Source organism: Echeneis naucrates, chromosome 2, assembly GCF_900963305.1.
Source record: "Echeneis naucrates chromosome 2, fEcheNa1.1, whole genome shotgun sequence".
NCBI lineage: Eukaryota > Metazoa > Chordata > Actinopteri > Carangiformes > Echeneidae > Echeneis > Echeneis naucrates.
The window spans coordinates 20,238,494-20,295,071 of NC_042512.1; the positions used below are offsets into that span (position 1 = coordinate 20,238,494).

The window sequence follows — 56,578 nt, forward strand, 5'->3', positions numbered from 1 at the left end:
TCTCTCTCTCCTGTCTCTCTCTGTGTGTCTCCTCCAAGTGGGAGCTGAGTGGAGCTTGTCGTGTCCTCAGATGGCCTCTCCATCCTCCTCCTCCTCCTCACATCTCTGTGTTTGCCAACAGACACACGCTTCCTGCGTGAGTGTTGTCGTGCGGCCGGCGGCCGTCCTCCACCCGTCTGACACGGCGTCTGTGTTTTGATTTGAGTCACAGAGAGAGAAGAAAGACAGAAGGTCGGGGAGCAGCTGTTCTCCTTAAACACCGTTTCTATTTCAGATCCTCTGCTGGCTGCAGAGACAGGAAATGACATCGGTCCGTCTGTGCTGGGCGAAGAACACACGTCGCCATGACGTCCATCCAGTCGGCCTGCAGGTTGACTTCTGTCTGTGCGGCCATCTTGGATGTTGGTGCCGCTCAGAGATCAAACGCCACGGGGCTGTAAGAGGACGTGGATCCACAGTGAGGCCGTCCAGGCCCGTCTTTGTCCCAGTCTTATTGTCCCTCTGCGTGCACGCCTCTTTATGACATTGTCCTCCCAATCGCTTATGGAAATTGGCCTTTTCCCGACACAAAGATGAGCAGAGTGCAGTGAAAGCAGCTCTCTGTTCAGGACTTTTTCATCCTTTTGTCCCTCCGCTGGAGGCCTGAGGAGTAACGGTGAAAGAAGTGATTTTTAAGTGCATCTCTTCTGCCCCCCCACCCCTCCACCCATCTCCTGTTGCCCCCTCACCAAACTGTCAGCGCTGCATGCCTGCCACTTCTCTCTTTCTCCATTTCTCTAATAAATCAGCAGATAACAGCCGTGACCGTGGCCCATTGTTTTGCCCGGGTAAACAGTTTAAAATGAATTTTAACTGGCCTGGCCTGGGAATACATTTCATATTATGAATGTCAGCTTTGTACAGCGGGTCCTTTCGCACCCCCCACAAAAGAGAAAAAAGGACAGTGGATCAGGGTGTGATGCCAAAGAAGAAGCAATCAAGTCCTCACACCGAGCCCCTGTAGACCAGACAAAAGCCTCCACACAATCCGCCGGCGTTAGCTATGCATGCTTTCAGTTGCCCTGGTTAGGACGAGGAGGTGGAGGGGGCGTGTCTCTGCCGATCAGACCAATCAGCTTTATCAGAGGTCAGCTGACTTCGGCTCTGACTGATCATCAGGTGAGACAGCGATGGGTCGACCGACAGACGGTGAGCTGTCCGACTCTCTGACTCCTTCTGTGTCTTTGTCTGTCCGTTCTCATCCTCCATCTTTGATAGTGACATCGAGAGTCACGTCTCTACATCGAACACTCCTATTGGCTCCGGTGGGTGATGTCACAGCCAATCAGAGCGTCTCTGGATCAGTTCTGTATGTTTATGAGTTTATTGTGAGCTGATTTTTCATCATTACTGAGCAGAACTCCTGATCAGATAAAGACAGGAACTTTTCTTTGGAGAAGACGGAAACATTCAGAGTGTGAAGTGATCAGACAGGATCAGATGAGTGAGGAGAGGATCTGAACCCAGACCAGGACTGAACTCTTCAGCTGCTGTGTCCCTGCTTTGGTTTCTGATTGGGAGTCAGAGTTCAGCTGAGGGGGGGTCACCTGCTGTGCCATGAATTTCTGTCAGATTGGACTAATTGTCGTGTTTTTGCAGCCTATATGATAATTCAGCTTTCCAGAACAATGCGGCTAATAACGGGTGTAGAGGGGTCATGGGAAAAGCACAGTCTCTGCCAATTAGTGTGTGTGTGGTGAGCCCTCTGCTTCCCGCTCTGCCAATAGAAAGCACACGGAGGCCTCGACAGGAGAGCCTGAATGCTGAGTCTCATTCTTGGAGCCTGTTGAGGAAACCTCTGTGCATTAAACGTCATTAGGTGAAGCCTTTGAGGCGACAACACCCGATAAAAACGAGGGCATTTTGGGAGCAGTAAACTTCTAAACCTCTCGTTTGTCAGGCGTCCCATAAGAGAGATAGATTATCTATTCATTGGACTCTTTATGACTCTCTTTCATGTCTTGTTTGCCCACATTAAAGCCCAGCAATCAGCACCATGTGACGGTTCATTATAGTTTCAGGACGTTTAAGAGGTTGTTGATCTCTTTCCAGACCATTGCTTCCTGGATCCATGTGAACTCAGAGCGACGCCGCTCAGATTCATGTAATTCCACCGTTCTGCTGCTTCGGGGATAAACAGGGTTTGTGTGTGGAGGGGTCACCTGTGTGTTAGTGTTGTGTGTCAGGAAGTTATCCATCGTAACACAAAGAGTTCTGGTTGGACCTTCAGACGTCTTGTGGCGGTGTGTTGGTTTCATTTAGACGTGAATTTAGAGAGATAAATAAACAGACAGTTTTCACTCTCTTTCTTTCATTTGATGTTTGCTGACATAACACTTTGGGGGGGTCCAACTGAGCAGAGTGTCTTCGGCTTTGACTGATATCAGCATCAACCACCAATTTCTTTTCATGCCAACTCAGAGTTGGCTACAAAACATAAAAGTTTCCGAACTTTAGGCTTCACTGGAATCATGCTTTTATTTTGGCGGTGTCCCTGTGACAAACCCGGAGGAGCGTCTCAGTCTGGTCCTTGAGTCAGAATCCGTCAGAACACCGGAGCGGCGCTGGCGGGGGATTCCCACGCCGCCGATGTTTTGACCCCTCAAACTCAGCAACAAGATGGTTTCTCACAAAGTGCAGCTAATTTTCAAAACAAAGCTCGTGGCGGCGCTGGTTAACCTTGGCCATGATTTCCCGTGAGAAGAAAAGTGAACGCAGGCAGGATTTCTCACATCCAGCTCCTTATCGGTCTTCTTCTCTGTTCTCCCTTCTTTTACTGACTTTTCTGTGTCCTCCGTCCTGTTTAGAGACAAACATGAGTGTCACATTAATGTTTCAGAAATCTTCCCCCTCCCAGGATAATTATGGAGGGGAACCAACTGTGTGTCTGCACAGCAGTTGTGGTTTGGCTGCAACTTAATGTGGTGAATCTTTCATCGTGTCGTCTGTATCCAAACACACTACGGTGCAGCGTAAAGCCAAAAAGCTCTGCAAGAAAAACAGCTCAAGGTTTTATCTGACGCTCGATTCCTCTGTCAAATCCTGCGTTGAACTCTGTGACCTCTCTGACAGCGGCGCTCCCTTTCAACCCCCGGTGAGGTGGTCAAGCGTAAATGTCAAGGCTAATTCAAGGTCAAACAAACGTGACCTGATAATCATCTACCTTGTGTCCTGCAGCGTCCGGGCGGGCGGCTTTAACGAGGAGCAGGGCCCGCCGCCTCTCTGACCCCTCAAAGGCTTTTATTGTTCTTTTAACTCTGTTTGTAAAATGTGAGCAGCAGCTTGAAAGGGCCGAGCAGGCGAACCTGTCGGTGAGTCAGAGGTCCAGCAGAGCGTCCAGCTGCTGTGTGGGAAGAGAAGGGCCGCCGCTGATCTGAAACAAAGACACAGAAGGATCCTCCTCGCGGCCTCGCAGACCACAGATCTTTATTTTTGCTGGAAAAGGATCCGTCTTTATTCAGCCAGCTGTTTTGCTGACTGCTGACGATCCTCTGAAGAGCACATGGAGGCCGCTCCGGGTCGGGTCAGGTGAGGGCACTTTGTCTCCATTCAGCCAGCATGTAAAAGGAGAAAGGCTATCAGATAGTTGAGGCCAGCCACCGTGGCAGAAGTCAAGCGTTTTGAAAGGCTCCGTCTCCGCTCTCGGCCTCGGCGTCGGAGAAACGCCGGCATCCTGACGGGGAGATGGCTTTTAAAAAGAGCCCAGATTAGAGCGTCATATGGCCCACAGTCAGCCGGAGATACACCCTTCTTTTCTTCCCTGTTTGTCTCACTTTCAATCGCTTACAACCACTTTTCCGAGCCATGCTGGGCCCTTCCATGCACAAGCTTGTCAGCTCTTCAATAGCTTTTGTCTGTGCAGGGACTCAAACAAGATAGGCCGCCTTTGACTCCTTCCCCTGTCTCTCCCTGGATAAATATTTCACCTGTCACAAAGCTGAGCACGCTGGGTTTGCCGCTGGAAGAGAAAAAACTTTTGGGATTTAAAAAAAGGAACATAAAGCAGGAGGAGCTGTGGGAGCGGGGGGGTTATTCAGGTTCAGAAAGTCTCCGTGCTTTTCTTTCATCCATGGATGTACACGCTGAAATTTGCATAGCTTTTCATTCACTTTCTCACTGTGCTCGTGGTAATCTATTGTAAAGCCATCTCCGACTTAAAACGGCTCCCTGTACAAAGCTGCCTTTTGAGCCCAGGTTCCCTAATGAGTGATGGCATAAAAGAACGGAGGCATCACTTTATTTTTGGCGTGGATCAAACGCTTTGATATTTCAAAGCATATACATCAATAATCCTCTTCACTCAACAACAACAACAGGAAGAAAAAAGTTCTCAGAAAGATAAGGGGTAAAGTGCTCCACATTCCGACTTAGGATAATACCACAGTCTGATGTGCAAAGACTTTTGCGACTCGTCCCTCTGTCTTTTAAGTTTTCCCAGGTGCCCCGGAGTCGAGCGCAGAAAAAGGTGATCTGTGCATCAAAGCCAGGCGTGTTCAGAGCAGATCTGGGAGCACATGAGGTTACAGCTGTGCTGCAGGAAAAGCCACTTTCTCACATTCACCGCTCCAGTTCAACATCCTGCATCATCGTCGCTCCAATGGCTGCTTCTAAAAACCTGTCAGATTCAGTGCTCGCTTCTCTTTTAACTTCCTGTGAAACTGAAGCAGAATTTGACCCTGAGGTTCAAACTGATCCGTTGGCAGCACTTTCTGTCCCTTCCAGCCCAGAGGCGAGCTTCATTTCATTACCAGCTTGACTGAGTTACCTGTCGCTCCACTCGTCCCCTCCCGCCGGCTCTAAGAACATGTCTAAATCTGTCCTCAGCTGTTGCCTGGCCTCCTTATGTCCGAAAAGTCAGACATGGAAGAAGAGGCAGAGAGATCGGTCGTCAGCTGTGTCGTCAACGGGTCGACCAATCAGCAGCCACCGAGTCAGAAACACACAGATTTGACTTTCGGGAAAGAAGATGGACACTCCCAGATGGGAGCCGTTAGCTGGGTGTCCTGACAATAGATCCAGACTATGATTGATGAATACTGTATGTGCCGCTGAGCCGGGATTCATTTAGCACATTGTCTGCAGCCGGAGCAGAGCCTGTGAGAATGAGGAGCTGATTAATAATGTTTGTGAAGGACACTCTAAAGAGAGGCTAATCAGGTCCCCCCGCCTGCTCACAGCTTCAATTATACATAAATTATGTACACCCACCGGCCTGAGTGTGGAGGAGACATTCAAACAGGTTCCATCACTTTCACTTCCCGCCTCAGACTGAGTCACTTTTAATTTAATCACATTTTGGGGAAGTGAAAATATGACACGTTTGTGTTTGTAACATTCATAAAAGTTTTCTGACACACTAACAGGAAGAGATTGTCGTTTAATTACGATGAAGTGAGAGCTGAACCGGAGCTGATGAGGAGGTGGACCAGGTCAGTCCGCAGGATCTGGATCAGACCACAGTCAGCACTTCTTCACGGTCCAGACGTTTGTTATGCGTATCGTTAACACAAACATCTGGAGATGGACCAGAGAGCTGCCGCAGTGTCCACTCAGAGACGTTAAGCTCCGGATTAGAAATCTTCGTTTAGAGAAGGTTTTTCTTTCAGCCTTTTGTTTTCGCTGCAGCGTCAGTTACAGCTGCGAGCCGCCGCCATGGCCAGACCACCACCACAAACCCCAACAGAGCATTCGTCACGCACGCTCGCGTTTCACACCTGCAGAACCATCTCGGAGCAAAAACAAGCCTGGACGTCTAGATCTGTGAGAGAAGCTGCTCCGTTTGATCACGTGTCCTTTCACATCATGTAAACACAACCGGCTCCATTTTCTGCTTGCTGACAGTTTATCCATTAAAACATTATTGTTACTTCAGATTGGGCCAAAGTCAACAAAGTGTTGAGTTTCAACATGTGACACCACAGTTTCCATCCAGTCTGACCCTGACTGCCACTTTACCGCCTCCGTGTAAACATCCAACCTGAACCACAGAAGAAGAATGAGCCTGCTGACCAACGAGCTCCTGGAACCGAGGCTTCTTCTCAGCCAATCAGGCGTCAGCTCACAAAACAAATTACGTCACGGCCTGTATTGTCATGGCGACGTGCCTGGAAGGAGGCCGAGGCTCTTTGGTGTTTCAGACACTTTTAGGAAGTGATGATGGAAGCAGAGAGGAAGTGGCCTCCTCCGCACATCTACGTCTGAGGAAAAACCCAAAGCTGGGAGGAGGTGGGATCAGGTGACCTGGACACTCTGGAGACAAACACTTGTTGTAATTTACTGGGTTTTGAGGCCGGACATCTCTCACACACTTGGAGAGATTAACCCCGTCAGCCCTGAGGCTCAGGAAGAAAGGCGCTGCATTCAAAGCCTTGTTTGTGCTCAGCTGTGCACAAATCAGTGGGAGAGGTGGGATCAAACACAGGCTAACCGCTAACCGCTAACCGCTAACCGCCGACCGCCGCTCACCTGCACGTCGGGAAACAGCTCCTCGGTCTCTGTGGAAAATAGACATGTGAACCCCAGCGATCCTGTTTGCTGCTGTCGACACCCCGGGGCTTAGAAATGGGAACTGGACCAGAAAGGCAAAAGCACGGGGGGGAGGAGGGGGAGCCACCCAGGAATCATGCCACGGACTGCTCCAAATACGTCACGGGTGGGGAGCGCTCATGTTTGACAGTTGGATGATACCAAGGCGAGACCTTCCTCCACCTCCAACAGGGGCGGTGGGAGAGATAATGAGTCCTGGCATGACTCCACTCATCTGTCACTCATCCAATTCCACCTTAACAGAACTCCACTTCCTGCCACCTTCTGTGTATTTGGAGGTTTGGTACCGAACCGGTCTCACCTCCTAAAACAAGATGACTCATTAATGTTCAGCCTTTTAAAAAATTAAAATGATGAAATATTAAAAACGGAGTCACATGAAGCAGTTCCCAGTCTTCCCTCGGTGTTGGCTCTGTGTTTGGGCTCCTCCAGCTCTGCAGGGAAACATCCTCGTGGTCTTTTCAATCCGATGTCTGCGTCCGTGTCACCACACTGACTCCGGCCCCAGGTCGCTCTCTGGGTCAGGGGACGAATGGGGGACGAGCATCCCACTGAGCTCAGGGGCCCTCCCCCCTGCTGTAATCCTCCAGACGCCTCCTTAAAGGAGCACGTTCTCCCTGAGACATCATTCACCATCTCCTCTCCATAATTTATGAAAATCTCCTTTATTGAAGAAGAGATTCACACGTTGGCTGAGGTCACATGACCACATGATGGCGAAAACAGTTTAATTCATATGAAATATATTTACATCACTAAAAATACACATTATTGTCCAGAACTGAATCCGATCCAGGTCCCGGTTCTGTGTCAGGCCTCAGACCAGGACCAAGCTCAGCGAGGACTCGGAGGGCGGAGCTCGCTGTGAGCTGCCTTTGTCTCTGTGGCAGGTGCTTCTAATCCCGCTGTCAGAAAGGAGCTGGACAAGATGTTTGGACAAGCCCGAGCTTCACGTAACGCCCCCCCCCCCCCCCCCCCCCCCCCCTCCACCACACACATACTGCCCCTCCCCCAGCCCAGACATGTGATATGATCCATACCACATGGCAGAGTCATGGCTGATTATCCTGAATGAATCTCTGCCACGTCACTCGTCACACGCCGAGCTTCATTCACATCCGCTGAGTCCTGAAAGAAAATCCCTCAAAGCAACACAACATTCAGATAACTGCAGAAATCACTGCGATGAAATGTTTTCAAAACACCGGGGCCCTGCCGCAGTGAAAGAAATCTGTTTTTCTGATCTGATTGTGACGTCAGGAAGTCGCAGACCAACATTTCTGCGTACTTCAGTCTTCTTTCTGGCCTGAGGGGACATTCACTTCTTCTGACAGCACCTGAATGCAGCGCAGCAAAAAGCTTTTTCAGCTGTTGGATTTGAATGAAGAACTATCGTGTCTTCCTCTGAGTCCGTCGTCTTCTTCCCTCAGGCGTCACTTCTTCACCTGAACTCATCCAATCAGCATCATCTGCCAACAGCCGTCAGCTGGAGGTGTGACGGAGCGAGGAGGCCGTCAGCAGCTCGTCCCCCTCCACGCCATCTCAGTTCTAGGCTGACTGAATGTAATCTTGTTGTTCCCTGTGATAATAATGCCATTGATTTTGCCCTGAGGGGTCAAACAATGACCTCTAAACAGCCCCCCCTCTTTTGTTTGGTTCTCAAAGTTGGAAATCACATTACAAGCTAACCCCTAATCTGCTGCTCCAGGGACGGGCCATCAGATCCTGGAGATCATGAAGAGGAGGAGGCTTCGCTGAAATCCTTTTTTTCAGAGCTAACCTGGTTTCTGGCTGCCGATGGTGGTCTATTTTTGGGGGGAGAGGGGGCTGCTGCTTTATTTTGGACTCCTGGTGGCCCGGCTGCTCAGCCCGAGGTCTCCGATAACCCAATTTGAGTTGACTTTGCCCGTTCAGGGAGAGCCGTGGCCCGGGGCTACACACTGTTATAATTCAAGTAATACAATGAAGTCAAACATAACCCTTTCTACTCACACACGCTCACACTGCGGTTATTCAGTTCATCTTTTAAAGGCTGGCAGGATCAATGGGAGGACCAACATCACGCCTGCTTTTTCACTGAATCCGCAGTTTGAGACGATAAAGCTCTCAGATCAGTTTCCTCCTTCTTCATTCAGATTTCTCCTCCGGTCTTCTTGAAGGAGTTCAAGATGACTCTGGTGGCAGCTGCTTTGGTGCTCCTCATCCTTTCTTCTTGTAATCCAGTTGGCACACCTGAGCTCAGACCGGGATCCTGCTCCTTCCTCGATGTCTTCAGCAGTTCAGCTGAAAGCTCAGGAAGAGTTGACTCAAAGGACTTGTGGTGATGTACTTCTCAAGCTGTCAAACTGTGAAACTTACACTTTATCAGGTTCCCAGGGTTCAGGTTGGAACAACAGATTTCCATGCATGTCCCAGTCAATATTGATTCATATCTTGATTAATGGCTCCAGTGTGAGTCTGTTGGTGCTACATGTGTACGAGGCGTTCAGCGGACTCGGCTGCAGTGTGCTGGGAACTTAATGCTTTATTGAAAGGATGAGATGTGCTTGCTCAGAGCAATAAGCCATTGTTTGACTTGGCACGGCTCGGGGCACCCTGGGGTCTGTGCCATGAAAGGCTTTCTGTTAGATGCCCGAGTGCTTATTGTTGGAAAAATTGTCCCCCGAAAAATTTGCATAGAAGAATCCAAAATGCATAATGTTCTGCAAATGACAGCTGCTTAGCTGAAACAAAGGAAGCAAAATGGCTTTTGGTTGCGCTGCACTTGTTATGTTAATGAACCCCCCTGCCTGCCTCTATGGGCAGCACCATACAAATCATGGATTCTTTTTTTATTTTACATTGTTCTCCGTCATTTTCTTTATCGTGGACCTGAAAGTGCTCCAGTTTGTGTAATTCATCTTTTCTCATGGAAAAAAAAAACAAAACTGTGTGGACTGTTGAGAGTTTTCAGGCTCCTGTAAAACTCATGAACCTGATCCAAACTCCAAGATTCAGGATTTCATTTCCATGAAAACTAAGAGTCTAAAATGATCCTTAAATGACCCAACAGTCCTACTGCTGTCATGTGTAAACTTGACTTCCTGAGAAAGGAGGTTTGGCTCAGAGAAAAGGTCCCAGCCCGTCCCTCCCCAGGCCCTGTCGCTGGTATTTAGTATGCTAATGTATTCGCTCTGCTAATTCAGTGCCTGGACCGAGAAACAAAAAAAGTGAGCGATGAAAAGGATCGGGTTTCAGCGGCGCTCTGCGGAGTCTAATGACCTGCAGATTAATCATGGGACACGTGGAGCAGAGCCGCCGTCAGCGCCACTAACAGGACGGAAACTTTCCGTTGAAATAACTCAGAGCAAATAGTTGAACCTGATCAGGGCCCGCACCGACCAGCAACTCCTCCTGAGAGGTGGAAACCCATCCAGGAGGACTTCCTGAACTTTCTGATGTCACAACAAAGCAGTCATGGCCCCCCAAGCCCCCCCTTTCCCCGACCCACCGTCCAGATGTGCATTTACCTGAAATCCAGTTTAGTCCGGTCCAGGACTCAGCAGAAACCTCAGATCGACTCTGTCTGTCCGAAGATATGGAATGTCATCTTCACTGACTGAATCGATCAAGTGCAGATACTCGTCTCCCGTTTCCATGCCGACCTGGAGCTGCGAAGAACGAACACGAAACAATGGAGACAAAAAGAGAACTTTATTGGTTTGGCAGGACGAAGACAGAACCAGAGACCACCAGATCATGGAGACGCTGAGATGTGGACTCTGGAGCTCATTCATTCATTCACTTTGTCATCAGTGGGTTCGGGTCAGGAGACAAAAGATGGATGAAGAACAAAGAGCTGCTGCTGTCAGGACATCTGGACCTCTGATTCCGATTCACCTTCAGAATAAGTTTCAGGTTGATGGCGTTCTGCTGGGCCCAGAAAAGCTGCCAAAGTGGCTGCTGAAGGCCCCAAACTGGCTTTTAGCAGCTTTCAGCTGCTGGCTGGTGGTGATTTCCCTCCCTGCCATAAATTGTAACTGGACTTGGAACGATTCCGAGAGCCGCCATGACGTCCAGCTGATGGAGGTTTAGCTCAGGACTCGCCGTCTTCAGCTCCGGAGGAGATTTCAGTGAAAACACGGACCGCTCCGTTTCTGCCACGTTCACAATGTGTCTTTTTGTCGTCCAGGCCGGTTGCTCAGCGCTGAAAGAGATGGGCAGCGCTCGCCTCTCGCTCTTTGAAAATTAAGCTGCCGTAGCACGCCCATCAGCCCATTGTCCGCCGAGCGGGGAGCCAGGCGCTTGGTATTCCCGGCACAGAGCGGCTCTAAACTTTGGCCTTCGCTGTGTGCATTAGGAACCCGGCCCACTGCCATTCCAATTCTCTCCCTTGCCTTTCCAACTCAATCTTGCACCGTGCCCTCGCCGCTCGCCCCCTCCTTCAGGCAAACCTCTTGGCTTTTTACTGGCCGTCACCTCAGAGGACATCTTGTTCTCGTTATTCTGAGATATGGGAACGTTCCAGCATCCTGAAACGTGGAAATCAGTCATGTGGAGGTGAAACTGCTGCTGATGCTCGGCTGCTCCTTCGTATCATTCTGGGGGGAAAAGGCCGTTTGTATTTTTGTTTAGCTCCTCCCGACCATCAAAGACGGCAGAGAGGCGTCTCACCTGTTTTCTCATGAACGCTCCCTTTCATATGAGCAGTGCAGCTGGTTTCTGTCCCGCTCTCAGGGCTGATTAGAAGGCTGCGGCGAGGGGGGGCACCCGGCTACCTGATGGGGAGCGTCACCACTAATGCTGATTTATTTCCCTGCTGTGACTCGTCCGAAATGTTGCACCTGAGGTCTGACTCTCCTTTGTAATGATCCCCAACAACATGCTTGACACAAAGAAAACACCGGCTCCTTTTCTAAAACCTCTCAAATATTCATCATCTTGTCAAACAGACCTTGAAGCTGAATGTCCCGTAAAAAGGATTTAAGGTCAGAGGTCATGAATTGGCACTCTGCTGATTTAATGACTCAGGAAACCATTTGAAATCTGACTCCGGCTTTATGTTTGATTCTTATTATCACATTCCATAAAAGACCAAAGCATTCTTGATGAGCTGTGAATGTGAGAGCAGTGTGTGTGTGTTGGTGCTGTTGGTGCTTCTCCTCATCATCAGACCTGGATTCATCATAATGGCAGCAGCGGCAAAAACAACCCGGTACTTATGACAGAGGCGCTGCTGTTCACATGAAGACTTCAGCAGCCTTCATTCAGTCATGTGGACCTGATGGCTGCAGGTCTCTGCACGCTGCCGTTTTGACAAGGACGGAAAAATGAATATTATGAGAAGCGAGTGAAAACAGAAACAAGATATTCACAGAAATGTGAAAGAGTCTGCGTGTTCATGACTTCTGAAGCCAGCAGGTCTCATTAACTGTCAGCATCAGGCTGCAGGCTGACGCTCTGAAGCTCTGAGTTCAGGTCCGCGTTGGACCAGGAAATGTTCCTGTGACTGACTGAGGCAGTTTAATTTCATCTTTGGTTGAGACCATCACTGGGTTTCTGGAGAAGCAGAGATGTTTCCGCTGAATCGTGACGGAGAGCCTGAAGCAGAGACAGCCGCTCTGTTCAGGCTCCGCGGGGGTCCACGGGGCCCCCAGAGCCACCCCAACAAATCTCCCAATTGTATTCCCCAACGCTCAGCAGAACCTGCCACATGATCCTTATCAGGCTGCCTTTAAAGTAAATATACAGCCGCCATATATTACCATAAATTATCTCAGCTCAGCGCTTTATCCGTCAAAATGCTCAGTGTGTGTGTGTGTGTACACAAAGAGGGAAAGGAACGTTCATGCTCTGAGTTAAAGAGCCGTCGTTGCTGCCAATATTTGTTCAAGTTGCTTCGAATGAGATCTCGGAGATTTGTATGAACACAAGCTGCAGTGATGTCATTCATTGAGCGAGAATGGAGTAAGCTCCTTTAATAGCTGCCTTCTTGAATCGTTGCCATCTCTCCTGGAGAATACAGCGGGTGTGTGTGTGTGTGTGTGTGCGTGCGTGCAGGCTCTTTATTTCCACACGTTAGCACGTGCTATTACCAGGTCCATCACTCATCAGAAATGCCCTGAAACAAGGAGGTTAAATTAGTTCACTGGATGTTGGCTCAGCCTCTTTCTGGCGACTCCATCGATGGAAGCCTCGCTGTGATTTTGCTTTGTCACTGTGTGGGAACCAAACAAAAACACACATCGACATTCATTTTTAGCCCGTGCTCTCCACCAGACTGGGATTCATCAAACACTCGTACGTTCAGAGCCATAAAACTGTCATATCTTTATCTGTGAGGGAGCCGAGAGCGGCTCAGCATCCAGTGCTGGGCTCTCACAGTCCATCACTTTGTAATGTCACAACGAAGCACTAAGCCCCACCCACCTGGACCAACGACCTGAACAACTGGAACAGCTGCTTTAAACTGAGACTGGAATAAAACAGAAAATTTCTAAACTGCGACAGTTGGTCAACCATTATCAGCTGATCGGCTGACCGACCTGTTGTTATCTGAGTGGTTCTTTCAACAAATATATTGCTAATGGAGATCAACTCTTCAAAATAAAAGGCTTTGATGGAAAGCGGTGTTCAGTGGTGAGCAGCAGCTCACAGGATGAACAAAGCTCAGATCTCTGCTGCCGCTCGCAGATTTATTGTCTCTTCTGAAAGGAGCCACGATCGGCTGCAGCTTCGTTCTGTTCATCTGAGCATCAGGAATCTGTGATTCCTGGAAAAACAACTGTGCTCATTAATCTTTCAGCCCCTGTTCTTCCAGTTCAGAGCGGTGAGCTGCACGCTGCCTCACAGCCATTCAGCCAATAATCTGCTCAGTGTGTGGCTATAAGCAAAATAATTCAACACCAAATCTACCTTAAGACCATAATGGCGTTTTGTGCTCCTGCACAAATTCATCTAAGCCTCTTAATTATATGAGTTGTACAGTCTTTTTGCGAGCGCCTTCTTAACTGATGAAGTCACTCATACCAGGAGATTAGCAGGCTGGGAGGCCTTGACCTCCTGAAAGGCAAGGCGGCTCGTTGCTGACCCATAATGTGAGGTGACGAGGTGAGCGGAGATGCCTTCACTTGCACGTAGATTACAGTCATCGTGTTGTTCATGAAGAGAGAGAAAAGCAGCAGACTCAGTCCAATCAGGAAAATATGTCTGAGCGTGAACAGCTTTATCAGCGCGGATGATTACAAATGCTAAAGGAACTGTATGTTCACAAAGCAGCAGCAGATTCTGTTTTCCAGTTTGACACGTTGACATGAAACAAACAGGAGTTTGACGCAGAGAGGGAAACGCTGGGTGGGCCGAACACCTTGAACTCTGCTGTCTTCTCCTGGAACTCGAGGGTCGCTGAGTTCATTCAGCTCACCGTTGCATTCACATCCCTCCATTTAAGTCCAGGACTGACATCCGGGGCCGAGGCAGGAGGAAGACATTCTCAGGCGCACTACCTCTCCTTCACTTTGGAATTCGCCTGACAGCCATCTTGGTTTTGAAATGAGAGACTGAGACGGTAAACTCAGCAGGAAAATGTTTCCTGAGATCGTGGACGACCTGCATGAGGCTCCGCCCACCTGAAGCGCAGGCCTGATTGGACCTGATCAGGATCCAGTGGATTCTTTCAGGTGCCGGGGCTAAATTCCATCAGAGTGCCAGTTCTGAGCGGCGGCGACGGCGGGGGGGCGTGCAGCTACAAACCCCAGGGCGACAACAACAGCTCAGTGTGCTCCGACTACCCCCACCTCCCTCCTTCCTGCACCGCCAATTCATCAGGCAGAGCATGACACAAGAATTGCAGCCCCCTTAATGTCAAGGCAATCAGAGACTCAATCAGAGCTGCAGAGCTCAGTGGGAACCGACTCCCAACACATGTGCACAGGAGAACCCTGAGGGCCCCAAATCTGCAGAACTAATGAGACAGAATATATGTGCCCCACAAGTATGTGCCCTAGAGAGGCTGAGCAGCAGCTCAGGGACCCAGCACCCTTAGAGAGGAAGAGAAAAAAAGTAAATCAGCCAAAACGCCGCTCCTGTAACGAAGCTTTAACCCTTCATTCAGGGAGTTGAGCCCGGAAACAAGACCCAACCTGCCCGGACACAAGCTCGAGTCCTGGAGGAGGGAAACTCTGCTGTCTGCCAAGGGCACTCAGTCAGGCTGCAGGCAGCTCTTAAATAATATTGATGTAAGCCTGGAGAGACACGTGGCCTGATTTAGATAATGGATGTGCTGTTTTTTTTAGTTTCCTTTAAATTACTGTCAATTATTCAAAAGAAACATTTCAAGTGAGAACGATGTCTAATTGGGAGTTACCAAGAAAAGCAAACTGTCCCCCATTGAGCTTTTTGCAACTTGCTTTGTCCTACTTTCCCCGAACGCGACAAAGAAAGCGTCCAAAAAAAAAAAAAAAAAAGGACGAAGGAGGAAAAAGCTACCACTGCTGTTTGTGGTCAGTCTGAGCTCCAACAGGTGAGACTCAGTGTCTGCTTCCTGAACCGTGTCATCAGCCCGGTCCTTGATGCTCTAATGCCTTTGGTATGTGTCTCCCTGACCTAGAAACAGGGATCAGCATCGGGCTTAATCAGGCAACAAAAATGGCAGCCTGCTCACTGTACACTTATGAATGAGGTGCTGATCATCGGAGGGGGGACGTCTCCCTGGAAAACAGCTCCTTCTCAGCCATTAGATTAGACCGGGCTCATGAATAGTCATCAGCCTGGACATCATTCTCATGAACCCTTGCTGGTATGAATATTCTAATGAGGCCGAGCCGTTCTCCCTCCACAGCTTCTTCTTCTCCTGCTCATGAATATTCATGGCTGGAGGACGCTCGTCAACAGCGGCGCACCGTGCGGGTCAGTTGGACGCAGTGATCCAGCAGCATCTCCGGCTTAACCAACCATCTGGAGCGTTTAGGGAGAACAATGTGCCATGCCCCCCCCGCAAGCCCAGTAAAAAAAAATAAAGTACAAGATGAAGTACATCACTGAAGACCTCCACGTTTCAACTCCTGAAAAGATCCACGCCGCTCAATTTCCCCTCAAAGGAAGATCTGTGCTGAAAGGAGGGAACACGAGGAGGAGGAGGATGTTCAGGTTCAGGTTCTGGTCTGAGTTCTCAGTTTGTTTTGTCACTTCTCTGCTCTAAACTTCATGCTACTCTTCGGTTCATGCATCAGTTTGCGATAATTGCTGTTTCGACACCTTGTTTTGGTACAACATGCGGTCTTGACTAATCAGGGAGGAGTTGTTGTGATCGAGACACTGTGGCTTCTTCTGCTATTTTCAGAGACGGTGACTCACCCCTCCTCACCCCCTCCCCCTGTGCTCACACATCAGCCCCTGAAGCTGAAGCCTCGCTCTGAGGACAGTTGGAGTCTGCAGCAGGTGAATGCCTGAACGGTAAGTCAGGAGGCGTCTGAACAACAACAAGAGGCCGAGCAGGACGCTGCTGCTGGATCAGAGCCACGTTTCATTTGTTCTGGGTGTTTTTTCTGCTGGATAGTTTTAGTTGTTTCTGTGTTTGCACAGTTAATCTCACTTGGAACGAAATGTGCAATAAAAATAAAGAGCTGCTGGCTGAAAGCAGTTAACATGAAGGCTCAAAGCTGCCAGAAAAACACAACACAGTCCAAAAGTACAACTTCTTTTCTCAGTCAACACTTTTAAGACACAACCAAACAAATGTAACAAAATCCATAAAAGTGGGAATCAGACATGAAATGATGCTGCAGGTGAATTCAGATTGACATTGAGTTGAATTGTGTCATATTCATTTTAAATTTGAGTCACAGAGTTAAACCTGAAACCTCAAACATGTCTAATCTGACCATATTTAACAGTTTCTTGGCAGAAGTGAGCCTCCGTAGTCCAGGTTGCAGGAGGATCACTGAAGTTAATTAGAGTTTTATTTCATTCATGTCTCCCCAGAGCAGCGATCACTTTAAAGTGCAGAGGAACTGCAGAGTAAAACTGTAACTGACCCTCATTTGTTCAGAGCTGCAGCCATCAATCATCTGGAGAGACAGTAATCTTTTTCCCCGGAGGTCGGCTCTGTCAGAGGTGAGCCCGAACCCTCACTTTAATTTTACAGCCTGTCCAAGAAGCTGCACAAACTGATAAGCTGAGGATGAAGCTGCGGGCTGCGGCTGCTGATGCCGATGCCTCGGGTAGCAGAGACCTGGAGATGCAGCTGAATGTTTTGATAAGTGTGGTGGAACATTCCAGTCATTCTCCACCATAAACTCATGAGAACGAGCAGCGGCCAGCAGCGACGCCCCTCAGAGCGAGCTCGCTCTTCCTCCCTTCACCCTGTGGCTCGCTCCGGCCTCCAAAGTTCACGTTCCCGCCACAGCGGTTGAAAAACTCTTTATTCCAACAGAACACATCTGAGTCAGTCGGAGTCATCCTGAAGGAGCAGGAGACCCGCTCAACCACAAACATCGAAGAAAACCTACTTCTGGATCATCATCCTCCTGGAACTCTTCTTCTGGACATGAACCTTTCAAATGAGCTAAAATGTGATTTTTGTGATTTTATGTGTCGTATGATGTCATGTTTGTTATGTTTGACAGACCTGTCAGATGAAGAGCTGGATGAGAGCAGCAGTAGGTGGCCCCTCCTTCCAGGTGAGATGTTCTGTCACTGTAAATGTGATTTATGATCGCTGCCTCTCTCAGTCCTAAAACAAATTAGAGCCGCTCTTTATCCTTCGTAAATCAGCAGAGAAAGCACATTCAGTCCCAGTTGTGTTTCAGTCAGACCCCCCCGCTGTCAAAACACCAAGCCGCTCGAAGCAGCCAAACATCAGGTCGGCGTGTTCAGCTGAGTGTGTCGTTCAGCTCGGCCCGAGGCTGCGTTCATTAACATTCCTGTGTTTGGTGGACTGCTGATTTCCAGCAACATGATGAAACAGCTCTGTCAGCTGACGTCGCCACGGATCTCAACTTAATTCCCCCACAAACCCTGCACTGTGAAGCTGAAAACCCGAGCAGGAGTCTCTGCTGCCCTCGAAGAACTGTCCTACAGTCCTGTTGAGCCGACGACCAACGAGGAGAGCCCTGTCAGCGCCCAATATCTGAGCTGAGTCCGATGCTAACTGCTAATATTAGCTCCAACACCATAAATAACAGGGTGAAAGCACCTGCTGTCTGACTGCAGACCAACAGATCCATCAGATTCTCCTCTCTCAGGGTCAGCCAATCAGATGAGAAGTCCTCATCTGTTCCTCCTTCTCTCCTCCTGGTTTTTGTCTCCATCGCGTCTTCTCTGTTCATTCCTGAGCAGCAGCAGACTCATCCGTTCATCATCTGTCACAGTTTTCTCACTGCAGTTACCTTCCTGTCAGCCGTCCTGCATGCCGTGGTCAACACAAAGTGAACACAGAACACACACTGGCCCAGATCGGGTCTGTCCTCCCAATCATGGCGGCTGTGACCCCCGAGGTCAAACACTTGACCCCTGAAGCCCTGCTGAGGTCTGCTGGGGCATAATTAGGCCTGTTTGGGGCTTTTGTATGTCTGAGTGGGCACATGTAGAGCTCGACAGGTCTGTTCTCCCTCCCAGCCCCGAGGAAACCGCCTCAGAGTTACAGTTTGATTCTCAGGCTTCTTCCTGAGTCATTAACTTTTTCTTGTTGAGCGTCCATCCAAATATGGCGTTAAAGGTAGACCTCCATGTGGCGTTGATTATAAAGCAGGTCTCGGTTTTGCATTAATGCAGTGACAGTGTCTCATTGATCAGAAATGGATCATTCACTTCTACTCTCTGATTATTTTTTAAGCTCTTCGCTGTTGATTGTGTCATTCAGTTTGAAGTCGCAGCCAAAAACTGTATCTTAGTTCCACATTTGAGTTCTGGCTGAAGTAAGAAGAAACCTCAAAGCAAACGTTTCAGCCCAAAAAAGCTGCAGCCAACACTGATACTATATCAAATATGACGCGAGCCCATCAGCAATAAGCTGGGAAAGCCCCTCCAGCATCGGCCTCTCTGCCGATTATCACCAGAAGGGAATTTTTCTCCAGGTCTGATGAAATGTAGAAATGTGTCAACACGGGTGGGTGAACCTGTCGGAGGAACCACCGGTGTCAGACACTCGGGGTAATTGCTCCTTGTGGCTTTGTGGCTGCAGATATCATTTCCAGTGAATGTTAAATATGCTGAACAACAGCAGCTGCCTCACATGATGGCACCTTCACTTTGTTTGAGCAACAACATTCCTCTTCTGCTGCTGCCAGAGACAACAACACGTCCATCCATTTGGTAATAAGAAATTTATTTTTCAACAATAATAAAGAACAAAATATTTCAAAAGCATATTCATATGTTACATCGACTGTACAGGGATCAGATGGCATGTGCTTTACTCTAAATGACTCTGGAACAAGCTAACAAAAAGAAGGAAGAGAGAAAACTAAGAATATTAAAGTAATTTGATGAAAAAATATGAAATATTCCGTGTCTAGGTACAAAATAGAAAAGAGATTAAGCTGATTACGGACTGATATTATACCCTGATACAGTGTTTAGGCCTCTTGACTGTCACAAAGTCTGTCGATAGCTAACCTCTTGGCCTCTTTGGTTCCATGTTTAGGTATAATACATTTGAACAGAGCTCAATTTTGCTTCTATAAAAATAACTTTTTTATTCAGTGGCAGTTTCTATTTATTCCATTTTCTTATTACTCGTCGCACAAGTCCTCAGTGCAAATACTCGATCAACCATTCGCTTCGAAGAATAAGCGAAAGATTACAGTGGCAAGCAAGGTGGAGGCCAAAGGTCAGCCCAGAGATGGGAAAAGGTGAGAGGATGAGCAGGTGGCTCTGACGTGTGGAGCTGGTGAGCAGGAGAAGAGAAATAAGATGAAACGCTTAACCTGAAAATCTGAAAGTGATGTCAAAGTGACTGAGGCCTGAAACTGTGTCTCAAAGTGTGTTATGGTGCCAAACAGGCCATGATGGGAACCCAACTGGGACACTTTCATTTAGACTCCAAAATCACTATTCATGCATCACATTTGGGTCAAACTTAGCCCCAGTTAGCCTCTTTTTATATTTCAGACCTTTCACTTAACGAAGCGTCGGCTCCGAGGATGAAGTCGAAACCCTCCACAGTCCAGCTGTCTTCGTAATCTGGAGTCGAGCTCCGTTTCCAGACGGTCACGTGGTCTTTAATTATGAGTCAGGTCGTCTGATTCAGATGTGGACCTTTGATGTAAAATAAGGACCTTGAGATCAAAATCAGTTTTCCCCTACGACACGTCCCGCCGTGTCACCGAGACATCACAACCACGCCAGAGTTCACCATCCCATCAGCTCCTCCCCCTCCCAGCTGAGCCCCACCTGCCCCTGTTAGCCATGTTTACATTTCAAGTATTGGTTATAGTTTGTCACTAGACAGGGAAATGGGTAAAACTATACATTGCATAGCTCATACGGCACTTATTTCTTTTTGAAGGGCTGTGGGCGGAGCCACAAAGGACTCATTAAAGGCATTTCAATCTGCAAGTGCTATCAAAGCATGTCGGGGAGCGGGAAGCTGCTCCATCACCAAACTGAGCCATGTGGCAACTCATCATGTCCGCCGACGGAAACATGAAATATCAAATCAGTTTGAGCGAATGGAAGGAATCGAACCTTCGTCTTCTGGGAGAAGCTGAAGGAAGCTTTTCTGTCCAGATGGTCATTCCTCGCTGTCCTTCCACCATCTTCACCTGCACCAACCCAAACAGCAGCAGAAGATGGAGAACAACACGATGCCAAGACCAGAGAGGAAGACTCAGTCTGTCCACCAGGCCAGAGCAGGATGAACAAACTGTGGTCCGTCACAACTTGGACCAGTCCAGGCCGGACAGACCTGGACGGACCGGACGGATCGGACAGGCCGGACAGACCTGAACTGACCTGGACAGACCTGGACAGATCGGACAGGCCGGACAGACCAGTCCAGACTGGACAGACCTGGACGGACCGGACAGATCGGACAGGCCGGACAGACCAGTCCAGACTGGACAGACCTGGACGGACCGGACAGATCGGACAGGCCGGACAGACCTGAACTGACCTGGACAGACCTGGACAGATCGGACAGGCCGGACAGACCAGTCCAGACTGGACAGACCTGGACGGACCGGACAGATCGGACAGGCCGGACAGACCAGTCCAGACTGGACAGACCTGGACGGACCGGACAGATCGGACAGGCCGGACAGACCAGTCCAGACTGGACAGACCTGGACGGACCGGACAGATCGGACAGGCCGGACAGACCTGAACTGACCTGGACAGACCTGGACAGACCTGGACACAGTTTGTGTTGTTGGCTGATTGACTCAAATAGCTTCATAGCTAGTTTATTGGATTTGAAGGGGCGGCCTGGTTTCAGGGGAAGAACCAATTCTTTCCAGGCCGAAAGTTTCTAAATTTAGAAGAGAAATAAAAAATTAGGAATTTATGAAGCCAAGTTGAGAGAAATTTCCATTCCTCCCCACAACCGTATCAAGCTCTTTGTCAGAATGAGGATGAAGATGACTCCAGTGAAAGTTCCCTCAACAAAGACGACGATGGAAAGAGAAGAAAGATGAGAGTGACAGTTTTTGGGCCGACTCTGCTGTAGTTGTCAGATTCGAGGATTCAGTTTGACTGAATTCATGTCCGTGATATGTCTGCTCGGAGCCAGAGGAAGGTTTGTCTCAGACAGTGTCAGTGTGTCCAGAAGTGCTGACGTTGGTGAAGATGTAGCTGACTCCTGTAAGGTTCCCTTCACCTCCTCCGGAGACTTTATTTTCTACACATGAAGAGCTTCATTCGAAAACAAGTAGCACCTACTCTAACAACGTGACTCAACAGGAAGTTACATCAAGTGATGCTGCTTCAGCAAAGCTACAACGTAATGTAAGTCTGGAACACTTTATCAAACCAGATCCTGACTAACTTAGACATTTAATGACAAACTTCAGATACTGATTGTTTTCCAAAGGGGAGATTTAAAGATTTGGAAGTGACTCTTCTCTTCCCTTTGAAGGAAACCAAATTGTTTCTACACAGAAACAGTCTTCCACCAGAGAATGTAACAAAATATATCAACAAACATAAATATATATACAGGTTTTTGTGCAGGCATACATGAGGGTGTGTAGATATGTGTGGATGAGGTTGTGTGCGCTCAAGTTTTTTCGTCCATAAATATTCTGTTTTTATATTCTTTTTTTGTTGTTGTTTTAATATTGTGAATCAGTTTACAGTTCGGTTCTTCAGTTCCACCTTAAATAAACAGAAGTAAAGACACTCAAGCGCAGCCGCACTCCTCCACGATCATGTTGGGAACGTCCCGCTTCACGATGTTGTACTCATCGTCGAAGTAGAGCATGGACATGGTGCTGAGCTTGGTGGGAATACAGCAGGAGTTCATGGAGCCTGGACTCATCCCCCGCATGCGGTACTGGTTCACCACGGCCGTGTGGAAGGACGAGGCCGAGCCAGGGACGCCCGCCATGTAGGCCGGACAGTTCCCCTCGCAGTAGTTCCCAAAGTAGCCTGACGGGGCAATGATCCAGTCGTTCCAGCCAATGAGCCGAAAGTCAATGTAGAACTGCTGGCGGCAGCAAAGGTTGCTGCTGCCGTCGCACTCCAGCCCCCTTTTCCTGATCCGGTGTTTGTTGTCAGCCTGTCGCGCCTGAACCACCAGGAAGGGACGGTGGGACTCGTCATTGTGGTTGAGCAGGACGGGCACGACGCCGTCCGCCTCGCAGCCTTCGCAGCGCACGTCCAGGTTCTGTCGCCGGTCGCCCTTCTCGAACACCAACCGGACGGCCTCAGTCAGTGTGAAGGTGTGCCAGCCGCTGCGCTTCAGCTCCACTCGCTTCTCCACCAGGTTCCACTTGCTGCCGAGCCCCGGCTCCTGGTAATACACCTTCACTGTCACCTTCCGCCGCGGGCGCACCTCCCCAGGGGCCGGCAGCAGCTTGAAGTAGAGCCAGAGGGTGGCCTGTGTGGCGTACAGGTTCTGGTTCCCCTCACTGGAGATCAGGAAGAACAGGCTGGACTTGGATGTGACCAGATCATCTGAGGAACAGAGAACATCACAGAAATCCGTTAACAGCAAAACAACACAAGTCACACAACAAGTAACAGCTCCAGGAGGAGGGGGCACTCTGGGAACAGCCCCCTTCCTCCCATCAGCTCGGGGTGGCACAGATCCCGAGGACTGTGACAGGAAAGTGTTGGGCGCCGTGCCACTTGGCCTCCGAGTCGGCCCAGATATGAGAGGGGGGGTTTAAGAAAGCCCCACAAAGGTTCAAAGGCTCGGAGCTGAATGCTGCCTGAAAAAAAGATCTCATGGAGTCTAACTGTCATCACACACCTGACGCCTGAGAGCAGCCACCAGAGGACCAGGAAAACCAGGTAAACCAGGGAAAACCAGGTAAACCAGGGAAAACCAGGTAAACCAGGTAAACCAGGGAAAACCAGGTAAACCAGGAAAAACCAGGGAAAACCAGGAAAAACAGGTAAACCAGGTAAACCAGGAAAACCAGGTAAACCAGGAAAACCAGGGAAAACCAGGTAAACCAGGAAAACCAGGTAAACCAGGTAAACCAGGGAAAACCAGGTAAACCAGGGAAAACCAGGAAAACCAGGTAAACCAGGAAAACCAGGGAAAACCAGGAAAACCAGGTAAACCAGGGAAAAACAGGTAAACCAGGAAAACCAGGTAAACCAGGAAAACCAGGAAAACCAGGTAAACCAGGAAAACCAGGTAAACCAGGAAAACAGGTAAACCAGGAAAACAGGTAAACCTACAAAAACCAGGTAAACCAGGAAAACCAGGTAAACCAGGAAAACAGGTAAACCAGGAAAAACCAGGAAAACCATGTAAACCAGGAACAGGCCATCTGCTGTCTGGGCCTCTGCTCTCTGTCTGTCTGCTGTCTACTGTCCCTCTACTGTCCCTCTACTGTCCGTCTGCTGTCTGTCTACTGTCCCTCTGCTGTCCCTTTACTGTCTTTCTGCTGTCCCTCTGCTGTCTGTCTACTGTCTGTCTGTCTCCTGTCCCTCTGCTGTCCCTCTGCTGTCCCTCTACTGTCTGTCTCCTGTCTGCCTGCTTTCTGTCCCTCTGCTGTCTGTCTACTGTTTGTCGTCTGCTGTCCCTCTTCTGTCTGTCTCCTGTCTTCCTTCTGTCCCTCTACTGTCTCCTGTCTGCCTGCTGTCCCTTTACTGTCTGTCTGCTGTCTGTCCCTCTGCTCTCTGTCTACTGTCTGTCTGTCTGCTGTCCCTCTGCTGTCTGTCTGCTGTCCATCTGCTGTCCCTCTACTGTCTGTCTCCTGTCCCTCTGCTGTCCGTCTGCTGTCCCTCTACTGTCTGTCTCCTGTCTGCCTGCTGTCTGTCCCTCTGCTGTCTGTCTACTGTCTGTCTGTCTGCTGTCCCTCTGCTGTCTGTCTGCTGTCCATCTGCTGTCCCTCTGCTGTCTTGTCTCCTGTCTTCCTTCTGTCCCTCTACTGTCTGTCTCCTGTCCCTCTGCTGTCCGTCTGCTGTCCCTCTACTGTCTGTCTCCTGTCTGCCTGCTGTCTGTCCCTCTGCTGTCTGTCTACTGTTTGTCGTCTGCTGTCCCTGCATGAGACATGAATCTTTCTGGACGTTTGTACTGACAGAACTTCCCCAAATACCTGTGAGCGTTGTCCCCGTGCTGCAGAATGAAAGACACACACTGTGTGGGAATCAGAGGAACGGAGGAAATGATGAATGAATGATGGACTTCAGATTTCATGGCTGAGCAGTTGCAGAACAGACGGCGCTCCGGACTGCGGACCTCAAAGACTGTCTCAGTGGGCGTCCACATGCATCACCTCATCTGGACTCATTACTCAGCAGCGTGTTGATCACGCCGCTGCCTCCCAGGCCGACGCAGCAGAGGTGGAGCTGCAGGTGCAGATTTCACAGGCGGTCTACATTGATCATCACCTGGTTCATCAAAACGCCGAGACCTCCACGTGCTCGCTCACTCTGAACCGACGATCAAAGCCTCAGCAGAAATATAGACATAAACAAACGCTCCGCTGCACGACAGTGTGTTCAGGCCCTTGAATGCATCGGCGGCTGTTGGGGAGTGGCAGCCTCACAAAGAGATCCAGGAGGATAGTTAAGTGACGGTTTGAGAGGGAATTCATTTGTCACAGACGACCAGCTGCATTGTCTGAGATGGTAATGAGGAGGATTCCTCACATGAACTCCACCACAAGATAAACTCAGGAGCCGGAGCAGCGCTGTCCAAACATCCTCCGGCTCAACCAAAGGTCTTTCTGCCAGCCCACACGTCCCTGAAGGTCACACATGTGCAGTCAGATAAATAAACCTCGGTGCTGCAGCCACCATGTGACCGTCCGACACTACCAGAAGTCCACAACACAAGGCGCTTCCTGTCTCAGTTCAGTGACATCACAGTTCTGCTTTTCTATGTTTCTTCACCAACAAACCAGGATGACTCAGCTCCGTCACAACCAGGACGTCCAGGTCGTGCGTTTCCTTTTTCCCACTCAGTGTTTCTGAAGGGATTGTGGTCGCAGGAAAACTTCACTTGACTTTAAATCCTCATCAAAATTTCATTTCAACATTTTTATGCTCAATCAGCTGATAAACTGCAGTTGATCCTCAACTCTGGACCAAAGGCCTGAGACAGAGATCTACTGAAGAAGACAATGTGATGTGGTCAAAAGCTCTGATGTTACCTGTCAGTGCCAGAACTCTGGACTTTCACTGACATTCCCAAATGTTGTGTTCAGAAAAATCAGCTTTTTCAATCCAAATTGTGCCACATGAACTGTTGTTGGCAGCACCGTGCACACCAGAACCAGTGTTTTTTCACATGGCACACACACACACACACACACAATTGTAAAGGGCTGCCAGGCTGCAGGGTTCAGCCCGTCAATCTGCATTCAGGCTGCACGACGGCCGACACAAAAGCTCTGACCTTATACTGAGGGGACTGATTCAACACAACCCGTCATGTCACACACACGGAAACACACACACCCCTGGATATAGACACATGTATACGGCGGCACACACACACAGCTGAGAAAGCATCAATGACACACACAAAGACAGGACAGCCAGACACACAAAAGCTCAACTACTACAACACAAACGGGGATAAATGACTGACTGAACGCACGCAGCTGATGTGGAAAGCAGATGTTTCCGTAGAGCGCCGCCGCTTTCAGAGGGACGGACGGACACACGTGGGCGAAGCAGGTGGCGTCGTTGATCATTTTCAGCCGCCCCGGAGTAAATTGTTCCTCTGGGCCTTGACGCCGCGCCATGTCCCCGCTGGCAGCCGCTCAGCGCCGGTAACGCAGCCAACTGGCAAACGGGACGGCGCCGAGGTGGAAGGTCCACAACACAGCAGCCACAGAGAGAAACATCTGAAACTAAAAGGCTCTCAGCAGGGTGTATGTTTGTGTGACGCTGGGTTTTCTAGGAAAGTGAACACAACCCCGGGGACCGAGCCAAACTCCCACATGTCCAATTTCTCTGCAGCGCCTGAACGCACCAGAGGGGACCCCCAAACTCACCAACACAACCTCAAGCCAGCAAACCTTACACTAACTGTCTGACAACTCCAACGCACACAACACAACGTCCAGAAGAAAAGTGGACAAAAACTTCCTGTCATGGTGGAGGCAGGTAGCTGCTGCAGATGGTCCGAGCTTTTATTTTGGCGGGTTTTTCAGTCCCTGCATCAACATCTGTTCAACATCAGCATGTTCTCTGTTTCTCATTCAGCCAGTATGTATGGACACACACACACACACGACCTTGATTCACCAGCATCAGACCTTTGACAGATGCACATCACACTGAAACAGACTCACACAAACCAAACGTGTGTTGTGTTGTTGAGCAGAGGATGGTTTCCTGGCTGAGCTTTGTGTTGGAACAGTGAAATGTGGCAGACAGGAGTCCGGGTTCTGTCTCACCTTTCTCCGCGAAGCTGATGATCTCGGAGCTCTCCTCCAGGACCTCGTTGCTCATCGGGTGTCCGTCCAGGTTGGGGATCTCCACCCTCCCGTCCTCCCGCAGCTTCCCGGCGTGGAGCTTCCGCAGCGCCGTCACCATGGCCGCCTTCGGGACCGGGTGCGTGATGTTGGGCCTCTCCCGCATCTGCAGCCGGCTCAGAATGTGCCTCTTCACCGCCTCCAGGAATTCCACGTTCAGCCGGCCCGACTCGGCGTCCTCCGGCTGAGCGATGCCGCAGGACGCGCAGGTATCCCGGGACGCCGTGTGCGCCTCCGCCTCGGTCCCGGACGCAGCGGAGCAGCGGATGGAGAGGACGCAAGCCAGGAGGAGTGCCAGCCGGAAAAGACAGATACTCATTTTCTGTGAGGAGGAGCGGAATAACTTTTTCCCTCTTTTGTCCGAGTTTAAGATCATCAAATGAGAAGCGGGCAGGTAGAAGATCCGCTCAGCCCCGAGCTGCCTCCATGCGTAACGGCGCTCCGCTCAGGTCTGACGCACTTGGATCCGGTCGGTGCAGTTTATTCCCATTCAGCTGTGCGTGTGTGTGCGGGAACCAGTGCGTTACATCGTCCTGCGGAGGTCTCCGGTGGGTCTGATGGTCCGCCTCAGCTCAGATCTCCAGGTAACTGAGTCCACATTCAGGTCCTTCATCAACATGTCCAGACCGCATCCATCACTGTTCATCAGTCCGCTCTGGTCTCTACACACAGTCCGGACGCTGCTGGCCGCTGCTGGGAGTCCCGCTGTGCTGCTGCCGGAGTGCCGATGCGCAATTAAGCAGAGGAAGAAGACGAGGAGGAGGAGGAGGAGCGGGAGGTGTGCCGGTGAGCGCACCGAGCAGCGTTTCCATTCTGGCGTCTGAGACTCAGCAGCCGCCACGACCAAAAGTTTTTATATCCAGGGGGGGTCCGGGGGCGGGGCCAGAGAGGGTAGGGGGCGGGGTTAGCGATCGTCCCTGAGGACACGTCAGAGAATTGTTCCTGAAGGGATTTTAATCCCAGATAATATTCATGTGGGGACTTTTACAGAAGAAACAACCATATTCATGTTTCACAGGCTGAACTCTGCTGAAACTCTGCTTGATTCATTTATCTGCAGGACACACAACAAAACTAACACAAAACACTTCATCAACATAGTGCAAGTGGATGTTATTCCTAAAATTGGGATAGTTATTAAATCCTTTATTTACACCTGTGTACAACAAACAAGCCAATACACATGAAACACATCATGAGAACATTATGTTCAGCTGTGGCAGAGAAATAAGGTAACTGGACTGTTTCTGCAGTGCAGCTGGTGCATGATGGGAAAAACATCAAGTCATCATGATGATCGCTTTAATGTGTTTGATGTGTTCTTGTACAAATGAACACAAATCTGAAGTCCAACACAGTCTGTGTTTGGACTGATGTGTGTCTGCTGCAGTTGTTAGTGAGAACTCACAAACCAAATCAGCTCCTGCAGCAGCCGAGGTGACCTCTGACCTCTCAGCTGGTGATTATCATGAGGCAAAAACAACATGAGGTGTAAGAAACAGGTCAGGTCTGTTTTTCCCTCAAGTGACCCACTTTATCAGTTATTCGAACAGAAATCACATGAGTTTGATTTTGGGTGATTCTGACGCTGCGGATTAATAACACATGTTGTTTTCAGGCAAATCCACTGAATCTGAATACTTCAGACTTCACTTCGAGCAGACCTCACAGTGAGCCTCCTCAGGCCTTTCAAGAGCGAGCTGAGGGCAGTCCAGACGGATCAGTGAGGAAACGGCGCCATCTTGGTTCCCGACAGGTGAATTACATGCCTGTCACTGTGACGTCACACCCGAGGCCGTCTCCTGAGGATCTGTTCAGAACTGTTTTATCTGAACTGTAATGTCCAGTTCGTGGTTCTGATCCGGATCAGGGTCTGCTAGAAAAAACCACGACAAGAGGGGGAGAGAGAGAGAGAGACTGAATATTCACAAGATTATCATTAACATTCCTAGTTGTGGATTTTTCCAAAAATGTAAAACTAAATAAATCGGATTATTTTTATATCGTCAATAAATACACGAATTTCTCAGAACAGTGTTTATATTACATATATGGAGTTCATAAAAATTCCAATGTAAACGTGAGGAGTTTCGTGACGTTACATCCGGTCGGCGTTATCTGCCTCGCGCTGAGAGGACGTAGCGGAAAGAGGTGTCACTCCGCGCTGTCCTCGTGCCCGTCAGTCCGGTTTAACGAGCACGAGCCTGGTGTCAAAGCACGAGACATTGGCATCGAATCAGATCACGTGACTGCTGTCCGGCCTGTCGGGAAGTTATTTCCCGTCAGGCACCGCGGCAGGTGGCTCGGTGACGGAGTGGGTCCTCCCGACGGATTCTCACGATCTTCAGAGAGGCCGGATCAAGGTGCGGCCGCTCCGGACGGACTCCTCCACCTCCGACTGCGGCGCTTTATGGCGGATTTACCGGCGGGCGACAGGAGAACACGTCACCAGGTGAGTGGAAGGCTTTCCCGCCGGCCGAGGAGCCGCCGCGAGCCGGTCCGGAGCGGCGGGAAACGGCTTAACGGCCGAACCGGAGAAAGTCGGCGAGAGCAGCGGCCGCTGATTGACAGCCGCCGCAGCCAATAGCCAGCGGCCGGGCCAGGGACCTTCCAATCAGAGGCTTAGTTTGGGCTGGGGGCGGGTTCTGGGAGCCGATGTGATAGTTCCTGTCAGAGATAGTCCAACGAGCTGTCCGGTCCTTCCGGTCCCTTCGTCCTACGGTCCCTCCGTCCTCCGGTTCTTCCGGTCTTCCGATCCCTTCGTCCTCTGGTCCTCCGGTCCTTCCGGTCCCTCCGTCCTCCGGTCCTTCCGGTCCCTCCGTCCTCCGGTCCTCTGGTCCCTTCGTCCTCCGGTCCTTCCGGTCCCTTCGTCCTCCGGTCCTCCGGTCCTTCCGGTCCCTCCGTCCTCCGGTCCTCCGGTCCTTCCGGTCCCTCCGTCCTCCGGTCCTCCGGTCCTTCCGGTCCCTCCGTCCTCTCCGTCCTCCGGTCCTTCCGGTCCCTCCGTCCTCCGGTCCTCCGGTCCTTCCGGTCCCTTCGTCCTCCGGTCCTTCCGGTCCCTCCGTCCTCCGGTCCTCCGGTCCTTCCGGTCCCTTCGTCCTCCGGTCCTCCGGTCCTTCCGGTCCCTCCGTCCTCCGGTCCTGGGGCTGCCCGGTGTCCTTCCGCGGACAGGCTGAAAGGTCACAGCCCCCCCAGGCTCTGTTTACTGTGGCCCTTTATCTCAGGGGCCCGCATCATGGAGCATCGTGGACCCGGATCAGACTCCTGGACTGAGTCCATGTTGGCGGAAAGGACCTGACCTGTTTTATACCTTTATGAGCTCCAGCTTTGATATCCTGAATCAGAACCCTGACTGATGCCGGGCCGGGCCTCAAACGTTCCTGTTGTACATCTGATTCTCTGATTCAATGATTCCTTCTTGTTGCAGGTTGGCGTCCCGGACGAGGAGTCCGATAAGTACGACACCTTTCATCTCTGACTCCTGTTTCCATTCACTTCTTCAGATATTGTAAGCCAGCATTTATCTCTGCCGGACTGACGCAGACTAGAGTCATGGCCTCAGGCAAGAACAAGAACCAGACCTCTCTGGTCCTCCACAAGGTGATCATGGTGGGCAGTGGCGGAGTGGGGAAATCGGCCCTCACCCTCCAGTTCATGTACGACGAGGTGAGGCTGTCAAGCCCGCATTTCCCACGATCCCTCGCTCTCTGCTTCCAGCCACATGATTGTATTTCTGCTTCCAGTTTGTGGAGGATTACGAGCCGACCAAGGCTGACAGCTACAGGAAGAAGGTGGTCCTGGACGGCGAGGACGTCCAGATTGACATTCTGGACACGGCGGGTCAGGAGGACTACGCCGCCATCAGGGACAACTACTTCCGCAGCGGTGAAGGATTCCTGTTGGTCTTCTCCATCACAGAGCACGAATCCTTCACGGCCACTTCTGAGTTCAGGTGTGGTCCTAGTTCAGTCAGTCCTAGGTCTGGAGCCGCCTCCTCTGCTTCGCCCTTTATCCTGTGTCTCTCTGTGTGTCTGTGTGTCTCAGGGAGCAGATCCTGCGGGTGAAGGAGGAAGAAGTGATTCCTCTGCTCCTGGTGGGGAACAAGTCGGATCTGGAAGATCGGCGCCAGGTTTCAGCTGAAGAGGCCACGGCAAAGGCGGGAGAGTGGGGCGTCCAGTATGTGGAGACCTCGGCGAAGACGAGAGCCAACGTGGACAAGGTACGGAGACGGGTAGAGGACAGATGTCATGTGTGTGATGGTTCTGAGTCTCAGTATGGAGCGAGGCCTCTGCGGGGTCAGGTTGATGAGTTCAGGTCCTGTGAGGTCTCAGATCTTTGTCTTCATGACTCCGGTACATTCCTGAGGAGCCGTCTCTGCTGGGACATGTCCTCAGCTCTTTGTCCCTGGGGGGGTCCAGCTCATGTTCCCCTGATGCTCCAGCAGTTAACCCCTGTCTGTCTGTCTGTCCTCCCCCCCTCCAGGTGTTCTTCGACCTCATGCGGGAGGTTCGCCGAAAGAAACTGTCCGAGAGCAAAGACAAAAACGGGCCGAGCGGCAAGAAGAAGAAAAAGCGCTGCTGCATACTTTAACCTCGAGGTGCCAAATCCAAAACCCAGCAGAAGGACTGAAGCTCTCCTGCCTGAGAGCTGCTTTAACACACCTTCAGTTCAGCAGCAGGCGCAGACACCTGACCGACCCTGCTCGTTTCCTTTTCTTCACATGCTCAACTTCGCCTTTAAAAAGTGGACATGTCCCAGTTTCAGCAGAGGAACTGCTGCATGTTGTGTTCAAGACCTCTGGTGACTTTGGTACTTCCCTCACTCTGCTTCCTCTTTATCTACACAACATTATGTACACAACCACATGTGACCAAAAGTATGTGGACACACGTGACAGCTGAACATTAATGTGCTGCTCTGACCTGAAGCTGGTGGACCTCTGCGGGTTCAGATTCAGACCGGTCCACTTCCGCCTCAGCATTAACCCTAGATAGAGCCGACTGTGTGTGAAGTGGAAGGTCATGTTAAGATGAAAAGATTAAAACTTTATTAGACACTACAGACCTGGATGGTGACAGTCCCAGTATCACACCAGGTAGAAATTCAGTCGAGACGATCTGAATGTCCAAATCTCCAGGAGAACGCAGAAGCCTGATTCGGCTCATGAACAGCTGGTGCCTTGAACCCACCGGAGAAGAAGAGCTTATCTGTGGTCCTCCTGTCAGTGAAGTCTTCGGCCTCAACGCCAACGCCAACCCCAGAACAGAAGCCCTCACGTGTCCACATACTTATGGCCATGTGGTCAGTGTCTTCCCTTCGTGTCTGAGGCTGCAGTTCATCAGAGATGTAAAGTGTCTCGCCTTTAAAGGGAAACTTGTCTCTTGTTTGTGGAAGTTTTAACAATCTTTATTTTTATTTTCTCCAAAGTCAGAAAGTCCACTGTGAGATTTTGTGCCTTAAACTGTCTGTGGGTGTCTGTTCTGTCTGTCGTCTCCATGAAGCTGCTGAACCTTCAGGACTCTGTCAGACACAATCAGGAGCCAAAACCTTCATGAAGTGTGTTTTTCACTGGCTGTTTCTTTGCTCACATTCCTGACACTCTGCGTGTTCAAGCTTTATTCTGCCCCCCCGACAAACTGCTCTCATTTATTATCACGTTTGGAGGGGGTCTATTGAAATCACCGCTGTCGTTTTTCTCGACTTATTTATGACATCTGGGCCGAAGGGAGTCTCTCTGTTGCACTTTTCCTGCTGAAATCGCTGTGTTTTTGTGTTGTTGACTCGCAGACAAACTCGTATCCATTTGATAATAAAAGAAAAGACCAATCGATCTCTGATGCTTTGTCCCATCGAGCCTCCTGACATTTTTGTCTTTTTTCGTTGTTTTTATCCAAATTGAGTCTGAGCAGAACTAATGTGAAACTGAACTCATTCAGATAAACACAAACAACAAATCAAATTCACACAATCCCAGGATCAGGACACAGATCTGTAAAACTAAAAGCTCCAGTCAGATGACAGTCTGATGTAGTAAACCCTAACCCAAAATAAAAACGTTTAATTCATGAAAAGCATAACTCCTCAGAATGATCTGCTCTTAATTTGAAAGATCACATTGAAAGGAAGTGACGTCGAAACAAAACGCTTATGATGTTGGAGTTGATCAGCTCAGAGGCCACAAGATGGCGCCGTCCGTCAGCCTCATTTCACCTGAAACCTCCAGGCACCGAAAAATATAAGAAATCTGTTGTTGAACGTCTTAAAGGAGTCTCAACTTTTACCTGGTTGACATTTGATCCGTTAGAGTCAATGGCTGCTGTTCAACTATCAAGAAGAGGTTTTTACTTTGACTGCAGAAATAACTTTAAATTCAGCCCAGATCTGGTTCTCATCAGCTGATCTCAGGTTTATCAACAGGTCAGACTGTTAATGTGAAACAGGAAGGACTGGTCTGAGCAGCTCTTCCTCCTCACAAACGTACAAAGATCCAACATTTCACAGAAAATCTAAAATACCTGAAATCAAATGTGCCATTTCAACACTTCCCGTTTCAAAGCCTTTTCATCTTAAAAGGATTGAAGGCTTTTTATTTTGTGTTAAGTTGTTGTTCTTCTGTTTTATTAACTGTCCTCTGCTCTTCCCTTCAGCTGAAAGTCCATTCAAGTTCGTCTGAATCGACATGACCTCTGACCTCTGACACAGAGAGGGAGGCTGCTGTCTCTGAAGAAGTGACTCATCAAACTGTCTGAGAACAACAACATCAACACAAAGACAGCTTTGTGCAACTCACTGAGCTGTGACACAAACATGATGCACACAGGCCATCACCGATGACATCATCAAACAGACAGCATCATGGTTCTTTTTTTTTTTACATATTATCAGAGGTGATCACCTTCTCTCTCAGGACCAGTATACTCTGCCCTTTGACCTCATGTCCAGTCCTGGTCTCCAGGTCTGTCCTAACTGTGTGCGTCAGTGTAAGTTGTCGTCTTTAAGCCTCTTACAGTAATTCAGCTGCTGCTGAGCTGACAGCAGAGAGACTGGACCGCCGCTCCTCCTGTTCAGATCCTGGTCCAGATGACGGCGGGTTCCTGATTTCCAGACCGGATCTTGAGGACACCTGGAGATGCTAAGTGGAGATCTGGTCGCCACGTGGGAGGTGGCTCTGAGTGACGGAGTCTACAGGATCGAGTTCTCTCACGGCACCACCACCGGGAAACGGATCGTCTCCGTCAACGGACAGGTGGGGGCCTGTGTGTGTCTGTTTGTGTCATTAGAAAACAGCTGTATTTGAGAAATGGCCATCAGGACTTTGACTTCAGTTGAATTCTGTGTAATTCAGCAACACAACAAACAAACCAGGAGCTAACAAAATAAGTGTGATCCAACAAAGACATAAATGACAACAATTCTATTAAGCAAACACACGCATACATATTTAGAAAAGGAACAATGCTGTAATATTTCTGCTGTGATGATAATGAACAGTGACAGAGCTCAGCCGGTGTGTCTGTGTCCTCCACAGGAAGTCATCAGGAAAGACTGGATGTTCAAGCTGGTTGGAAAGGAAACGTTCTCGGTCGGCGGCGCCAACACTAAAGCCACCATCAACATCGAGGCCGTCAGCGGCTTTGCCTACGAGTACTCCCTGGACCTGGACGGCAAGAGCCTGCAGAGGTTCATCGACGACAGAGCCAAGACCACCAAGACCTGGCTGCTGAAGGTGGACGGAGACGACCACCGGATCGTCCTGGGTGAGACTCAGATCCGTCCCTGTGGGGATCTAGGTGAGGGATAATCTGCTCAGGACTCTGCAGGTATTTTAGGAAACACCACAACCAGCAACATCCTGCTTACTCAACAGACAACAATGAGACATCTGCAAAACAAAACCTCAGAGACAGGGACAGAGGACACAAGTCCAGGTTTTATAAATACCAAAAACCAATAGTTTTCCTCTTCTCTCATCAGAAAAAGACACCATGGACATTTGGTGCAACGGACAGAAAATGGACACGACGGTGAGAAAAACTTTACTGAACAAACAAATCTTTGTTTGTCCACAAGCTGAATAAATAATATTAATCATCAGAGATGGGACAGATTCAGTCAAACATTATTTTAGAAGTGTCATGTATCTGAAAAGAGTTTGAGCCTTAAAAGGAAATCAGACTCAGCTAAGCTGAATTTGTTTTGTTGTCCATCATAAGCAAATGTTATTGATCCAACAGGAAGTGGATCAGCTGACAGGAAACAGGAAGTAAACAGGTCAGGGCTTGGAGAGGCTGTGAAGCTGACAGCTTGTCCCCCTGGCCTTCTGTCCACAGGGGGAGTTTGTGGATGACGGGACAGAGACACACTTCATGCTGGGGGAGCATGAGTGCTGCATCAAGGCCACGAGCAGCGGCCAGAAGAAGAGCGGCATAGTCCACTATTTACTGCTGGACGGACAGAGAGTCCCAGCCTCCACACAGTAGACACACTGGCCTGAGACAGACCAACACCGGACTGATTTTCATAGGTTTCCTGCTTTTTCCTCTTCCAATCCAAATACAGAGCTACCTACAGCTTTACAGCTTTATTTTGAAAAGCCCGCTGAGAAATAAACTCTTTTTCTTTTCTTTTATTTTGGAGAATAATGCTCTCCAACGCGCCTGCATCAAGTCAGCAGTACTGAGCCAAGCAGCACCAGAACACCGCCAGGTGGGGTTCAAAATAAAAGCAAAGGCTTTGACTCGAGAAAGTGTGATTAAAAACAGAGCAACGTGATTAGGAACTTTAGAGAAATTAAAGGTGCCCAATCATTTTATTTCTACATTCATCTTAGCCAACAGAATTAGTTTCCACTTTAGGGAAATAACAGATGCAATAAAATGAATAAAAACACAGGTGGGTGTAAAATGTGCCAATGTCTTGCTGTGTATTTTTGTTTTGCTTCAGTCTTCTTTGTTACACGTGTAGACGTAGATGATTTTAAATAAAGCTGAAACAGTGTGTTAACAGGTACATGTCTTTGTTCTGGATTACTTCATGGTTCATTTTATTTGATTTTCTTCTTGTTTCCTCACATTTCAGTTCAGGATGTTATTGTTCAACTTCCCATAAAGTTAGCTGTGAGAGTGACTGATAAGGAGACTCACTAATTCCTTTATTTGTCCCAGCAGCACAGAAAAAGGGCAAAGAAATGAGGACTAAAGCAGATGAAATGATAAATGTGTGAACTCATCCTCTGTTATGAAGAACAAACTGCTGTTCATGTGGTTGACTGCCATCAGACCTGCAGTCTGGACTGTTTCACTGTGGAACTGCAGGCTCAGTTTTATTTTGAAAGTCTCCGGATATGGACGGCGCTGAGCAGCTGGAGCTGACCGGGAAGCTGCCGGAGCTGACCGGGACACGGCGCTCTGCTCCGCCCGTGATGGACTTCACCGCCCGGGGAGGCGGATCGGCTGAGTGCTCGGACTCCGCGTGCGGGACTTACCTGTAATCTCCGTGCGGTTAGAACACCTGTGCGCGTGAAGGGGGCGCGTGAGCCGGGCAGTGCGACCGGGACTTCGGCCGTCGGTCCCGGAGCGGACACCGCAGCGGACCGAACCGAGTGTTGACCAGGCGGCCGCACCGACACCGGCCGCCCGCTGACTTCTGCTCCAGACCCGGCTCGGCCCGGCGGCCCCCCGGGCCTCCACCGGCAGCCTGAGCCGGTACGAACGGCGGACTTTATCTGCAGGAAGACGAGTCGTCTTCCGTCAAATTCCCGGCTGGAAGCTACCGCTAGTTAGCGTTAGCCGGCTAGCTTAGCCACCTAGCATCCAGGCCGTCCAACCGTTCGGTCCGTTATGACTGGAGGAGACCGAAAAGGACTTTAAATCCGCTTTGACCCGACGGGAAGCCTTCTGACCCCCCACGGACCGGGGGAGGGGGGGTATGGGGAGCCGGTGCTCCGACTGCCGCACAGCTGCCTGAGTCCGTGAGAGGAACAGCCCAGGTAGCTGGGGGCCGGGAGTCCTCACGTCGGCTGCTTCTTCTCCTTCTCCAGACGTGTTTGTGAGGGATCCGGACCGGAGCCGCCGGGATGAACTACCAGCAGCATGTGGCCAACTCGGCCGCCATCCGGGCCGAGATCCAGAGGTTCGAGTCCGTCCACCCCAACATCTACTCCATCTACGAGCTGCTGGAGCGGGTGGAGGAGCCGCTGCTGCAGAACCAGATCCGGGAGCATGTCATCGCCATCGAAGGTAGGAGATCCTGCCGGCTGATGAACATGTGGGTGAACAAAGAAAAGGTTTCGTGTCAGTCTGTCCGGCTTCATTGAGCGTGAGTTTGTTCAGAGTCAAACTGTTGAAAATGAATTTTCAGCCTTTTGTGTGACTGCCTGGGTGAGCAGCTTCTGCACTTCACTGCTTGTCATTGTTTGAATAGGAATCTGACAATTATGTGCTATTTATACTATTAGACATGATTATACAGTTTGTATGTTGGCAGTGATTTAACACCAGTGTGTTGTCATATCAGCCTGGTGTCTCATGTCCTCAGAGCACAGCACTTCATTTCTACACTAACTCGATAGAAGAAAAACTGTCTGAGCTTGTGTTCATCCGTCCTTCTGTAAAGTGAGCCTCAGTATCGATTCTGTGACTGATGCAGATGGAAACACGTTGTCAGGTTTCAGCTGTCATGTTCTTACAGTAGCTGAGAAAGCCTGAAGTCTGACAGCCCCAAACTTGAGCTGAACTTCAGCTGGACAATGCTCATCAGACAGGAGGAGTGTCGTCTTCTGGTTGGTTTGACAGCAGGTCTGTAGGTCCAGGTTCAAATGAGCTGACATTGAAACGATGGAACGTCACTCTGAAACTGTAAATCCAGTTTGGCCTTGGACTGGTTTGCAGCTTTGCTGGTGTTTTTTGTAAAGCTGCAGCAAATTCTGTTCAGACAGATTTCCATCCTCACAGATTGGATGTTTCTGGGTTTATGTGCTCTTCATGCAGAAGGTTGTTGGTCTGGCTCTGGACCTGGAGGCTTTAGGTCTGATCTGAGCTGCAGCTGTTGAAACCGTTGCACTAACACAACATCAGACCAACAACAATCGGGGAATGTGGAGGGGTCCAGTCTGACTGAAGCCTCACGTGGTCGGTGTCAGCAGGAAGAGACTGAAACTCATCAGCCTCTTTTTATTTGATTAGCAGAATGAGATCTATTTCTGCCTGTCCTCTGGGCCACATGATGAAGATGAGGATGATCCTGATGATGACTGTTGCAGAGAAGCCCATGAAGTTGCGGCTGCGTCGTCGACTTTGTTCAGAAAGCTGTGTGTGTGTTGTGTATACGCTGTTGTCCGATGATCTGTGTGCCAGCACACAGTGTAACACACTGAACTGGTCCTAAACTCCATCCTGTTTACTGACAGTTTGAAGGTAAATCAGGTTCCAGAGTAAACTTTGACTGAATTAAGTCAATATTTGTATTAAAATCATGGTTTTCTTGCTTCCTGAATGTTTGAGTCGAATAATGACACGGAGCAGGTTTGGAGCATGATGTAGTTTCTGTGTGCAGAAATGCACCATCAGGGCCAAACAGCAGCGTGGAGTCAGACACACCGCAGTGAGCGTGCTCAGTGGCCGAACGGCTGCACAGCTGTCTGAGCTCAGTGACACAGCAGTCAACACAGCAGTCAGGCGGCTGTGTGTGTTCCTGGTCTCCCTGAATTCTCCGGCACGCAGACACTCGCTCGTCGCTGCTCTGTTGGAAACAACCTCAAACAACAGCAGCAGCGGCAGCGTCACATCTGGATATGTCGCTCAGAATCATGTCGGGTTATGCAACCGCCCCATCTGTTTGTGTTCTTATGGAAATAAGTTGCTAATCCGTCTGAGAAAACAGACACACAAACACACATCGGACACTCCTGTCTTCACATTTTTGGTCCTCAATCAGCAGGTGAGACGTGGAGACTCTGCCTCGTCACACCGGGACTCGCATGTCTGCATGCTCCCGCCGCTGTGGGGCTCATTAGCATGTGAGGTGTGTTAGAGGATGGATGGATGTTTCGGCAGCCAGGTGACGCTGACCCAGTTTGTGTGTCTGTGCTCACAGATCACTTTGTCTTCCCACAGACTGACTCAGTCTGGACTCACAGCCACAAAGTCAGCAGGAAGCTTTCAGGATTTTGTCAGATCATTTCCTGTGTAAGTCTCAGCTGTCAGGTGTTGGACAGATATCTGTCAGTGTCTGAATGTTGTTCAACATCTCCTCTGTCGTTAAAGCTCACCGTTGCCTTGGAAACAGCTCAGTGTTCATTCGTTGTGACCTGTAGCTTGAAGCTCTGCTCCATCATGTGATGTTCGTGGATTATTATTTATTCCAAATGTCTGAGTGTGGGTGTTTAGAATCTGATGTGGATCTGCCGTGAGACATTCACAGCACAAATTAATCATGGATGAACCTTAGATATTCCAGACATGTGTTTTGCAAACTGGGGTGAAGTTCCCTCTGAAGTCGACAACAGTAACGGAGAGGAGAATAGGTGGAGTCCAGAGTTTTAATCTTCCCGCTCTCCTTTTTTCCACCTGAGCTTTTGTCTGATTGTTGTCAGCACTGCAGCCAGCAGGCAGTGAACGCACCATGTGACCCAGTTAGCCTCCGGGCTCTCCAGGTCGTTTCCTCTTTGTCAGGATTGAACACAGAAGGAACACTCTCAGGTTTCAGCTGTTGGCGTCACATTCAGAGCAGCTACAAACTCAGGCGATGTTCAGATGTTTTCTCGTGTATCTGAATCTCCTGTTTTTTGAATTTACACACTGAGTGGAACCACAAACACACAATAAATACAACAACAGAGCAAACTGAAGTGATTCAGACAACAACAGTTTGCTGAAAATATACACTGATAGAAAATGGCAGTAGGTTTGGTTCTAGTGAGCTGTGTTCGATTCAGGTGGAGATGATTGAAGAAAAGCATCATGGGATGTTTTCAGCCTCGTCATCAGAGGGCTGCAGTGAACTGATATCATCAACTGAACTGGAGACAAACAGCCCATCTCTGAGGGAGCGCTGTTTGCAGTCTGTTGTTTGTTTGTTTGTTTGTTAACGCCAGCTCTCTCCCTTTATGCTGACACACTCTCTGACAGTGTGACTGAGCCAAATTAGAGCTGGGGGGCAGCTGGAGCATCAGAGCGGTGATGTAACGCTGTGGCTGATTGACGTCTGATAATAACTGTAATAACAGAGCTGAAGTCTTAGTGATGCTTTTAAACCAAAGTTACATAACTGCCTCCGCCGCCAGCACGCACGTCCGTCTTCAGAAAGGACGCTGGAACCGCTGCACCTTTTGTCCACGGCCCCCCCACCCCTGCTGCCTGCAGTGGATTAGGGCCAACTACAGACATCATGTTCCAGCTCTAAAGTGGTTGTGTACTTGTGTATTTCATACTTTGTCCTTTGTTTTGCTGAAGCTGTTCTCTCATTAGGCTTAGTCTATGAGCTGAAGCATGAGTCATCATCAGGATGGAGCTCACTGAGCGCGCTCTGTGGAGGGGGAGGCAGCGTCAAACCCATCAGGCTCCACATCAGGACTGAAGGGACGGTCTGAGATGGTCTGAGAGCAGACCGCAACTGAGGGGACGGGGGGCAATGGGCTTCATGAAGCCCAGCATCTCTCCTGCAGCCACAGCCTCTGGTGGGGGGGGGGGGCTGCAAGATGAATCAGTGAGGCTCCGTCATCGTGTTGGCTGTAATGTAGAAACCGTCTGTTATTAAAAAATCCACTTCACTAGTTAGTGACAAGTCTTTATGAGGCTTGAATCAGCTTCAGTCCTGACTGTTCTGACACAGCAGCATACACCGCAGGTCACACAGAGGTCAAAGGTCACTGACTGTTTTCACCAGCAGATTTGAAGCCCACCAATGAGCTTAACTGGGATCTCTGGGATTAATCTGCCTGTTGGGGGTTTATGGATCCAACAGCTGGAGGGGAACAGTCTCTGTTTCTTAAATGATTTTAGTCTAATAACCTTTTTCAAAAACTAGGGATGTTTAACTGAGATGTTAATTGGGGGGGGGGGCGGGGCATTCACATCCTAAAGCCCATGACCAGCTTCAGTGCTGCCTGTGTCAGTCAGCTGCAGCAGATAAATGATCCTTCTTTCTCTGTCCTGCTCACTGTGAGTCCTTTAGATCAGATACAGAGCAGAGAGAGGTGTGTGTTTTCTGTAGACATGAGCAGCAGGGCCATCCATGCAGCTCCACTCTTCTGACAACATCCTCACTTATTGGAAGAATCACCTGGTTACTCGCTGTCATCCATCCCTGTGGAGACACATGATGCAAGGGTTTCTGGGTAAAATGGCTCCCTCCTGCCTCCAGGGCTCCATTAGAGAAGTGTAGTTATCAGCCATGTGTGTAACACACCAACACATGACTGCACCTGAATGAAGCTGCGTTTTACAGAGTGGTGCAGTTGCTGACCTCCGTCGGCCTCTCAGACCTTTGGTTCAGAGCTGCAGCTGCTTCACTGACGGAAGAGAAACGGAGGACTTTGTTCTGTATGAATGATGGTGAACAGAAGCAGCAGCACTTTAAGCCCAGTAATCACAGTTAAAGACTGCCTCAGGACCAGGAGAGCCCTTATTACACAACAGCTAAAACACATGCACGTGTGTGGTCCTCCAAAGTACAGGACGTACACCAATGAATGTTGCAGGTTCTTGTTGGACTGTTCCTTATTCCTGTAAACAGAGTGGTAATGAAAGAGAATCCTAGAGTCAGAGGACGTGGATGTCAGTGATGCATGCAGAGAAGTGAAATGTTGAACAGGTTTCCCTTTTGTTTCCAGTTTTTCTTTCAAACGGATCTGCAGGAAATTTGGTGTTGGAAATATAAAAGTAAAATCATGTTGTGACGTTCTCTTGAGCGTTATTGTGCTGTGAGATGTTTTCCTGCTTTGAGATGACATAGAGATGATGAACATTTAAAACATATAAATCAACTGAAGGTGTTTGTGGTTCCCCACGTGCAGACATCATCAACCTCAGAGGGTTGGCACGATGTGTTCACTGATTTTAGTTCCACCTTTGGATGCTGCTTTAAGGTGAGTTTCTCTGACGGTGTTTCAGAGCTGGTCTCCGCCAGACAGCTCTGGATGCTGAGGTCTAATCTGTTCCTCCTGCTGAGACCTCACTTTGTTTCTTAATCCGTCAGTTTAATGATCCCCCCTCCCGCCGACACTGTCCAAACCAGACCGGCCTGGTCCAGGGGACAGATGAGTAAACAGAGACCCCCAGTCTGAGCTCAGTCCACCAACAGGAGACATTTCATTCCCTGGTTTGTCTGTTCCATCTTTTATCTGTAAAAGTGGACACTGAGTCGCCACACTGAGACGCTACGCTGGGCCTTTTTAGGTACCAGAGTTTAGGATTTTATTCTGAAAGGGCAGGCAGAAGTTTCCTCCAGGCATGTAGATGGTTGTGCCCATTAAAGTGACTCTGAGAGAAACGCTGACACAACCAAAGGCTGCAGAGAGAATGTGAGTACACGATCAGTGATGGGACGGATCCTTCTGTCCGTCTCACTTTGGACAGAGATGAAGGACGAGAGCAGCACGCTTGTCGTGATGAGTCTAATAACCATAAATCAGTGACGATCAGTGTGAGCTGCTGTCTCCTCCCCCTCCTCCTCAGAAACACTGTTAATGGGTCATTGTGTCTGAATAATGGAGAGCTCCGGGCTTCGCTGCTAATTTTGGTTTGGCACCTCGCTGCTGATTGGCTGATGTCTCGTTCTGTCGCTGCGGCTCTCGTTTGTCCCTTCATCCCTCCGTCTTTGTTAAATCTGTCCAGTTTTGGAGCGGAGTGTGGTGGTGTGTTGGTGTTTCCACTTCCTGTTCTTCACAGTTGGAGGTCAGAGTTCAGGGTGAGTCAGCCCTGAGTCAGTGTCGTTCAGCTGTGACAGAAACACAACGTTGATCCTGACAGCTCGACACAAACCCACACAGTCCTCACGTGTCCTTGTGTTGCCTTCAGTTTGTGTCTCTCTCTGTGGAACAGTAGAAGTCACCTATTCCAAACATCAGCTGTTCTTTCTTACAGTCTGGGTTGTTGTGTGTGAAACTGACTTCAGTGATAAACTGATGAATGAAGTTGGTTCTGATCTGGAGGGCTGATGTGTCTCCAGGAGGGTTAAAGTCATTTAAACCTGAGAAAAAGACGTTTGGACCGTCTGTGCTGACAGAAAGACGACTCTTCTGTCCACAGAGGTTCTACCTGTCCGTCCGGTTTCCTCTCTCACGCTGAGGTCAGGCTCTCCTCTGGCCTCCACCTGCCTGTCACTGTCCCTCCAACCAGTTTCAACAGCAGCCCATGTGGGAACATTCCCCCACTTACAGACGGAGCAGGTTCTTTTTCCCTTTCTGGCTTCAGGTGTTAGTTCAGTTTGTAAGTCAAACAGGTGTGGTGAGAAAAGGAAACATTCAGGAAGAAAATGTGAAATCAATCAAACTTTATTTATACAGCACTTTTAATACAGGTTGGTCCAGTTCAAAGAGCAAAAAACAAACAGGAGAGTTAAGAATGAAAATGAAACAGACAAAAATAGAATGTCAGAGTTGAGGTGGAGCTGATTCCTGGATGACGCTCTTCATCCACGTTTTAGCTCCAGATACTGAACGGAACTCACATCTACCTGCAGGCCAGTGGATGAAGCTGGTTTCCTGAGCCAGCTATCTTTTTCTGTGAGTCTGTAAAAGCTGAAGAAGGGAAACGCAGAGCCGAGGGCCTGGATGTAGCTCATCACATGACAAACTGTGATCCTGTGACTCACAAAGACCTGTCAGTCTGTGTCCGGCCTGGTTCCAGTCTGTGTCCGGCCTGGTTCCAGTCTGTGTCCGGCCTGGTTCCAGTCTGTGTCCGGCCTGGTTCCAGTCTGTGTCCGGCCTGGTTCCAGTCTGTGTCCGGCCTGGTTCCAGTCTGTGTCCGGCCTGGTTCCAGTCTGTGTCCGGCCTGTTTCCAGTCTGTTTCCAGTCTGTTTCCAGTCTGTTTCCAGTCTGTTTCCAGCTTGTTTCCAGTCTGTTTCCAGCTTGTTTCCAGTCTGTTTCCAGTGTGTTTCCAGTCTGTGTCCGGCCTGTGTCCGGCCTGTGTCAGGTCTGTTTCCAGTCTGTGTCCTGTGTCCGGCCTGTTTGCGGCCTGTTTGCGGTCTGTGTCCGGTCTGTTTCCAGTCTGTGTCCCGGCCTGTTTCCAGTCTGTGTCCGGCCTGTGTCCGGCCTGTTTGCGGTCTGTGTCCGGTCTGTTTTCCAGTCTGGTGTCCTGTGTCCGGCCTGTGTGCGGCCTGTTTGCGGTCTGTGTCCGGTCTGTTTCCAGTCTGTGTCCGGTCTGTTTCCAGTCTGTGTCCTGTGTCCGGCCTGTTTGCGGCCTGTTTGCAGTCTGTGTCCGGTCTGTTTCCAGTCTGTGTCCGGCCTGTTTCCGGCCTGTGTCCGGTCTGTTTCCAGTCTGTTTCCAGTGTGTTTCCAGTCTGTGTCCGGTCTGTTTCCAGTCTGTGTCCGGCCTGTGTCCGGCCTGTTTGCGGTCTGTGTCCGGTCTGTTTCCAGTCTGTGTCCTGTGTCCGGCCTGTTTGCGGTCTGTGTCCGGTCTGTTTCCAGCCTGTGTCCGGCCTGTTTCCAGTCTGTGTCCGGCCTGTGTCCGGCCTGTGTCAGGTCTGTTTCCAGTCTGTGTCCTGTGTCCGGCCTGTTTGCGGCCTGTTTGCGGTCTGTGTCCGGTCTGTTTCCGGCCTGTTTCCGGCCTGGTTCCAGTCTGTGTCCGGCCTGTTTCCAGTCTGTGTCCGGCCTGTTTCCAGTCTGTGTCCGGCCTGGTTACAGTCTGTGTCCTGCCTGTTTTCCAGTCTGTGTCCGGCCGTTTCCAGCCGGTTGTCCAGGCCCGGTGGTCAGGCTGTGTCAGGTCTGTTTCCAGTCTGTAGTCCGGCCTGTTTCTAGTCTGTTTCCAGCTTGTTTCCAGCTTGTTTCCAGTCTGTTTCCAGCTTGTTTCCAGTCTGTTTCCAGTCTGTTTCCCGTCTGTGTCCGGTCTGTGTCCCCTGTTTCCAGTCTGTGTCCGGCCTGTTTCCAGTCTGTTTCCGGCCTGTTTCCGGTCTGTTTCCGGCCTGTTTCCGGTCTGTGTCCGTCTGTTCCAGTCTGTGTCCGCCTGTTTCCGGCCTGTTTCCAGTCTGTTTCCGGTCTGTTTTCCAGTCTATTTCCGGCCTGTTGTCCGGCTGTGTCAGGTCTGTTTGCGGCCTGTTTCCGGTCTGTTTCCACCCTGTGTCAGGTCTGTTTCCAGTCTGTGTCCTGTGTCCGGCTGTTCCAGTCTGGGTCCGTCCTGTTTCCAGTCGTTTCCAGCCTGTGTCAGTCTGTTTCCAGTCCTGTGTCCTGTGTCCGGTCTGTTTCCAGTCTGTGTCCTGTGTCCGGGATCTGTTTCCAGCCTGTGTCCAGGTCCTGTTTCCAGTCTGTTTCCAGCCTGTGTCGGTCTGTTTCCAGTCTGTGTCCTGTGTCCGGTCTGTTTCCAGCCTGTGTCAGGTCTGTTTCCAGTCTGTGTCCTGTGTCCGGCCTGTGTCCGGTCTGTTTCTAGTCTGTTTCCAGTCTGTTTCCAGCTTGTTTCCAGTCTGTTTCCAGTGTGTTTCCAGTCTGTGTCCGGTCTGTGTCCGGTCTGTGTCAGGTCTGTTTCCGGTCTGTTTCCGGCCTGTTTCCGGTCTGTTTCCGGCCTGTTTCCGGTCTGTTTCCAGTCTGTGTCCGGCCTGTTTCCGGTCTGTTTCCGGCCTGTTTCCGGCCTGTGTCCGGCCTGTTTCCAGTCTGTTTCCGGTCTGTTTCCAGTCTATTTCCGGCCTGTGTCCGGCCTGTGTCAGGTCTGTTTGCGGCCTGTTTCCAGTCTGTTTCCACCCTGTGTCAGGTCTGTTTCCAGTCTGTGTCCTGTGTCCGCCTGTGTGCGGCCTGTGTCCGGCCTGTTTGCAGCCTGTTTGCGCCTGTTCCAGTCTGTTTCCACCCTGTGTTCCGGTCTGTTTCCAGCCTGTGTCAGGTCTGTTTCCAGTCTGTTTCCAGCCTGTGTCCGGTCTGTGTCCGGCCTGTGTCCGGTCTGTTTCCAGTCTGTGTCCTGTGTCCGGCCTGTGTCCGGTCTGTGTCCAGCCTGTTTCCGGCCTGTGTCCGGTCTGTTTCCAGTCTGTGTCCTGTGTCCGGCCTGTGTCCGGTCTGTGTCCGGCCTGTTTCCAGTCTGTGTCCGGCCTGTGTCCGGTCTGTGTCCGGCCTGTTTCCAGTCTGTGTCCGGCCTGTGTCCGGCCTGTGTCCGGTCCTGTTTCCGGTCTGTTTCCAGCTTGTTTCCGGTCTGTTTCCAGTCTGTTTCCAGCACTGACTAAGTTGGTCCCCTGCCTCCACGCTGGGTCAGCTAACTGCACAGAAAGTGAAAACAAACACACTGAGACACAAACGTTGTGGGAAAGTCGAGCTGGAGCAGAAGACCGGCTGATGTTTTCAGGTCCTGGATCTGTGTGGTGGTCCAGCTGTGTCAGACCTCTTCCTTTTCCCCGGCTCTTTACTATGAGGGGAAGCTGCAGACACTGACCGGACCAAAACAATAGCCGGGCCGAGTCTCTAAAAATAGACGGGCGGCTCACCGACTTCCTGTCCGCTGCTCAACAATGTCTCTCTCCTGTGTCTCATTGGCCTAGACCGGTCCATCTGTCCCCAGGGGGACTGATGTCACTTCCTGCCCCATCGATCTGGTCTCTAGAACTCTGAGTCTGATATCTGTTTGTTCTGCTGTTGCTGTGTTGTGGAACAGATGCCGTGGACCCCCCCCAAGGCCTCGCTTCCCCACCCCTAAATCTTTCATCACCTCATTAATGACTAAACTAATTACACCAGCTCTCCGTCTCCGTCTCCGTCACGTCCCTCAAAACCAGGACAGACGGGACGCTGATGGCAGAGAGGAAAACAACATCAGGAGAGACCTGAAAGAGTCCGCCGGACAGCAGACCCATTACCTGAGGACCCTGCTACCGCCTCATAACCTCCTCTCTCCTCCTCCTCTCCCCTCTCTCTCCCCTTCTCTCCTCCTCTCCCTCTCCTCTCCCTACTTCCCCTCCTTCCTCCCCCTCTCCCCTCCTACTCCTCCCCTTCTCCTCTCCCCTCTCCTCTCCCCCCCTCCTCCTCCCCTCCTCCCCTCCTACTCCTCCCCTCCTTTCCTCTCCTCCTCTCCTCCTCTCCTCCTTTCCTCTCCCCTCCTCTTCCCCTCCTCCTCTCCTCCTCTCCTCCTCTCCTCTCCCCTACTCCCCTCCCCTCCTCCTCCTCCCCTCCTCCTCTCCTCTCCCCTCCTCCTCTCCTCCTCTCCTCCTCTCCTCTCCCCTACTCCCCTCCCCTCCTACTCCTCCTCTCCTCACCATCTCCTCTCCCCTCCTCTCCCCTCTCCTCTCCCCTCCTCCTCCTCCCCTCCTCCCCTCCTTTCCTCCTCTCCTCCTCCTCTCCTCTCCCCTCTCCTCTCCCCTCTCCTCTCCCCTCCTCCTCCTCCCCTCCTCCCCTCCTACTCCTCCCCTCCTTTCCTCTCCTCCTCTCCCCTCCCCTCCTCTCCCCCCCCTCCTCTCCTCTCCCCTCCTACTCCTCCTCTCCTACCCATCTCCTCTCCCCCCTCTCCTCTCCCCTCCTCCTCCTCCCCCCCTCCCCTCCTTTCCTCTCCCCTCCTCCTCCCCTGCTCCTCTCCTCCTCCCCCCCCTTGTCGTTGTGTTTGTAAAACATCAGGTAGTTGTTGTCAGCAGATTCAGATCTTTATCGTTCTGAACTGATTGACAGTCTGAGTGTCCTCCAGGATCTACGGTGGCCTCGGAGGGCCATAAAGCCACAGGCTGATCTCCAGCACAGAAAGCCATCTGCCCTTCACCCAGAAAATCAATCGGCCCCTCTCTGTCTTCAGACTTCAGTCTTTGTGTGAGGTCACCATCTGTCCTCTTTGTTTTTGGTGTCAGCTCCTCCTCCCTCTGGATGATGCGGCACAAACCTACATTCTGCTTTTGGTAACGGATCATTTCTCTTCGTCTGAATCCGGCAGCAGATCTGCTGCTCTCATCTCTAAACCGACCAGCCTGACAACTTCCTGCTAACGGCGTCTCAGCCTCTGACTGCGACCTCTGACCTCAGCTGGAGCTCTGACAGTGATCAATACCAATCACATCAGGACATTTCCGGGTTTTATTGATGGCTTTAATGAGTCGTTACATACTTTCACTCTGAAAGAGGCCACCTTCTATAATGACTGTTTGTTCCAAACATCTCTATCCGTCTTCTCTTCTGCTCTGAAACAGCAGTGTCTCTATTTGACGATGATAAACTTCTGGTCTTCAGCGGCCTGTTTAAAGGGTATCACCCTCAGGACAGCGTGTCCACCGGCCAGCCTCATAAATCTCTTCATTTTAAGTAAGGGATTATTAATCTGCCTCAGCTGTAGCTGCAGAACAGTGCTGACCCCTGAAGGACCAGAGGGCCTGCTTTTTGGCAGGCAGGCTTGGCCCCTGGCTCAGGAACGCTGTTGATGCTGTAAGCACTTTATACCCCACACACACACACACTCTGCTGCATCCATTGACGATCCTGGATAGCGAAAGTGTCATGAACAGTGTCTGTTCATCTGTGGTTATTTTGTCTCGTTGTCATCATAAACCAGAGAATATTTGACTGATTGACACAAATAATTCATTATCAGCATTAATTCTCTCCGTTAGTTTGGAATGTGAACACTTCCTGTTTGTGTTTCCATCTGCGGTACACAATGGTACACAAGTGTGTGTGTGTGTGTGTGTGTGTGTGTGTGTGTTTTTCCACGGCTCAGGGTGATGCTGTGGGATAATTAGGTGCAGTGAAAGTGACCCTCTGCCTCCTGCAGAAGGCAGTTCTGACCGGTCCAGGTCAAACACAAAGATCCTCCTCCAACAAGGTGGCTCAAACCGGTCCAGCTGTGGACCAGTCTGGGTCAAAGGTCACACCGGTTCACCTGATGCGGTGGATGTTGCTGGTGTCTGTTCATTCTGAAGCTGCAGTGAAACTTCTGATCTTCTCTGCTGCAGCAGATCGACTGTTCAGGGTGTTGTGTTGGCGGCTGAGTGTTTGTCCTCTGACCTTTGACCTCTGCCCTGGCTCCATAGCTGCCGGGTCTCTAAAATGTTCCCAATGACTTATCACAAAGTGAGTCATCGCTGAGCTGCAGGACGATCGAGCTTGTCTTTCCTCTTTGATGCAGAGAATGAGTTTTATCCTGACAGTTTCTCTGTCCTCATCTTCTCTGTGGATCCTCACCTCTCTCCTCTCCTCCCACTCCTGACTGCCTTTTCTCTGAGTCACTGCGAGAGCATCAGTGTCAGTCTTTTATAGATTTTCAGTGTTTCACTGCGTCAGACTCTTTCTCTTCATCTCTCTGCACTAAAAATCGTTGCTGCTTTTCACACATGAACCAGAAACATGTTGTTGTTTGTTTTCTGGTCCCTTCACCCTGATGGGGGGCCACCTCCAACCTGAGCTGCTTTTTTTGGAGCCGGGTGGATAGAGGAGAAAATGTCTGGTATGTTGAGAAACAAGAAGAAGAAGATGATGATGATGATGGGGGAGGAAGAGGATTAAAAATGAAAACTGGGAAAAAGAGGACAGGAGAGGAGACGAGGGAAGGAACAGAAAGGAGGAGGACAAAGGATTTGAATGGGCAAGGTCAGAGGAAGCAAGGAAAGATCCCACCCCCCGTCACGCCTCCATCAACAAAGCATTGTGGGAGAAAAATAAGGCTTCTGTGAAATGTAGAATGTGTGGGAAGCCCCAAATTCCTGTAGAAGTCAGCAGGGAAAACAGAGCGGGCGAAAGTGGCAACTAAAGCTCTATCCATTACGTTCTAGACCAGGAAAACCAGGAAGACCAAGACCAGGTCCCCTTTACTCTTTGTTTCCTCTCATTTTTAATGTTCAGTCACAATAACAACAACAATAAGAATTGTTAATACTGCACTGTTAAGGTGCAGTATTGAGAGAGAGACAGTAATACATCTTCCTTTCAAGGTCTCACTGTCTTCCCAGAGATGGGGTCTCTTGGGGATGGAGGAGGATCATAAACAGTCCCTGATGGATACTGTACATTGACACACACTCTGATGGACCAATCAACTTCACAGGTCGTGTCACATGACCAGACCGACCTGATGACTCACCTAAGTCCAGGTGTTGCTTTGTATCTGTAGCTCAGGAGGATCTTTACTGTTTTATATGTTCCTGTTTGTGTGAGTCAGTCTGTGAGGTGGGTCAGGGTGGGAGGAAGAGTGTGCGTGTGTTTATGTTTGACACACTGAAAATATTCTAAACGTGTGTGTTCTTGCTGCGTCTGTGTTTTTTTGACTCCCGGCTGTTCCTGTGATTCTCTATCCTTCTGCCTGCATTTGCATGTATTCCTGTGGGCTCTCCAGCGTGTCTGTTGTATACTGTTCTTCTTGGTTTTGTTCTTTTCTCAGTCTCGTAGGACTCGGTCTCTGCAGAACGAGCCTCGTTCTATTTCCAGAACAATTGAGTCTTAATTTGTTTTCATTTGCAGGCTCAGCTGAAGTTTTCTGTCTGAACTATGCCGGCTGCCTCGCCCAGTTTGGTTTACAGGATAAAGTTACCACAAGAAAACCCATATTTTAGGGCTCTTGAAAGGCATGCTGGGAGATGTAGGCCTGAATGCAGGGAAAGTGTTGAAGGACTAAAGTGTGTTTGTGTTTGACGTGTCAGGTCCTGAACCCTTTTCCCATCTCTGAGTCTGCAGCTCTCAGTCAACACACATGAAACGCACACTGAAGCTCACAGATGTTATTAAAAATTAACCTGACCCAGAAACCTGGTCGGCAGCGACCTCTGCTGGTAGGTCAAACTCAGGACATGTCTATCCCTTCACTGATACCTGACTGTTTCAGGTGAGGCTGAATGTCGACTGATTGTGTCACGTCATCTGAAGCCTCTGTTCGTTAAATAATGAGGATGTTGTTTCAAACAGCTGCACAGGTCTCTCAATAATTTGTACAAATGATTCCCAACACACTTTCGAGAAAGTGTTGGATAAGAAAAAGACCAAACTAATAATCAAGCTGCTTAAGCTCCAGTTTAAGAGACACATCGTTGACTACTAATGTCAGAAATGGACTCGTTCCATTTCGATTTTCCTCCGTCCTCCTCAGATGGTGCTGATGGGAGGCTGCTGGTGGAGACATGATTGTCAGTAACATGAATCTGACTCTGATCGGACCAGCAGGGGTCAGCAGTGAGCTGTGGTTTGTTCAGAATGGGAGGAATTCTGGGAATGTGTGTGTGTGGGTGGTTGTGTGGTTGTGTGTAGACAGTGTGCTGATGTGTGTTGATCCTCGGCTGATTAACCTCAGGTGTTAATGCAGAAACAGTTTGTTTATCATTCCTTTGAACTGTTAATGTCATGTGATCACATTTATTAAAATGCTCTCTGATTGGTGGGAACCCCCCCCCCCCCCCCCCCCCCACCACCACATACACACACACACACACGGGACTCTTCACAGTCTCTGAATAATTAATGCCTCCCTCTCCCTCTCTGCTCTCTAATGATGTCTCCAGGGCTCATGTGTATTCCTTTGTGTATGTGTGCGTGTGTGTTCTGTATCTGCATACATGTGTTGTCATGATGCCCCCCACCCACTTCCTGTGTGACATTTTCTCAGATATTCTAATGATCCAAACGTCTCTGCAGGATGGAGTTGCTGTGATTTAAAAATGTCTTCACCTCATGTTTGTGTTGCTGCTTATTTTTGATCTGTTCCTGTCTGTTTATCATCAATGACACAATCACAGAGTCCGACTGACATTGTTAACTTTAACATGTTTCTTCGGGCCCAGCTCCAAACATCAGACATCATCTGAGCCACTTCATTTTCTGCTGAATATTCTGAAATGCTCCCATCCATGTTTGTCTGTGGTGTCCATGGAGGGCCATTAGCCCTGGGGTAATTTGTGGGTGTTGTGGTGTCTGTCTCTGTGTTGTGTTTTGTGTGTGTGTGTTGTTATCTGTCGGCTCCCAGCTGCCCCCCCTCCGTCCTCTATATGCAGCCAAAACTCCAAACCTCCTCCCACTCCACACTTCCTGGCCCCAGACCAATCAGACGCCTGGCTTTAACGCAGCGTTACTTCAGCTGCGTCTGCAGGCGAGCATCTGGTTCCTATTGTAGCCAGGGATTAAACCACAACAGCAGTGTGTCTTTTTCAGTTTTGCAGATTGTGTGTTTGCTTGTGTGCAGTTTGGAATCTCGTGGGATATTGGACATCAGCTGTCTTCTCTTCCTTCCACCTACACACTGAAAAAGTGTGTGTGTGTGTGTGTCTGTCCACTGTTATTGTGATGTTTTACTTGTTTTCTGAAATTCATGAATTCTTAATCAGTCCATCTGTGCTGAGATGAAAGGAAGATTTTTATTAATATTCTCACAACACTAATGATCCAGTCTCACTGCAAACCAACCACTCAGCACCAGGACCAGGACCCAGTCAGCTCAGCTGGTACCTGCAGAAAGGGCAGTTTGTCCATCTGGATCTGGTTCTCCTGTCAGACCAGTTCTCTCCCTCAGTCTGGTCGGCCATGTTTGGAGTTTTTCTGTCTCCAGTTTGGTGCTGATGAGAGCTCAGTTCATTTGGTGGTTTCTGCGCTCAGCATCACCTCCCAGTTTAACACCCCCACACACACACACACACACACACACACACTCATCAAGTGCCAAGCTACCCATGCAAGCCCCCTACCAGTCACCATGGCAACAGCCCTGAGTCTGGAACACAGGGTGGGGCAGGGCAGCTTCTTCTTACCCTTGTCTCCTTGTTCCTTTCCTTCATTTTCCCCTCCTCTCTCTTGTACACACACACACACACACACACACACTCTTTCTGAAAACACAAACACCTCAAGGTCACCCGTCTGTGTGAGGCTGATCAGTGTGTGTTTTCTTTGTTTTGACCACCTGGACTGGAAGCTTGGTGAAGTTTGCCTGTGTGTGTGTCCTGCTGTTGTCGAATCAGTATGACACAACCCAGAGAAAGTGTTTCCTGTTGACGTGTGCTGATAAACCTCTCTGATTGGCTGCTCCTCTCTTCTTACTCACCTGTCTGTCTGTATGTCAGTCAGGTAAGAACTGAAAACCTCCAGCTGATGGTACCCAAGTGCTACATCCTCCGTCTGGTCGTGTGATTGGTCGTGGCCTCGCTCAGTCATGTTTCAGGTGTTGAAGTGAAGGACTCTGTGCTTTGGGAGCGTTAGCTTAGCATTAGCCTGAAGGAAAGTGTGTAACATGCATGTGTAGCGTCTCTAAGGCAGTAGTTGTGTGCACATTTCCTGTTTTGTATTCCTCTCACTTATTGATTCCTGGTTGGCTCATGGATGTTTGTGTGTCCTGCCATTCTTCAGCGTGGTGTGTGTTGGTGTGTTTCAGTGTGAAGTGCCTCCTCCTGCCAACAGAGGGCCCCCTCCCTGCTCCTCTCCCTCCCCCTCCTCCTCTAACTGACCCATTTTCCTCGTCCCCAGGGGGTGAGGCGAGGTGCGGGGGAGTCGTACCTCCTGCTGCTCCTTCACTTTTTGATGCAGGGAAAAAACTCCTGCAGGAGGAGAAGGGTGAGCTGGAGCGTGTGTGTGTGTGTGTGCGCGCGAGCATGCACGCACGCTCGTAAACATACAGACCAACCCCACTATGTTTGATTACAGAGCTTCCTGCTGGGTGTTTGTTAAACACAACTGTCACAGTGGCACCTTGTTTCAGTTTAACCTGTTGTGCATTAATAAGTGTGTGCGTGTGAAATGAATGAAGATGAAGATGGCTGCAGCAGTGTGCGTGTCAGCTGCTGCCCTCAGCAGTCATGTAACATCAGGCGTGCTTCAGCACTGCATTCATATTTCATGTGGTGCAGACACAGCAGGCAGACGAGCTGTTAGATCTGCAGCAGAGAACACGAACCGATCTGGTCCTGGTCCTGTCGTCTGAAATCCAGATTCAGTGACGGCTGTCCTGTCTCACCTCTGATCTGTCCTGTGCTCACTCTGGGGGGGGGTAACGTTCCCACCTCTATCCTGGTCTGCACCTGGAATGTTTTTAAAGAGATGCTGATGTTTGTCCTTTTCTGTTGGAGAATCTGCTCTTTGGTCTGGAGCGTCTCTGAAGCATCACACAAAGAACAACGTTTAAACACAGTGAGAAGTTTCAGCTCCTGTGGTTTGAATATTTCACTCAGCCGGATTTGTTATTTATTTTTTATTGAGCAGCTCTCATCTGAATGGGGGGATCAGGAGAGCTGAAGGTCAGTGCAGCCACCAAACGTCTTCACACTGGAAGGCCTTCATTTCATTTTTGAGAGTGTCGACCAGATGAGGTCGAGGTCGTCATCAGTTGACAGTCTCCCCGTCCGAGCTACTGCTCTCAGGAACGAGGCCGCACATTTTTATTTGACTTCAGCTCAGTCGGGTTTGAGCCACAATTACAGCCTGACGCTCCAGAAAAAGAAAAAGAAAGCAGAGGAACAACGGCGGTCCAGTGCGGCGCTCTCGGCTGCCGTTTCCTCTACCACTAATGAATACCTCGGAGCAGATTGTGTTGCATTTCATTTTGCCTCTGTGACTTCATCGGTCACTGAAGCTGCTGTGGGCGGACGCCATGTTTGTGAGCAGCTCCACCAATGGGAGCCCTAGTTGACTTCCAGGAAGTGGTGTCCTTCCTGCTGCAGTGATGAGAAACAGCTCAAAGCACAAACATTTTTGATGAGCTCCTCCTCTCACCACCATCTGGTCCCAGTGCCTTTGGGCAAGACGCTCCTGAAATCGGGGGGCGGAGTCTCTGCTTTCAGGGCGGAGCTCTGCTGTGTCGATGTCGCTGATTGTCATTGATTTCAGATGTCAGCTGTCGAGCCAATCAGAGAGAGGTGATCCAGGAGAAAACTTTTCCTCATCACTTTGTCTCTAGTGTGCTTTTTGGAAAAAGAAGAACCGAATGATTTTAAGAATCAGTTGGAATTAAAAATCCTTCAGTTTTCACAGTTTTCACCAGCATAAATGTTCCAGTTACACAGGTGGAATAAAGTAAAAGGGAGAGGGACGGAGAGGAATCAGCAGAGATGGAGCTGAGAAGGTTTCAGGTCTGAGTCCGAGGGTGGGCTGGATGAAAGGACGGGGGTGTCTGAACACAACACATGGCTCCTCCGTCCAGTGGCAGCGTCACCATCCAGCCGTCAGGTGGAGCTTTCTGAAGGTGCGTTTCATGTTCGCACATCCAGGAACGACACAGATTCACAAACTGAGAGCTGTGTGTGTGTGTTACACCCAAAAAGTGGCGAGGTGAAAGGAGAAAGTTGCCCTTGGCTGTTTCTCTAATCTTGATTAATCCCAAGAATAATCCAGAGGGCATCAGAAGACGAGTTTGATGGGGTGGGTGAGTTAATCCCCCACCCCCTCCTCCTGAGAGGAAGGGAGGATGGAAGGAGGGAAGGCCGGTTCCCACTCAGCATTTTAATGGAGGATCCCGATCGAAGAGCACAACTGCCGGAGTCTTTTCTATGTCCACCTTAAATATTTTAAGGAGGAGCTGCAGACTTTAATGCGACTTCATAATAATAAAATCAGTCATGGTGGCAGAGGATTTTCAAAATAAAACCGGTGAAGGCAGCAGGTTCCCTCAGGTGAGTCGGTCCCTGTCAGATTACCCATCATGCTTTGTGTCAGGATGTTTCCTGAAGTCATCCATGGCCGCAGGAGGCTTTGAAGAGCCTGACTGACAGAGATGAGGAAGAGGAGGCTCCTCCCCCGTCTTCGGCTGCATGGAAAACCGGACCTGGATCAGCTGGTCCCGCTGACCTAAATATGAGCTCTGAACCGGGACTCTTCTTCTTTGGTGGTTTGACCGGCTCCAGATCCAGATCCGTACTTGGACTCCGCTCCGTGCCCCCCCCCTCCCCCGCTGTGATCGGTCGGTGTCTGTGTGTGGAGCGGAGACCGGAGCGGAGACCGGAGCGGAGACCGGAGCAGGCAGCGGGACCGCGGCTGCCCAGCCTGGAGTCGGAGTGATCGTGGTCCGGGACCGCTCACACCGGCGGCTTCTAGATCCCAGTCGGAGCCGGGCAGAGGTGAGGGGAGCTCGGCCGCGCCGCGCCGCGGGGGATGAGCGCACACAATGGGAGGCGCACTGGCTCCGTCCGGGACGCTGTAGAATTACATTCATTCTGTTTCTGTTTGGAATGGACTCCCGGTGCAGGACTCCCGGTGCAGGACTCCCGTAGCTGAGGACTGGAAAGTGGTTTTCGTTCTGCCTGTTCGCTGCGTTCGTTGCCAGTTTGAATTCCAGTGGGATGAACACGGAATGTGTTTCCTGGTCCGCGCTGCCTGCACATCTGGATCAGAGCAGAGCCGGGCCTGGAGTGCTGACTGGCTGTAGCTGGTTCTGTCTGTGAGGCTCCCCGGGCCTCCCTGTTAGGGATGTACCTTCTGGAAGGTACATGTTCTGAAGGATGGAGAGGGGGGAACGCCTCAGAGGACGCCGGTGTACCGGATCTCCCTACCTGGTGAAGCGGGAGACTTTGGACGATGGGGGAGGAGGACGGGCCCCCGGCGGGCGGAGAACCCCAAGGTGGGCGACCTTCGGAGGGAGGGCTCAGTGGAGCTCAGCGCGGCGGCCTACTGGAGCAGCTGAAGGAGGTGGAGGACGAGTCGATGACTTGTTGTCTCACGGCTAATGGAGGAGCTTCAGGACCTTCAGCACGGGACAGCTGGAGCTGGGGAAGGCTGAAAACGTCCCGCAAACAGCACCTGCAGAAGGAGCTGAAGGAGCAGGCCCCAGCCTGTAGCAGAACATGGCAAAGGGGCCCTGAGAGCGGGGCCCCTGAGAGCGGGGCCCCTCACAGCGGGCCCCTGAGAACAGCTG

The 56,578-nt window shown here is 50.2% G+C and overlaps 4 protein-coding genes across 5 annotated transcripts in view; 3 read left to right on the forward strand and 1 right to left on the reverse strand.

Moving 5' to 3' along the window:
- Positions 1-18,879: 18,879 nt before the first annotated feature.
- On the reverse strand, positions 18,880-27,472 carry LOC115050998 (inhibin beta B chain). Of its 2 annotated transcripts, XR_003841251.1 has the most exons (3): positions 26,589-27,472; positions 20,904-22,677; positions 18,880-20,687 (listed from the first exon to the last, which is right to left on the reverse strand). XR_003841251.1 is itself a non-coding variant. In XM_029514223.1 (2 exons), exons 1-2 carry the CDS (start codon positions 27,040-27,042, stop codon positions 21,902-21,904), a joined length of 1,230 nt encoding a protein of 409 aa, XP_029370083.1. In that variant the 5' UTR covers positions 27,043-27,472; the 3' UTR covers positions 18,880-21,901. The 2 variants fall into 2 exon arrangements, 1 of the variants encoding a protein (XP_029370083.1); XM_029514223.1 differs by having other exon boundaries at positions 18,880-22,677.
- Positions 27,473-28,822: 1,350 nt separating this feature from the next.
- Positions 28,823-32,493, forward strand: LOC115051008 (ras-related protein ralB-A-like). The gene is made up of 5 exons (XM_029514240.1): positions 28,823-29,118; positions 30,167-30,329; positions 30,407-30,615; positions 30,708-30,882; positions 31,146-32,493. The coding sequence occupies exons 2-5, from the start codon at positions 30,216-30,218 to the stop codon at positions 31,251-31,253; spliced, it is 606 nt and encodes a 201-aa protein (XP_029370100.1). The 5' UTR covers positions 28,823-29,118; positions 30,167-30,215; the 3' UTR covers positions 31,254-32,493.
- Positions 32,494-33,488: 995 nt separating this feature from the next.
- Positions 33,489-35,636, forward strand: LOC115055236 (fas apoptotic inhibitory molecule 1-like). The gene is made up of 4 exons (XM_029520892.1): positions 33,489-33,909; positions 34,192-34,420; positions 34,638-34,687; positions 34,994-35,636. Exons 1-4 carry the CDS (start codon positions 33,793-33,795, stop codon positions 35,141-35,143), a joined length of 546 nt encoding a protein of 181 aa, XP_029376752.1. The 5' UTR covers positions 33,489-33,792; the 3' UTR covers positions 35,144-35,636.
- A 20,605-nt stretch (positions 35,637-56,241) lies between these two features.
- Positions 56,242-56,578, forward strand: part of LOC115050742 (arf-GAP with GTPase, ANK repeat and PH domain-containing protein 1-like) — a 17,662-nt gene continuing 17,325 nt past the window's right edge. The window contains exon 1 of the mRNA XM_029513780.1: positions 56,242-56,497. Within this exon, the coding sequence (XP_029369640.1) occupies positions 56,242-56,497 (256 nt within the window). The remainder of the gene's footprint in view (positions 56,498-56,578) is intronic.

Excerpts from the sequence above, each read along its gene's own strand:
- LOC115050998 (XM_029514223.1), bottom strand. The coding sequence starts at position 27,042 with ATGATCTTAAACTCGGACAAAAGAGGGAAAAAGTTATTCCGCTCCTCC. Across the intron at positions 22,678-26,588 it reads CATCAGCTTCGCGGAGAAAG|ATGATCTGGTCACATCCAAG; the intron begins GTGAGACAGAAC and ends TCTGTTCCTCAG.
- LOC115055236 (XM_029520892.1), top strand. The coding sequence starts at position 33,793 with ATGCTAAGTGGAGATCTGGTCGCCACGTGGGAGGTGGCTCTGAGTGAC. Across the intron at positions 34,421-34,637 it reads CGACCACCGGATCGTCCTGG|AAAAAGACACCATGGACATT; the intron begins GTGAGACTCAGA and ends TTCTCTCATCAG. Across the intron at positions 34,688-34,993 it reads GACAGAAAATGGACACGACG|GGGGAGTTTGTGGATGACGG; the intron begins GTGAGAAAAACT and ends TTCTGTCCACAG.
- LOC115051008 (XM_029514240.1), top strand. The coding sequence starts at position 30,216 with ATGGCCTCAGGCAAGAACAAGAACCAGACCTCTCTGGTCCTCCACAAG. Across the intron at positions 30,330-30,406 it reads TCCAGTTCATGTACGACGAG|TTTGTGGAGGATTACGAGCC; the intron begins GTGAGGCTGTCA and ends TTCTGCTTCCAG. Across the intron at positions 30,616-30,707 it reads ACGGCCACTTCTGAGTTCAG|GGAGCAGATCCTGCGGGTGA; the intron begins GTGTGGTCCTAG and ends TGTGTGTCTCAG.